General features: G+C 52.4%; 4 protein-coding genes across 4 annotated transcripts; all 4 read right to left on the bottom strand.

Moving 5' to 3' along the window:
• Nucleotides 1-594: 594 nt before the first annotated feature.
• Nucleotides 595-831, bottom strand: KRTAP21-1 (keratin associated protein 21-1). The gene has a single exon (XM_087818032.1). It carries the CDS (start codon nt 829-831, stop codon nt 595-597), a length of 237 nt encoding a protein of 78 aa, XP_087674158.1.
• Nucleotides 832-34589: 33758 nt separating this feature from the next.
• KRTAP8-1 (keratin associated protein 8-1) lies at nt 34590-34775 on the bottom strand. Its single transcript, XM_016208221.2, has one exon. The coding sequence runs from the start codon at nt 34773-34775 to the stop codon at nt 34590-34592; it is 186 nt and encodes a 61-aa protein (XP_016063707.1).
• Nucleotides 34776-42654: 7879 nt separating this feature from the next.
• On the bottom strand, nt 42655-42918 carry KRTAP7-1 (keratin associated protein 7-1). Its single transcript, XM_016208222.2, has one exon. It carries the CDS (start codon nt 42916-42918, stop codon nt 42655-42657), a length of 264 nt encoding a protein of 87 aa, XP_016063708.1.
• A 17139-nt stretch (nt 42919-60057) lies between these two features.
• Nucleotides 60058-60486, bottom strand: KRTAP11-1 (keratin associated protein 11-1). The gene has a single exon (XM_016208209.2). The coding sequence runs from the start codon at nt 60484-60486 to the stop codon at nt 60058-60060; it is 429 nt and encodes a 142-aa protein (XP_016063695.1).
• Nucleotides 60487-70607: the final 10121 nt, after the last annotated feature.

The following is a 70607-nucleotide window of genomic DNA, read 5'->3' as shown; positions in this document are numbered from 1 at the left end:
GGCCGGTTTGCTTTTCCTTCCCCCCCCCCCCCCCCCGACCCATTCTAGACACAGGATGGTTTCTAAGACCGGCCCTGAAATGGTGTGACTTGTGCTTATGTGTGTGAGAGCCCGGGAATGTGAGATATGAGAAACGGGTGGAGAAGACGTTACTTAGGATTCAGGTACAAAAAAAAAAAAAATACTTGTATTATATCAGGGAGGAACCCAACATTGAAGTAACACTTTAGACCGATTTTCAGGAGAGCCCGTAACGTGTCAAAGAGGAATTCACAAGTACACACGGAATTATTAGAACCAAAAACATGTTTATTGACACGGTGATTTGCCCGACTGCAGGACGTAGTATCATCAGCACCGTCCTAACGGAGAACCGGAGATGAAGGGAGTCGAGGGCGACACTGGGAAAACAGTCGGGCGGTGCCGCAGAGCCTCGGGACACAGACATGCCATCGGAAAGGCGGGGAGCTGGAGGTCAAGGCCTCGGTCAAGCACGCGGTTTCTCGGACACAGAAATCCTGAGGTGTGGCTGCTGAATCGGCGTTGTCCAGGGAGCTGTCGTTCCAGAAGCAGAGGCGGCCTGGGGAGCGGGTTCTACCAGCAAGAAGAGTAGCATCTTCTGTAGCACATCGGCCGGCAGCCCCAGTAGCCGGAGCCCGAGCCGGAGCCACAGCCGTAGCCGGTCCCGTAGCCGCAGCCATAATAGGGGCCAAATCCACAGCCATAGCCGGTCCCGTAGCCGCAGCCATAATAGGGGCCAAATCCACAGCCATAGCCGGTCCCGTAGCCACAGCCGTAGCCGCAGGAGTTGCCGTAATAACTGCCCCACATGTCGTCAGGAGGAGAGAGCTCGGCTGGGTGCAGGAAGGTGCCTGTGGCGTGTGTCTCCTCCCTGCCTTGGGCCTTATATACCATCAGCAGCTGGCCCTGCACACGCTCTGCCCCTGAGTTAGCCAACAAGCATTTAAACAACCGCATATTACGTGCCCGTCACTGTTGACAAGCGAGACGGCGCTGCTTAAAACGAGCTCGTTATTTCAGAGGCTGGTTGTATTTCGAGAGCATCGTCTCCGTCTGTTTTGCCAGAACTGTCTCCACAGGATCACGTGCCCAAAAGTAAAATGAATACCCAGTTTCAAAACGTCCTGTTATTAAACGTGTACCTTATATAAACAAGGTTTGGGGGGAATGTACGAAACGGTCGCCCCCCTTCTCGCCCCCTTGGGAAGGAAATAACTCCCGTCTCTGCTCGCGACCCACTGGAGCTTCCTGTCCGGCTTCTCCCGCTGACCTTGAACTTCCCCCCCGTCCCCCCCCCCGTTCTCTGAATGCCGGTTTCTTTTTCCCTCAAGTTGGGTCTAAGGATTTTACGCAACTTTCTCACACGTTTCATGCCTGTTCGGTGCGTTCGGTGTAGAAATTATACTCAATAAATATTGTTGCCTTTACCTCATTTTTTTCACGTGATAGTTTTACATTCTCACCTAATAATCCTTTTCAAATATCCATATTTTTGGACTAAAACGCTGGTTGGGTTTGAATTTAACAGGATGACTCTGCAGCCTGACGGGTTGTCTCGGGCCATGTCTGTGCTCTACGTTGTGCGAGGAAGACGCGAAATCCCTCAGACACTGAACACCTCCCCCCGCGGCCTTTCCGCCGGCACGGCGTCCACATCCCACCGCTGGACGTGTGCTGCGCACGCTTTCAAGCTCAGCAACGAGAGGACGACCTTACGCGGTGTTTATGAAGCGCGTCACTTGGGAACACTGGGCACATCCGTAAAAAAATCAATGTGGTTTTTTTTTTTTTAATTCCGGAAGAGTCAAGCAATCAGTCTGTAGTAGAACAGGTTTTATTTTTAGGGCTACGCCTGTTTTGGTAGCTTGGTTAAGCATCACCACATAATAAGAGACTTTGGTCAAAGTCAAAGATTCATTCAGCAGTAAATTCTCACCCTCCGTGTGAAATATATTCTCGAATTCCCAGAACTTGAGATGCCCATAAATTTCCCCCTTAGGGTATAGAATTTTTTTTTTTCTTCTAACTTCCAATCCCCAGAACATCTTCGAGTCTAAACGCCGGTTAAACAACAGAAAGTTTCCTGGGGCCCGTCGTGTGGTGCGTGCGACGCGTCTCCCCCCAGTGTCTCCGGCCTCAGAACCTGTGACGCGGCAGAGCGGCCGCTTCGCGGGTGAGCGATGGGGAAGCTGGGGCTCCGAGCGACGCGGTCGCCAGGCTGGCGTCACGGGGATGTGTCGGGGCCACACCTTCCTGGTCTCTCCTGGGGGCTCAGGGGCACGTGTCCCCTGGCCGCCTCTCCCGCTTGGGGACCCGGTGGGCACCACCTCTGCACGCCCTCCGGAGGGCGGGGAGGCCGGGCTCCGCTCCGGTGCTGCCGTCTGACCCCGTCTCTCCCGCAGCTCCCAGCGGCCTCGGGCCTCAGGGCGCGCCCCCCTCTTTGGACTGAGCCCGACTCTCACGCCGTAAATAACCACCCTGCTTTCACGAGCCCTGTGGAAACGATGACCTCACCCCACTGACAGTCTCACTACGCTTCTCCCACACGAGACTGTGGATTCAAGAGAACGGGGCCCCCCTCGGACAGACAGAGGATCGCAGATCAGACAGACTGACAGCCGGACAGGGAGATCCCCACACCCACCATCACACAAGCTTTTCCCCTCTCTCTCGCCTCTGAACCGGGTGGCAACTCCTTTCCCTCACGGCCGGGTACCCGGGAGGCCTGGGTTTAGTTGAGCAAGAACGAGGGGCCCACAGCGGCCACGGCAGCCTGGCCACCGCACTGCGCAGCCCGAGGAGCTGACCCCTCGGGTTTCAAACGGGAGCAAGAAGCCGGGGCCGGCGCCCGCCTCCGATGAGCTGGTTCCCGCAGGCGCACGGCTCCGGGCGGACGGCCCCTTAACTCGCTGGCATCCGGGTTTATCTCCAGTTAATAACAAGCCTGGCATGAAACTGATGTGTTTTCGTCACCCCGATTCCAATAAAACCAGCTCTGTGTGACTCAGGGCCCTGCAGAGACCAAACTATGTGCTTTATCTTCCAATTAAGTCCAGTGGCTTTGAAATTGTGTGTGTGTGCGTGTGCGTGTGTGTGTTGCGTGTGTGTGCGTGTGTGTTGCGTGCGTGGATCCTTGTTAGGCAAGACTGGTATTGTCATAATTAACCTCCTTTTATAGAAATAACACAGCATCTGTGAGAGATACGCCCCGAGACCCCCGGCGGACGCCTGGCACCGTGGGCAGGACCACGCCCTGTGTAGACCATGTTTTCCCGTAATCACAGCCCTTCTCACGACGGGAAGCTCCCCGTGGCTTCTCCCGGGCGCACCCGCATCGCCAGACTCACCGCTCCTGCGGTTTGGGGCCGTAAAGTAAAATGAGAGCGACTTCAACACAAGCACGGCAATCCCACGACAGCCGATCTGATGACCGAGGTGGCTGCTGAGGGGCTGGGGGTGGGCCACACACACGGTGGGGACGGGGACGAGGGACAGTGCGTGTCCTGCGCGGAACGGAGCCGGGCGGCGGGAGATGTCGCCACGCTACTCAGAACGGTGCACAATTTAAAACATACATTGTTTATTTCTGGAATTTTCCATCTAATGTGTTCGGGCTGCAGCTGACCGGGGGTAACTGAGGCCACAGAGAGTGAAGCTGCCGATAACGGGGGACAAGGGTGCCCTGGGGCTGAGATTAAAGAAAAATTCGGTGGCTTGGCCACAACCACACAGCTGTGCGATTGCAGACACGCGACTGGGTCATTTGACTGCAAATCCCACGTTCTTTATGTCCGACCGCAAAAGAAAGGCAGAGTCTCATACATTAACTCTCATTAAAAACAGCCAAGTGCCAATATTCACATTTCGTGAATTATCAACCTCCATGCCTTGCTCTGTTGTATCATCTCTGACACTTGACTATGAACCAAACGCAAGCCAGCGATTTTAACCCTGTTTCTGTGAGTGCCGAGCGCCCTTAATAAACAAAGCACCGCTCGGATCCGCCCCTCGCCCAGTAGGGCTCCCGGTCCTGTCCCTCGAGCTCGGAACCGCCTGCTGCCTCCTTCCCAAAAGAAAATCGGTTTAAGAGCGAATTAATATGGCTGTTTATAAGTGTCTTAATCCTGGATCTAAGCCTGTGTAAAATTATATTAACTTTATTTCATGATCATATAAAATTAAGCCACAAAATAAAAGGCATCTTGAGGCTCAGACTTTCGTCATTACTGTATGTGCCCATTCCCATGCCCAGCAGCATCCCCGCCCGCCCGCCCGCCCTCTCCATCACTGGCTTCAAAGCGGCACATAAACTCTGTAAGGCCGAGAAAACAGATTCTGCCCCAAATCTGGGAGAAGCCGGAGATCATCCAGCTGAGCCTCTCGCTGAACATCCGGCCTGCGGACAACCTGCTCTTCCCCCGTGAGACGGAGACCGAGACCATGACCGTGACCGTGACCGTGACCGTGACCGTGACCGAGACCAGAGGCCCGGTCAGGCTGCTCCCAGGCTCTGACCTGCTGGCTAACCATCCACGTATCTTGTTTTAGGCGACTGGGTTGCGGGAACTCGTTACAGGGCAGCGGGTGGTTAACACACGTGCAAAGCCCAGGGAGCCGCAGGGCTGAAGCAGCTCTGTTCTCAGTCTCGCGTCGCCAGGTGCAACTTCTCGGAAGCCCCCCTTTCACCGCGCGTCGCGCGTGACCGCGAATCGTCCTCCCATCGACCACGGACCGTCTCCCCGTAGGAGCCTGTGCACCTCCGTTCCCGCCTCCCCAGGTCTCACCTCCGTCCTCGCGCATCCGACGTTCCCGTGAAGTTCACCGTAACCGGCCCGGCCGGGGTGGCTCCGCGGCTGAGCGTCCGCCTGGGAACCAGGAGGTCAGGGCTCGATTCCGGGTCAGGGCACAGGCCGGGTTGGGGGCTCGATCCCCAGTGGGGGCCTGCAGGAGGCAGCCGATCGGTGTTTCTCTCTCTCTCTCTCCTTTCCTCTCTCTCTAAAAATCAATAAAAATGTATATTTTTTAACTTTTTAAAGATCACCATAATCGAACTAATTGTCAAACTCAACTGATGTTTAGAAATAATTACTCTGTTCTTTTATGAAGAAGCAGATATTTAAAAGGGTCAAACCCCGGAAACATAATCTCTCACTTTCATGGCTTTATAAAGCTTTGCCTGGGTGCTTTATGTAATAATTCATTTTTAAAATGTAATGAAAGCAATCCTGGGGCACACAGAGGCTCCGCCAGGAGGGATGAGCGGCATTTATCCTCAGGAAGCATCCTGTTCGGGGAGATTTCTATCTGCTGCCTTGCGAACAGTGGCAATTCCTCCTCGAAACTCTGTCATCACCGAGGATCTTGAGGACGCGGACGATTAAACCTTGGGCTGTAATCGGCCCACTCTAAGGCCGCGCTTAATTCTCGCGACACTCGCATCAGACGGGCACTGCCGTTCCCCATCATATATCCTTTAAAATACAGTTTGGGTCAGAAAGTAAATTTTCCAACATCGCCAAACAAATAAACTGCAGAGAGAAGATTAAAACCTCGAAGCTGGAATCTTCACGCCGGGTCCTGGAAACTGGGTCGCTCTCTGCCAAATAAATTTAGGCTCAGAAATGTCCAATCTCAATGAACTAAAACCGCCGCTTCTCGAAACAGGAGATTTTAACGGCAATCGATGCTCCTTTACTATTTCTCTCCGAGTCGGAGGCCCCCGTGACTCAGAGCGTCACCCACCCCACCTCCCACCGTCCTCCTTGCTTCCCATGGGACGTTTAACCCCCATCAATACCGGTTTAATTTAAATGATTCTACCCTAAATCTAAGGAGCAGTTTGAAACCTCCCGACGCCCTTCCTGACCGCCCCTCCCAGAGGTCACCACCGTGCCGATCCCGGTGCCGTTAACTCCAGGCCGCCAGGAGGCGCGGGGGGCGCCCGCCTTCGGGAAACGGAACTTAACTTGCAGGTTATTTTATTTTTAGTGAGGAAAGGAAGGTCCCAGACGCACGACCTCGGCGACGGCTGCAGACAGAACCAAATCGCTCCGCATGTGAAGGGAGAAAGGGGGGGTCTGGGAAAGGAGGCGACGTGAGGAGGGTGGTTAATGGGGAGACAGCTGACCAGACGGAACCCCCCCATGCGGCGGGGGGCAGGACCATTATAACCCTCGCTGTCTCTTAGCCTGGGCAGGAAAGCGCACGTCGGAAGCACGGCTCAGTCCTTTCCACAGGCGAGCACAGCTGTGCGAGCACCGTTGTGATGGAGAAATTCAGCGTCGGTTCCCGAGGCCCCCACGGTGCCCTCCCCCTGGTGACCCCCGTTCGCTTCACTCTCTCCCCGAAAACGGGAAACCAGGGCGCAGTCGACATCACGCCCTTCGACACCACACGCCGGTCTTACCCGTCTTCAAATTTCACGTAAGCCGAATGCACCCCCCGATTCTTCTGTGCGTTGTGGTGACTGGACACTTCTCTCCCATTTGCAACATCGAGGAAACACGTTTGGGTTCGTTTCTTCATGGGGCAGGGCTCCGAAAATGCCGTTTTATTTACGCGCCTTACTGCTGGTGAACATCGAGCTGTGTCAGGTTTGGGCTGCTGAAAATACCGCTCCCGGGAATACCCGTGTGTGTGTTTCTGTTAAAAATACCGCTCCCAGGAATACCCGTGTGTGTGTTTCTGTTAAAAATACCGCTCCCAGGAATACCCGTGTGTCTCAGTGAGTACACGCACGCCGTTCTCGGGGCGATGGTCTTCAGCGTAGGGTTACTCGGTCGTGGGGTTTGCACAAGCTCATTTTAAAAGACACTGTCGGGAAAGTTTCCAAAGCTGTACCAACACAGGTCCCCTGTGGCAGTGAACGGAAACACACCGACCCTGATCGTTACCCCGACGCTGTGTTCGCTCCCTCACTGCCTGCTGGGCGGGGATGAGTCCGTATTGCGGGGACTCGTGAAGGCACACACCTTCCAAAGTGTTCGTTGGCTATTGAGTATCCTGTGTGCTGAACTGTCCAAGCTCATGTTCATTTTCCTCCCGGGTTCTCTTTTTCTCCTGATAAATTTATACTTTTCACGTAGTTTGGATACAAGTCCGTCGTCAGATATAAGTAAATATTGCAAATATGTTCTGAGCCTACGGCTTCCCTCCTCCCTGCGAACTTCTCTCTAGAGCACCTTCAGGAATATTGAAGATTAAGTTCAACATTTCCTATAGGACTCATCAAATGCCTAAGACCTGCTCCCGCCGGAGTAAACCCGGCAAAATCCAACACATCATCTCAGCATCAACCCAGACGCCACCTCCTCCAGGGGGCCCTCCCTGCTTCCACGGCCTGACTCTCACGTCCCCTCTGAGGCTGCGGCCCTCTGTGATCCTGACCACGACCCGTGATTATTTGCTCCTTGATTACCGGCCTTCCTTACTGAATTCTGTTTGCTTACCAGGGATGCTTTCATATTTTGTTTATCCCTAAGTCCTAGCCCGACGTTCGGTTTAAGGAGGCACTGAGCAAATTCGGGTTAATGAAGGAAAGAATGAGCGAGACAATGAACCAACTGATTAGTGAAAGACAAAGAACGGCTAGATCTGATGATACTTAAGACCCTTTCCATTCTAATACCCCATTTTTATTATGTTAATAGAGAGATTAAAAATTCAACAGTAATAGTTCAAAGAACTGTAAATATTAACAACTGTATTTGACTGTAAAGCTTCCCGCACGCGAACCCATGTTTTTCTCAAAAGAGTCCCGTGAGAAACGATTTCTAATTTGCAAATAAACAGACTATGTTCCTGCAGGGCCACCCCGCCCTCCAACACCAGGGCCGGGCCAGGTCTTCTCAACCCAACATCGATCCTTTTCCCTCTGAAATAAAATCACTCGTTACTGAGCTTTTCTTTACAAAGCTCACCTTCTGCATCTTCACAGTAACAAAACTTAGGACTTTCCTTTTACATCCACATTTTTTTAACTTCCTTTCTGACCATTGCTGTCGTTGAGCCACGGACACGTCTTAACTGAACGGCCTTCACCGGCTCTCAGGGTGGCTGCCAACCGCCCTTCGGTCTCAGGATGATGCTCTTGTGGCAAAGCTACACCTACTTGTCCCTGGTGCTGGAGGGAGGGGCCCCATTACTTTTATCACTAGGGGGCTTGTAACATTAGAAGCTGGGGACAAAGGAAAATACTTTTCTGGCAGTTTTCATTTTAAATCTTATTGATAAAGTGTCGTAAATCCACCGCCTCCTGGTGAAAGACCTTTTATTCGAGCCTCCCTCCGCCCTGTTTAATGAGTATGGGGGCTACGCTCCCTCTTTTCTACAATAATCTTCAGAAATGTCAGTCCTTCCAGACTCCAGAATTGACTGCCAACGTGTTTCCCACTGCCGTTTCCACCAAGTAGGCTTTATGGCAATAATCTTTATTTGCATGAGTTTTCTGCCTGCCTCCCTGTGGTCGTTAGACCCCTGGTGAGCGCTTACTAAGCACGGACAATGTAAAAGGCACTGGATGTTGAATTTGAGAAACAGGTGTCCCTGTCTGCTGCTTACCTCCCTGTTTCAGCTTCGCTTGGACCCCGAGTGCCACCTGCCTGGGACGCAGGGCACCCCTCTTTCCTGGAGTCCCCTCTCCCTCGGCGCTCCACTCCGGCCTCGCCTTCCACGGCCACTGCCCTGGTAAAAACTCCAGTAATGACCACGTCCCAGCCCTCGGCCACCTCTGGCTTCCTGACAACATGCCTGTCTCGGTTCAATCCTGCTTCTCTGAACATTTTTATTTTTCCTGTGCCTCTCTTTGAGCTTTATTTTAGGACAAAATCACTTTCTTTTTCCTCAACAGAAATGCACTTCCATTTCTCATACCTTCTTTTTTATTGAATTTATTGGGGTGACCCTGGTCCACAAAATCATACAGGCTTCAAGCGTGCAATTCAACAAAGCATCGTCCTCACGGGGCGTCGTGTGCCCCCCAGCCACGCAAGGCCTCTCTCCATCCCGGTTCCCCCTGCTTTGCTCACCCCCACCCCCTCCCCCTGGTCGCCACCGCACGGCTGACTGTGCCCATAAAGGCCCCAAATAGTCCCAGCAACCTGAGAAAGAAGAACAAAGTAGGAGGGATCACCCTGCCTGGTATCAGCTCATACTACAAGGCCACAGTAATCAAAACAGCCTGGCACTGGCGCAAGAACAGGCGTCCAGATCAACGGAACAGAGCAGAGACCCGACAAATAAGCCCAGGCCCTCCGGTCAGTTGCTGTTTGACGAAGGAGCAGGACACAGTGGGGTAAAGACAGTCTCTCCAATACCTGGTGCTGGGGAAATGGAGCAGGGACGTGCAAAAGAGTGAATCCCGTACCTTCTTTTATCAGGAACACGCATCCGGCTTTTCCTGCACACGAAGGTGTTTACGTTATGACTGCTCGTGGCCTTCGCTAGATATTTTATCCTTCTTAACCCGCGGACTTCACGTAAACAGAGGCGTAAGTAATTAGGGGCTGGCAAACTTAGCTTCCCCGGGACAGAAAGCCAAAAGGAAGTAACTTACGGTCAGTAGTAATGTTCTAGGATTTTATCGTGTTTGGAGAATGATCTATATAGTCAATAAAATTCATTATTTAACTGAACGAAACTCCCAACTTTTAAGTTACCCAAAAAGATTTGGGGGTTCTAGTTTTTAAAGCACACACACCATAAAACATAATTATTGCACCTAAAATTTTATCCCATTTTTACCTATTCTAAATCCCTTATTTATATTATATTTAGATTACTCATAAAAGCTCCCGAGACTTTAGACAAAGTCAGCCACCATCTCAGGGGAATTTCCTTGCTGACAAATTTTGCAACAGAGGACATGTGAACTTGACTAAATAACCCAGGTAGAATGGAAATATCCTATTTGAGTTGATAACTCTAAAGGCACGCCTGTGTCCATTAATTTTAATTCTGAATATTTTCTCAGACCATGTGAACCTGAAAAGCATTTGGGTTCGTTTCTATTCTATTTCTGGGAATATTCAGGAATACTTGGTTTACACAAGCACTTGATTTTCCTGAAGCCAATGAACCAGATCTTTTACAGGTTAGTGTTGGGGACACGATCGAGAGGTAGAAAGACATCATGTCCCTATAACGTGCACACGTGGGCGCACAGGACAGGCAGACGGAGGTCTCATAGCTTTCGCTTTAAAGATTTTAGTCACGTCTCAGGCCCAAAACTCCAAAGAGTAGTTGGATCCAAATTGTATTTCTGACACAGGTACTAAGATGACCTGTTCAGATGGCCAAGGTTTGGTTTTGCTTTGTTTTGTTTTAACTAAAGGTGTTGTATTTGAATGTTGCACAGGTCCTTTTAGAGCTGGGGGCTTTTTAAGTCATTTTATCTTTAAGAAGCCTCCACAAACCATCGAAAAATGTCTCCATTGTCTCCAATGTCTCCATTGTTTGGGACCCTCTCTTTAAGGGTGCACCGGGAGGCACATCTGTCTAAGACCAAGGTTCCCCAGCACGGCCACTGCATTCTTAGGTTACCAAAAACTCACCCATTTTTCCAGAAAGACACAAGGTGCTGGTCCAAGGAGCAGGTGGGGCCCATCTCACCCTTGGAATCCCTAAAACGTCTTAACTAGAAGGGCCCTGGTTTCCCACCACTGACCTAAAACACCAGGAATCGCGGTTCCTCCCTTTAGAACAGAATGGGGACTGATCAAGAGGCTTCAACAAACAGAAACAGGAGCAGCGAGCGAAGGAGTGATCACCAGGCAGGGCGTCGGCTTCGTGAAAAAATAAAACAGCCCAGCCGGGCGGGGCTCAGCGGTTGAGCGTCGACCTAGGATCCAGGCGATCGGGGTTCGATTCCCGGTCAGGGCACAGGCCCGGGTTGCAGGCTCGATCCTCAGTGGGGGGCGTGCAGGAGGCCGCCGGTCAATGACTCTCATCATTGATGCTTCTCTCTCTCTCTCCCTCTCTCTCTAAAATCAATAAAGATACATATTTTTTTAAAAAAGAAAATAAAGTTCCAAATAAAAACAAGGAGCTCAAAATACAAAGAGGGCAGAGCTTGGACCCAGGGGAGACCTCACCCTCCAAGCCCGGGGTCGCGGGTGGGCAGCGGGCTCAGTGGGCTCCGCGGGCACCTGCGCCTGTCTGCTCACCAGCCTCAGAGCTGTTCTCAGCGTCTGATCACCGAACAACGTCGACTTTAACAATAAAACAGCCGGTTATTTTACCAGCACAATGGCTTTCCCCGGGGAATAGTGGAAGAAGCAATTCAGCACCAGGAAACTGGCAGAACGCACAGGCAAGTCCCGGAGGCCAGGAGGGGTCCTTTTTGGGGAAAGAGGGCAGCTGGGAGGAGCCGTTTTGCGTGAAAGGCCCTTGGAGGCCCAGGAGGGTCCAGGGGGCCTTTCCCGCTGGCTGGGCTTTCGGGGGCCAGGAGGACGTTTCCGGTTGGGGTCTGTGGTCAGGTCTTCCTGGGGGGTTGCAGTGGACCGGGAGCGGCCGTGCCCCGGGGCTCCCCGTTCTGGCCGCCTGACCCGTTTCACTTGTTTGTTTTCTATTGAATGTGTTGGGGTGACAGTGGTTAGCAAGGCTGCACAGGGCCCAAGGGCCCATCTCAGACACGGGTCCGCACACTGCGTTGTGTGCCCGCCACCCGAAGTCGAAGCGCCTTCCGTCGCCACGTATTTGGACCCATTTTAAATGACGTTTCCTTTATCCTGTGTCACACGCCCAGGCCACAGCCCTGGGGGTCATACTTCACGAGGACGCACCTTCAACCACCAGCATCCAGCAGCCGTGGGGCCTGGCTCTGCCTCCTCCGTATACGCCCCCCCGGGCCTGCACCCCTCAGGCCTCGCCCGAGTCACGTCGTCATTGTCACCCTTCCTGCATCATTGACATAAACTCCTCGATCTTTCCAGCACCAAACCACCCTGCAAACCACGGCTGTCATTTTTCTGACTTACAGGCCTCACTGTGTCTTCACCCATCCGAGGCTCCCCGTCGCCACGGAGTGAGACCCGGATTCGGAACCTGACATGGACCCTGCGTACGTCCCAACCTCGCAAACCGCTCCCAGCGCCGCGGGGCGGCTGCTAGACCACGGAGGCTCGTCACGGGCGGCTGCTGAGGTCAGGGGGCCGGGAGAACCCTGGTTTCACGCTTCTCTGCCTCGTTCACGTGCTAGTCGCCCGCTGGAATCTCGCCATCAGCTCTTCCCCCGTTTGCGCAGGGGGTGCCCGGCCCAGTTTTCCGTTACTGGCTTTACCAGCGAGTAGCGCGGGTTCAGGAGGGGCTATTTTACCTGTTCCTGTTACTCACGGTGATTCTTACCTACGAAGATTCATCGACAAGCCTTAATTACAGCTGCAGGGCACCTACAGAGCGTCCTCGCAGCGCTCTGGGACCGCCTCCATCTTGGTGTTTATTTATGTTTTTTATAAAGTCTATGAACACCTTGGGTGCCGTAATTTCTTTTTTTATTAATTTAAATTCTCCCACTGCCTATCACAGACAGCAACTGGTGTATCTAAAATCTCATTAATTACTTGCTACGTGGCACGGAATGGAATGGACTGGAACAGAAGGGAAAGAAATGAGACGGGATGGATTCCAAGGGGGGGACAGGAGGGAAAGGATGGGATGGGGATGGGGATGGGGATGGGGATGGGGATGGGGATGGGGATGGGGATGGGGATGGGGAGGGGAGGGGAGGGGAGGGGAGGGGAGGGGAGGGGAGGGGAGGGGAGGGGAGGGGAGGGGAGGGGAGGGGAGGGGAGGGAAGGGAAGGGAAGGGAAGGGAAGGGAAGGGAAGGGAAGGGAAGGGAAGGGAAGGGAAGGGAAGGGAAGGGAAGGGAAGGGAAGGGAAGGGAAGGGAAGGGAAGGGAAGGGAAGGGAAGGGAAGGGAAGGGAAGGGAAGGGAAGGGAAGGGAGTAGACTGGGTTGGAAAGGAATTTGATCGAACACAAAAGGCTAGTTCTTGCAGCGATGTCCAGTATGAATTGGACAAAAGAACCAGTGAAGTCATAGAGAACCTTCAAGAGGTTATGGCACCAGGCAAAAGGCAAGGGATTTCTGGCCTAGAGCATCTGAAATGTCTCTCCAAAGAGGAGGCATCTCCAACGTCATGAGACGTACAGACCATCTGGCCAGAGCCTGGCGCTGGTACTGAAGGAGAAACGGGCGATGTTGTTAAGTTTTCAGGCCTTTGCGACTTCGTGACAAGGGCGTCATGTCAGCGCTTGTTGTTTTTTTCTTTACAGCTAAGACGACCTTGGCTCTCTGTTGTGAGCTCTGCGGATGAAGGAAAGTTTCCCAGAAAGCGCAGTGAGAACACGGCCCCGTTTATACAACTGGGCGAACGAGCACCGACACTTATCTCCGCCGGGTGCTCCACACCCAGGAGACGCTCGTAAAAGGGGGATCTAGTTATTAACATTGCACCTTTGGCTACGGCGGCACCATTGCAATCCCTTATTATCAGCACGGTTTGCAGCCATTACGTCATTTATTTTGTTATGTTAGCGTAACAGCAGGCGGGGGAACCGCGACGGGGTAAATGTGGGCGTGATCCTGCTGGGAACGATCCCACCAGTTCCGCATCAGACAGTTTCCTTCCCAGAAGCTCTGGGTCACCAGCCAACTGTAACGCTGAACGTCAGGCAGAGCACAGATTTCACTGATAACTACAAATTACTGATTTAAAATTACAGGGCAGCCCGAGGAAGCCAGCGCTCGGCTGGTTCCTAACCCGTGAAGAGCAGGGCCTGGGGAGCACTGAGACTCACAGCCACCGACGCCACAGTCCGGGCTGAGAGGCAAACCACGTGTGATATCTGATAGCCAGTCTCCTTTCCCGTGCCAACGGCATGATTTCGCCGGGTTTTTCAAGAGAAGACCACTGCAATATTTTGCATCTGATGTTGAAAAATTAAAAGGGAATTATCGCAAAGAAAATACAACTGTGCCCCTACCGCATCCTATGAAATGTTTGTATTTAGCTACCAGTTGAAATCCATGAAAGGACCCACGACGAACCAGGCTTTGAAACGGTGAGCCAGCCCTGGCAGGTGCCGCTCAGCGGTTAGAGCATCGGCCGTAAGGGCATGTACCCGGGTTGCGGGTTCGATGCCCGGGAACAGTCGGCACACGTGTGGGAGGCAACCGATAGCTGTGTCTCTCTCACGTCGATGTTTCTCTCTCTCTCCCTCCCTCCCTCCTTCCCCTCTCCTCTCTCTCTAAATAAAAAAAGAAAGGAAAAAGTCAACAAAAAACATATACTCACTCGGGTGAGATCAAGAATTAAAAAAATCAAAACAATCATTTCTGGGTGGTCAGGTCCCCTGAACAAAGAACAATTAGAGGAACCGAACGGGAGGCTCCACCTTGTTCGAGGCCTCAGAAGAGCACATTGCTGACAAATTAAATGACTCTCCATGTTGAAGAAAACACCGTAAACAATTGCACCGGGGGCCAGCTGGGGGATGCAAGGCATCGCTCGGTCCTTTCGCGGCTGCGGAGCCGGGCGCTTACGCTCGGTCAGCGAGAAGCGAGGGCCCCACCCCGGGTCCTGCCCCCCTTCCCCAGGCTGAATGCTCCCTCCTCTGAGGAACTGGTACCGTTTGCCAGGTGAATTCACTTAATTCCAGTCTCCTCCCCCTTCCCTCCGACGCTAGCAAGGTTCACCTCCCTGCATTCATTTTAAATTTGGAACCGACACTTCCGGTAATAAATGTCGCAAAATAGGTGCACAGTGAAATAAAGGTAAATTGAAATAAATGCAAAAATATAACTCTCATTGGCACCTTATCTAATCCAACTCGGAAAGGACTGGGGGTTTCACCAACTGAACTAGGAAAATACCCAGACCTGTGTTCCTATGACCAAAGTTCTTATTGAAACCTGAAAGAAAAAAAAATAGTATTCTAGCACTTCAATTATTTAAGTGTTTAGTTCCTACACACAAGTGTCTACATGTGCCAAAATTTCTAATTTTCAAATCTTTTTCACGGTCCTATAAAAAAGTATTGATTATGTGACAGAGAAGCCTACCCTCCATTACTAAGAGCCCCTCGGCCATCAATTAATGCAATCGACGGGGAGCCAGACCACGGCGCTGAGCACGCTCTGACGTCATCGGCGATCGAAGACTCCAGCTTAGCGCTGAAGAGGGAACCTAAAAGAATCAAATCTGTTATAACATTTCATCTGGCTGATCAGAGTAAATATCTACCCTACCCTTTTGGGGGGTTGGTTTGCATCCAGTGAAATGTTGCTCCCCTGCGTTTGCAGAAACACGCTCTTGGGTAGGACCAGAGCCGCAGGCCGAAGGCCGCAGGGGAGAGCACGTGCGCAGAAACAGCCAACACTGGGATCCGTCTTACAATTTTAGTCAAGTCCCTCTTACATTTTACTTCTAATATGCCTTTTTTTTTTCATGTAGATGCAGATTCTCTCATTTTTTCCAAGATCTGAGCCTACTTGCCTAGGAGTTTCCTACCTCCATTCACTGAAGTATAAGCCATATTTCAAGCATGAAGACTGAGCCTGAGCCACAGAAGAGATATAAATAGACATTCTCAGTTAGCAGGAAGCCTCTGCAGTTTATTTCCTAATGGACTCACTAAACCACTCGCCCACAGCCCTGCTTGGTCATTAACTAGTCCTCAGGGTAGTTCAGCTGACAGCAATTGATAAACACAGTCATATTTTATGTTACAAGAGTAAAAAAGCCTACAATTTTTATAAACATTGTGGTAGGCAGGAAATAATAATTGTTCTACGTTATAATAAACCAAGACTAAGCGGGAGGTTTCTCAGATAATACTGGTCTAAAGCACTCGAAATGTAGAAATTGAGCCTGTGAGACATTAAAGACGAAAAGGAGAGACCCGAACAATACGAGCTCTTCCACCCGGTCTCCCCTCTGGGCCTTTGTGTCCCGCTCCCCAGGAGGACGGGTTCTTCGGGAACATTCGGCTTAGATGTGACCTGGTTGTAAAGGTAAAAAGAACCGAAAGTCTTTAACAAACACAAGCAGAAACACATCCTGTGAGGTGAATCTAAATGTATTTATTTAAGAACTGTGCTAATACATATAAACTACATCGGTGGAGAGGTTTGGACGGCAGAGTGGACACCCCGAGAGCAAATGCTTTAAACATTTCTTGCATCCAGATGTTGGGAGCTCTGCCCCGGGGCTGAAGAACAAGCTGCCGTGTCCTGATGTCCTCGGACCTGCCCACAAGTGACCGAGACCAATGTGAGGAAAACCAGCCCAGCCTCCTTGACGTCGCCCAGGACACCGGCGAGGGGCGGAAAAGCTTCGGGAGTCAGACGTCAGCAGCAAGACGGCCAACATCTTTGGGAACCAGACGGCCCATAGAAGGAGCGGCCACAGCAGAGGCGCGTCCACAGCCACAGGTGACCCGCGGCCACCAACCCGCCCAGAGCCTCAAGCACAGCCAGGCTCTGAGCTGCGTCCTGGTTACAGCCACAGCCGAGGCCGAGCCCACCTTTTCTGTGCTCGTGCAGTTTCCACATGTGAGATTCAGCTTATGCGTCAGTGAGTCTAGACAGGGGACTGGGCAGGTCAACTGTCAGAGCCCCGTTATGTCCCAGGGATGGGACGGGGCATGTCCCAGGGTATGTCCCAGAAATATAAGAGCCGAGGCCACACGCACAGGTCCCCTAGAGTTCCCGCCAGAACTGAAAGGCACTGGGGCGGCAGGTGACACCTGGCTTTGTCATAAAAGGAGATGACGCCGTTCAGAGCTCAGGGGCCCTGCACCGACCCCGCCTGCTCAGCCTCGGCCCCTTGGTAGTTTGTAGTGTCTCTGAGAAAGGTTTGTCCCTGCAGTGAAGGGACAGAGTTTAGTTGGGTTTTCCCCAAATAAATCTTCAGGGTAAAATAGGAAATTATATTTTTATAGAACTAGCTCTCCAGTGTTACCCTACAATGAGCGGGCGACGCCCTCTGTTCACGCGAGGGCCCCACGTGAGCCCGAGTCCACGTGCGAGTTCCCACGGCAAACCCGGGCCTGTCTCCCCACCCTGCCGCTTCACCTCCGCCCACAGGCTCAGCGCCTTCCTCCTGCGGTTTTCCCACATCAATTAGCCGGGAAGCTTCATCCCACGAACGCTGAGGCCTCAGAGGCAGAATCCTGTCCGCGTCCACCTGCCTTCAAACAGCTCCCAGCGGCGAATCGGCCCACGTGCCACCAAATCTACAGAGTTAATTGATGGGAAGGTTATCAACACAGGCATCAAAAACCATGCTCTGCAGTGAACAATCTATTTTTTTCTCTCTGTATGTCTTCTCTAACTTGTTGGTGGTTCGTTTTGATAATTTATGCATCCTTTAGGTAACTGTTTTGTATATTTCTCTTATTTCTATTATTCTAAATGCATTCCTATGGTAAATGCAGTAAAAACTGTTCCACGCTTTCAACATAGACTCCAAGTTTCTGCCGTTCGTTCTGTTTCCCTTTTTCCAGGGCCAGACATCACTCGTCCTCTGGCCATCCCCAGATGGAGCCGTAACACGGTCATAAATATGACGCATGTTAAATGGGGTGTTTTACAGAGAGATGGAGGGACCACAGTGCAGCCACCGCGAGAGCTCGAGGGGCGTGCACCCGGCTCGCTGGTGCCAGTGTTAATATTCCCAATCTACTCCCGGGCGCTGCACTTGGGTAATAAATTAGATCCGTGTCCTGTTATCAGTGACTGGAGGGCCAGCCTGCAGGTCAAATCCAAGCTTAGTCATCGACCACTTGGATAAATTTGGACAAGTGCCACCTCTCCGTCTCTCGGTGGCTTCATTGGTTGAGGGTAATAGCGTAAGTGACCGGATTAAATAAACTAATATACACTGAGCACTGAGAACAGTGTCCAGAGGTGGTAATTATTACATTAACCGTTAACTACGGCTACGATGGTGGAATTACACTCAGAGAGTGAGAAAGATGACAAACGTGGCCTCACAGCCGATGGCACTTCAGGGATAAAACAAATAGAAACGAGAGAACCGACCGGACAGACTTGTTGGATTGAACACAGCACTGAGGACAGGACGTGCTCACAGGGCGCTTGGGGCTGTAGATCTTCCAGAAGGAAATAGTTATTAGCTTTGCTGCTTTTTACCTGCAGCAGAACAGATGCTAATATTTCATAGGAACATGAACAGTTGGCTTTGACTATTAGTTTCACAGTCATGGAATTTACAGATAGGATGCAGTTAGACAGTTCTGGGGATGAAACAGGTAAATCAGTTGATGTTGCTATAAGGTAGCTTCCAATTTAATGCTCTATGTATTATTCTATTTTTGAAAGATAAAAGTGGAACAAAGATACTTGCCCCCAGGATTATAAAGGCATTGCGGAAAGCGAGAAATACAGTGAATGCATTTTCTGGAAACTTGGACTTGCAGAATGACGTAATATGCCACCTGCGCGTGCTTCTGGAAGGGTGGGAACTAGAAGCATTTTTTAGGGAGGCCTGCAGCTCGCGCCGGGTGGCTGCACCTGGGCCAGCAGCACTGACACCGTTCGTTGGTTTGTTCTTGTTTTTTGAATCCCCACCTGAGGGCATTTTTCCGGTTGCTTTTCAGAGAGTGGAAGGGGGAGAGAGAGACAGAAACGTCGGTGGAGAGACCATCAGCTGGCTGCCTCCCCACACGGGACCGAGCCTGCAGCAGCGGGTCTGAAGTCATTAGCCCACGTGGTGTTGTTTCTCTTAGAAACGGCAGCCTGCGGATTAAAGCTGATTAACCCTGACTGGAAGCCCGGCCTGGTCAAGGAGCATCGCGCGGTCGTCTCCCCGAAGGAGAGCCAGGCGCGGCCTCCACACCCCGAGGGACAGACCAGGCTCTGGCGGGACCAGGCGTCTCTGCCACGAGCTCCGACCCCCCGCAGGGAGTCAGTGGTCCCAGGAAACAGCAGTCAGAACAGCCCGTCACCCAATCAGACATCCCAGGGAATTCCCACCCTTACGCCAGAGTGCGAACAGCAGCTGCGAGGAGACACCTGTGCTATCGTTAGAATACAGGCGATTTTTAAAAGCCTCCCAGGAGATCCCACAGAACAGCCAGAAAAGCCTGGATGAGGAAAATCACACTTCTCCGTGGGGCTGACCAAGAGCAGGCAAGGCAGGGAGTCCTCCTTGTACTGGATTCAAGGGAGAAACGAGCGGCCGGTGCGGCTCAGCGGTTGAGCGTCGACCCGGGATCCAGGAGATCGGGGTTCGATTCCCGGTCGGGGCACAGGCCCGGGGTGGGGGCTTGATCCGCAGCAGGGGGCTGGCGGGAGGCAGCCGATCCATGACTCTCATCATTGATGTTTCTCTCTCTCCCTCTCCCTAAAATCAGTTTAAAATATATATATTTTAAAAAATGAGAGAGAGAAAGGAACCCTAGACAAGGGCAGGGAGCCCCGGGAGCTTTCGTCTCTGAAGGCAGGTGCCCGCTCCAGGTGCAGGCAGGTCAGACCCAGGGAATTTCAAGGTAACCCCCGTGGTTTCCAAGGGGAAGGAGAAGCCAGCTCCTGGACGCCCCCCAACTCTCTGCAGCGGCAGGGACTCGAAGGCTAAAGCCACGAGCACCCCCAACGCCGCCCGGGAGCCAGGAGAGAGCACGTCCCGGCTCCCGCATCCGGCTCGCGCACACCCACCCCCGCCACCCAGAGCCAGTCCCGCTGCCTCCTCGGGGCCTGACCCCCTCGCGACCGGCGGCTCCGGGCCGTGACTGAGAACATATAACACGGGACAGCAGCCAGGGACACGTCCCGTCCCCGACGCGCAGCTCGCCCGCCGTGGGCGCAGGAGCCCAGCCCAGCCCAGCCCCGAACACACCTTATCTCAGCGCTCGCCGCCCGGGCCGAGCCCGGCTCGCGATGGAAGTCCTTCCAGGCAGACAGACAATACCCGCGTCTGACGTTTTCTAGCGCTCGGCACAGTGTTTGCACCGATATAATCTAGCGTCGCAATTAAGAATCGTGAGCTCGGTTTTACAGAGAAGGAATGTTTTCCGCACGTAAACGCGGCTCCCTCTTTCCCTCAAGCTGTTGCGACTGTCGGCCTCCCAGGGGGACCCTCACCGACCCCCCTATTGAACACTCCAGCCCCCCCGGGACTGTCTCATTAACTCTCATTTCTCCCCAGAGTTCTTTGCGCCACGTGACAGGGCCTCTTTTCTTATTTATCGTAAATGCCCGACCCCCTGCTAAACGAACGGCTGCCAGTGCCGGGTTTCCATCCAGAACAGTCACCGGGAGGGAGCAGGTGCCCAGGCCTATCTGCCGAGCGAAGGCTCGCGGGTGAACGAGGCAGGTGACAGTGTCGTCAGGGCTGGAGCCCGAGACCTGAGCCACTCGCACAAAACAAAGATAAATAACCACGGGGACAGCGACCACACTCCTGTTTGCGGGAGGCGACCCCCGCGGTCCCGTCGTGACTGTTAACAAGGTTCTGCCTCGGTCCGTTCGGGCTGCTCTAACAACACACACACCGGGTAGATTATAAACAACAGAAATTAATTTCTCACCGTTCTGGAGGCTGGACGTCGGAGACCCGGGTGCCGGGGGCTCGGGGGGGCCAGTTCCCAGTCACCGCCGCCTCCCTGGGGCCCCACACGCAGAGGGCACAGGATCCCGCAGGCCTTTCCCATAAGGGCCCGAATTCCAATCACGAAGCCCACGCTCTTAACGGAAGCGCATCCCAAAGGCCCCGCCTCCCGACACGGTCGCCTTGGGCACGAGGATCCAGGGCGTGAATCCGGGGAACACAAACGTTCAGTCCGCAGCGGCCCCTGGGAACCGACCGCAGTGTTCAGTTGGGATGATAAACTATCACCTGTTAAACGCCATGCCAGGAAATTCGGATTTTTTTTTCTCATAGGCAGCTGGAAGCTAACAGGACTTACAGCAGGTGAGCGACATAAGCAGACAGGTGTTTAAAACACACAGTTTGACGGCAACCACACGGCTGAAACGGCGGAGCGGGGCCGGCAGTTTGCGAAAGAGTCAGGAAGCCAATCTACACCTTTCAAGCTGGAGACGGTTCTGGCCGACGTGAGGCGCCGTGGAGACCGTGAGGAAGGGAAAATCGGAGACGGAAAGGTGGGGGACGTGGCAGCAGGATTGGGGTTCACTGCTCAAGGCGCTCACAGGGCAGGACGGGTGAGCGATCTCAGCCTGGGCGCGGTGCCCACCGGGAGGTCGTCCACGGAGGCGGTTTAGTCGGTTGCCGGGAACACAGTCGGTCTGGCCAAGTTCAAAGTTCATTTTGTCCAGCTTCACATTCCGAGGGTTGGAGGAGTCACACGGGCCGGCCAGCTCGCTGGTGGCAGCCCCGACGCCGTTTGAAGTGGCCCCACTCATGTCATTCTTCAGATGTGTCATGTTTTCTCAGGAAGACGAATTAATGTCACGGGAATACCGTAAGTTTTAGAAATAATATGCCCTTGTGTCCCCCCCAAAATTACAGGAATGACTAAAAGGCACCATAGAACAGACACAGTCCGTCGCCTGGGCACGTGTGGTTCGTCCCCTGGCCAGTAATGTAACCTGTGAACGCTCGGGGCCGCGTCAGCAAACAGTCTAAAACGATTGTCATCCGGCCCCTCTCTGCCGCCCACTGGACGCCACATTTTAGGTGGAGACATGCAGGCTGTTCGTTCACCCCCTAGGTCCTCAGCTCTCAGCAAGTTAAAACCAGAAGGCCAACCTTCAAGGACTGAATGTTAGGAGCATTAGGTATAAACAAAAATATGTTCAGTGCTCTGGAGAATTTCTTAGGGAATATTTATGTTGTGGATCCTAACGAAGAATGTTACCTTGTTTTGGGGACATTGGAAGACTTGTCCTTGGACATTTTTGGTACCAAATAGATCAAAATACTTCCACGTTTCACCAGTGATCAAATAGACAGGACCTGGGGGAGTCACTGTTCTAAAAGAAAGCCCAAAATCTAGACATGGCTCTGAGCAGCTCTGCAAACCATGAAAAAAAAAAAAAAAAAAAAAAATTCCACCCAAATGTGAACCTCTGAGAATTTAAAATCATAAACAAGTCAAGCAGAGGCAAGATCAGGAAAGTCAGCAACACTTGGCAGGTAGACGCTGCACACAGACAGAAACCCGGGGCCCCAACTGAATACGAAATGAAAAAAATACATAAAAATACCACAAAACAGACCCAAAAAGTCACAAAGGAGAGTCAGCCACTGCTACTCTAGGAGAAAGAATACTTTAAAAAATTAGCGTAGCCCGGCCAGTGCGGCTCGGTTGGCTGAGTGTTGACCTGGGCACCAGGAGGTCACGGGTTTGATTCCCAGCCGGGGCACAGGCCGGGTTGTGGGCTGATCCCAGTCGGGGGCGTGCGGGAGGCGGCCGGTCAGTGACTCTCATCATCGATGTTTCTCTCCCTCCCTCCCTTCCCCTCTCTCTAAAAATCAATAGGAAAACTATCCCCGGGTGAGGTTTAATAGCAATAAAAAGCACCCAGAGACGACGGCTCCGCGAGCTTTGCAGGGCCCACAGCTGCTGTAATGAATCCTGTGCTCAGGGGGCTGTTCTGCTGGCCCCTGAACTGAAGGCAAGTCCAGGAGAGACACCAGGACCGTCCTCAGAAGGACATTTGAAGGGAGCCTTTCTGCCCCTTGCCTGTCCCCCTAACGGTAAAGCCACATAGGCCACATCGCTTATTCAACAGGTCCCTGGGCTGGGCTTTGAAACAGACAGAAATTCCCTCCCGTCTCCAGCCTTCTGCCTTCCTATCGCTTTTATATTATTCGAAGGGCTGATCTATCCCCAGAGATTCACCAAAGTGCTGGTTTATCAGCAAAACGCTCTGAATTGCTGAGCAAGCACAAGGTAAGCTGCGTGGAGCCGTCCCAAATAGACGTTTAGAAACTGAAGAGCAATTAGCGCACGTGGCGGAATAAATGCAGCAGGCAGGGCACGTTACTTCCCCGGCAAACGGAAACCAGAGGTGACCTTCACCCTCAGAGTCACTCACGAGGTCGCATAACCGCAGGGCGCCCGCGAGAGCAGCGGCCGTCAGAGGCCATCAGCGCGGCCCGGGGGGTCGCCGGGGCTGGGGGAGCCCCGAGACGGGTTGATGGGGTCACAGGAAACATCCTGGGAGGCGCCTGCGAGGATCTCCCGACACCCTCGCCGACACCCGCTGCTCGCTTGCCCGGTCCTGCCTCTTGTCAAGTCAGCGAGAGTGTTTGCTGCCCCCAGGAGCCGAGCTCAGCTCCCGCCTGCCGCCCGGGTGTCGGCCTCGCAGCGTTTTATTGACGGACAAACAATGTTTAGCTCAACCAACGGTCAACTCACAGAAAGGTCGCTGCCCCTCCTCCGCCCCTATTCCCACCCTGTTGGTGATTGCACTATTTTTATTTTTATTTTTCCTTTAGTTGAGCTGCGATGTGGGTCATGGATGGTGGCGAGAATCGTTGAGGAGAAACAGAATTTAAAAAGAAAAAACAGATTGAATATCAAAATATACAGTATTTAAAAGAGAATTCAAGCCTATTCATAAATGTGACCTAGGAGAAAATACACAGGAATGTCCATGACCTACCTGGTGGGGAAATTTACGTTAAAATCATTTCCACGCCAGCAGCTGAGGGAAGCGAATCTTAGAAGCCGTCCCGGGGAGACGGAGGCAGACACGGGCCGGGGGTCGGGGGCCGTGAGCGTCTCGAAAGCAAAGTGAAAGGCAATGTTTTCAGCACAACGGCCGAGACAGCCGGTCAGTCCATGAACTGACCGTCGGGATGAAATGAACCTGTTTCGGACACACAGGCTCTCAGAGGGGTCACCCAGAGACCCGCTTGCTCAGAAAGCCAGGAAGGGTGTTCGTCACCAGAGACCCCGAAATCCGAACCCCAGTCCGGGCAACGGGGGGGGGGGGGGCGGCTGTGTGGCCGCCTCCAGGGCCGCAGCCCCGATGGGATGGGCAGCTCCCGGGGGAGGTCTCGGGGGAGGTCTCGGGGGGAAGGTGGGGCTGAGGGGCTCTGACGTGTGCGGACCTCCTGGGAGACCCCTCGGTTCTGCCAAAGGGACCGTCCGACAGGGCTTCTCACGGGACCTTCAGGCAGCTATTGGTTCCCGGCAAGGAAACGCGGTTCCCGTAGACCGTGGGTTTAGGGTAAGCGTTGGGCGTCCCCCAAAAATGTACACACACTGTGAACAACTATGAAGGCGGCGTTGATTAAAACGCATTTCGTTTTCGAAACTGAGCTGTCGGCTGTCGCAGCGTGCATACGTTTGGGGGGCGCCCTGTGTTTCCAGCCAGGCCGGTGTGAAAATACGCGACACAGCCGGGCGGGAAGGCGGGGAGAGGAAGCGCGTGCGTGTCTCGGACGAAGGGCGTATTTTTTAAATCTTCATTTTGCGTCATCAGAAGCCAATATATTACGGGTAAACTTGAGAAAGCAAAAAAAAATGTAGAGTAAAATTATGTAGAAATAATTCAGTATGAAAAAAATGCCTGAAGAGCTTGACCATAGTGGTCACTGGGCAGAATGGGCGGCGGGAAGGGGCAGGTCGGGGCCGTGCTGTTTTTGGCTGTTTTTCTGTATAAGTTTCTTTTAATGCTTTGATCATTTTAATAGTTAACTAACAATTATAGAAGATAATTTTAACTTGCAGTGAGAGCTATGAACAGAGGACTTGAGGAGGGGGAGTCAGGGCCGGCCCCCCAGGGTTCCCGTACCTGCAGCGGCCTGGCCTCGGGCGCTAAGTGTCCTGAACCTCAGAAATGTCTCCAGCCTTTGACTTGGTGTCTCGGCTCTAACCGGAGTCTAAAGCTGAGAGATTATTAAAGTTGGGCAGAGCGATTATTCAGTGACGTTCATTAAAACACTATTTCAGCCCGGCCGGGCGTGGCTCAGCGGTTGAGGGTCGACCTGGGATCCAGGCGATCAGGGTTCGATTCCCAGTCGGGGCACATGCCCGGGTTGCGGGCTCGATCAATGACTCTCTCATCATTGATGTTTCTCTCTCTCTCCCTGAAATCAATAAAGATATATTTTAAAAAAACACAAAAAAACTATTTCAAGTGGCGGTTGTTTGGAAACGTCCTAAATAAGTAAAACTGAGATTAAATGAGTGAACTGTGCTGTGTCGATGCAGGAAAATATGATGCAGTCATTTTTTAATTATGTTTTAAAATACCGTTTAATTACATAGGAGAGTATTCAAAACAGCCTCTCTACAAAGGCTATAAACTGTTTTCCTTTCCGTCACTGAGGCAGTGACGTTTCCCTCGTGAACGGCTCATATTTACGTTCTTCCCGACTTTCCTCGTTTGCCGCACTGCTCACAGGCTGTTTTTCATTTTCCTGCCGAAGTTTATCAGAACCCGCATTAATCTCACCTTTTCCTGTGGAGCTCACTTTCCTTCTGCGTCTTCTAATTCCCATCGCCCTTCTCTAGACACTCCTTCAGCTTCCCACGTCCTTAGTGAAACTCAGATCATAAAAAGGATCCATATTCTGATAAGAGCTCGGGCAGGGCGCAGGGCGGGAAGATCGCCGGCTCCTGCGTGTCACCCCCGTTTCTCGCCTTCGTACGTTCCTAGCGTGTAGCTGGCTTGGCGTGTGCGGTGTTTCCCCGGGACGCGTCTCTCCCGTGCCACCTTCCATTCTTGTCACTTAAGCTTAGGTCGCCTATGAAATCGACCCCTAACCTTTGAGGTTCGGGGGTACCCCCCAATTTAGTGTCACAAGGAAGGTGGTGAACACGTCGATGTTTCTCTCCAGACCAGCGTTTCTTAAAAAGTGATCCGCCCAGCCGGGCGTGGCTCAGCGGTTGAGCGTCGACCTGGGATCCAGGCGATCGGGGTTCGATTCCCGGTCAGGGCACAGGCCCGGGATGCGGGCTCGATCAATGACTCTCTCATCATTGATGTTTCTCTCTCCCTGTCCCTTCCTCTCTCTGAAATCAACAAAAACGTATTTTAAAAAGTGGCTGACCAGTGCTGGTCTATACTAACTGACCGCCCAGTGCACTTACCTTCTAGACCATGTCGTGGGCGTAGCTGCCTCGGCATCTCCCGGGCGGCCGGTTAAAGCGCAGGCTGCTGGCTCCGCAGGTCGGGGACGAGCCGGGGGCCTGAACGTTCCCAGTGGACGCCGACGCTGCTGGGCCAGAAACCACACGGCAAAAACCACGGTTCCAGAGACGAGGTAAAGAGAATTGTCCCACAGACAAATGTAGCTCAGAGCAGCCCACGTTCATCTAGTCGGTTAATTGTTCATTGAATTTCAGACAATGCGTGATGCATATTTCAATACAGTCATTCTGTGTTACCTGTGACCTAAAAATCAATTGGTTTGATGTTATTACTGGACTTTGGACATTCGTATATAAATCAAATTAACCTGGACATCACTAAATCCCCATTGCAGGTAGCGCAGATGTCAGGGCGAACATCGCTGGGTGACGTATAAAAATCAACCTTCATTTTACTGGATTTAAACATTGTGGAGTTTTTTTATGTTAAAAATGTAACTGAAACTATGACCATTATAAACACATTTAAACAACAACAGAAAATAAAAAGACACTCAAGCCGCATGTCCTACATCAACTCGGGTCAAAGCAGAGGTGCCCCCAGGATGGCGAACCCCTGACAAGCGCGTTAGAGCAGAACCTGCTCCGAACCGAGCCCCGGGCCTGAGCCCTGAGCCTCGGGAGAGAGATGCAGAGACGCCAGGCGGACGGGTCTCGAAGCGAAGCTGGTTCAGTGTGTGCAGAGCTGGGCTTGGGGCTCAAAGGAGGTGGAATCGCCCTGGCTGGGTGGCCCCGCCGGCTGGAGCACGGTCCACGCACCAGAGGGTCTCAGGTTTGATTCCCAGTCGGGCACATGCCCAGGCTGCGGGCTCTCTCCGGTCCCGGCGCTTACAGGAGTCAACTGATTGGCGTTTCTCTCCCACATCCATGTTTCTCTCTCCCTCCCTCCCTCTCTCTGAAATCAATCAACACATCCTCGGGTGAAGATTTTTAAAAACACAAAGAACTAGATGCCCCAGGAGGCCTCAGGCGCCCAGATCAGTCACTGGACTCCTGACGACCAGCGTCTTTCATAGGCGAGTGGTCGGTAACTTCCGTAGCCTTGTCCCCGGCCGTAGCCCACGGGGAAGAGATGCCGCCGTGTCCGCCGCCGGTGGGTGCCCAGGGGACGCCCGTAGCTTCCCAGGAGCCGTTCGGGTTGAAGTCGTCTGGAAGAAGTCACCCCACACTGCCCAGGAGATAAAGATTTGATCGGGCGGCTGGGTCGACGGCGACATCAAACCGCAGGATCCTTCCCGCCCCGCGACTTCCGTAAGCTCAGCGGAGGCCCGTGATGAAGGAACACGCCTCCTTCGTGCTTTAAACCAGAATTTATGTTCTCGTTACTCGCCCAGCTCTGACTGAAGAGCGACATCCTCGCGAGGATGGAAAGACGCCTGAGCTTGATCAGCTGCCAAAGTCACAGGAGGGTCCTTCTTTACGGGTCTGGCCCTGTAATGGGAAGTCGCTGCCGAGCCTTCAGAGTCTTCGGTTAAGTCAGACTCCAGCTTCCAGGCCTCGCAGGGACAGAGGCCTTCTGGTTGCAACGCCAAACCGTGAATTTGCTGCACAACCGGCTCCATAAAGCTCCCCACGGGGACGGGGGGCTGGTATTAAGGAGCCGGGGGAGCTAACAAAGCTTTGAAACTGGACGCGGGGGCAAAACAGGCCTGCAGTCAGCACAAACGTGTGGAGCCAGCGCCGTAATCATAAAGGGCCGGTCGCGCGGACACAGCGGGGCAGGAATTCTAGCAGGAGCGCCAATGCCCGCTGGTTCCAGGGAATTAAACTGTAAGGCCGATGCCAGGGCCAAGGGGAGCGTAGCTCAGCGCTCGGGGCAGAGGAAAGTCCTCTTTGTGATGTAAACCACAGAAACAACCCGCGGACGCAGACAGGAGCCCTGGGAGCGGAGGGGTGTTAACAGATTACTCACGGCGCCCCGGCTGGCGTGGCTCAGCAGTTGAGCGTCGACCTGGGAGCCAGGAGATCCCGGGTCGATTCCCGGTCAGGGCACAGGCCCGGGTTGTGGGCTCGATCAATGACTCTCATCACTGATGTTTCTATCTCTCTCTCTCTCCCTCTCTCTGAAATCAATAAAGATGTATTTAAAAAAAAATAAAAATTACTCACGGCGCGTGTTAGGGACAGACGCTGGTCTACTCAAGGGCGGGCTGCTGCTGTGCGTAGAATGGGCTTCGTGCTAGTGGGGGGTCTGGGCTCGGCTCCGGATTCGTGGGAAAGAGGGACTCGATGGCCAAGGAGCGGGGAGAGTCAGTGGAAGGAAAACCACTGGGGGGAGACTTCGGGGGCAGGGGTTGGTTTTAACAGAAACCTGCGGACGGGCGGGAGCCCTCAGACCTGGGAGATGGGGGAAGACGAAGACCCGGACCAGGCCGATGTCCAGGGCGGTCAGATAGGGACAGGGTGGAAGTTCTGGTGCAACCGGCCCGGCAGGTTCCTCACTGTGCCAGGCGATGCAGAGGGGCGGCCGAGCCTGGCCGGGAGGAGCTCGGGGGAGCCGGGCTTGAGCTGGTCACGGAGGAAGCCCCTGTCGGGCGAGCGGGCCTCTCTCCCCGCTGGTCCCCCCTCTTCTCTGGCCTCGGCCTCTGCACCGTGTGTAACTGACTCACCCTCCTAGGGCGGAGGCATCAAATCGTTTCTGACGTTGACGAAGAATTGTACAGGAAAACGCTCTGTATTTGCTCTTCTCTAAAATACCAAGAGGCACAGTCGAGCGACTGTCCCTGGGAGAGCCGGGGGACGGAGGCCACTGCGTGAGGTTGTTGCTTCTGCCTCTCGGGACCCTGATCCAAGGCGTCCGCGGCCCCTGCGCCTTCCCAGGGCGGCGTTTCTGGGCTCGCAGTCCACACATTCGGGAGCCTCTCCCGCGTCCCAGGAAACCCGAACCTCCGAGCGAGCGCCGTCTGCAGGTGCGAACAAACGGCCTCAAAGGAGCTCACTGAATCCTCAGGGGCTCTTCATTTTAGTTTAAATAAACATAATATCCCGTCTTTTCCTTTATGATATATTCACTGGGGGCTCAATGTGAGCCCTATGCTGTGCTCTATTTTGGGGACGCGGCGGGGAACAAGAACGATGGGGTCCCTTCAGGCGGCCCACAGACCTGCTGGGTTCTATGGGCGTCGACCCTGCTTAGCAGGCGGCCGGCAGCAGGCTCGGCACCAGGCCGGCCTGGGTGGTAACCCCGGGCCTCCCGCTTGGCGACCGACCGGGAGCGCGTCTTTGAACTTTCCGATTCCAGCGCCCTCGTGCGTCAAATGAGGTAACAGAACCTGCAATGCAACCAGCCTCGAGGGGTTGTTAAGAGAAATAACGACCTACTGCGAGCCCAGAAACGTACTCAGTGTTGGTTCTCTTGCGTAATTATTTTATCATTGAAACGACTGAAGAATCACGCTAGGATCGGACCAGAACGAGAGCCTCGCTCATGGTCTCAAATACAGCAGCTGCAGGAGGTTTGCAGGGTCCTGAAGGATCCTGGGATGAAGGCACACGCCCACCAAACATTCGGCTCAACGGGAATCAGGCCGCCCTAGTGATGGACACGGGGCGGGCTGGTGGGCCGGTCAGTTGGTTGGTTGGTCGGTCGGTTTTAGGTTGATTTAGTGGCACGTAAGTCACCAGGCAGCCGTGAGCACCGATGCCCGCCGGGCACCGGCGCTCACAGTTGGGCGGCTCCGGGAAGGGCCACCCTTGGGCTGAAGGAGGGAGACGGGAGCTCGGCAGCCACACCCGTAAGCGTGACCCGTTGCCAGCTCCCGCCTCGCCTCTCGTGTCTAAAGCTACCAGAAGCAGTGCAATCCGACCTTCTTTGGAGAAGAAAACATCCCCCTTTCCGTTGTCGCCTTTCCCGGGTGTAAGTCTGCGGAAAGGAAGGTCCGCCCGACCGGGGCTTCTCCCGCTGGGACGCTCTGCTCTCGGCCCCTCCTCTTGCTGAGAAACGGCGCTACGCCGACGTAGGACTGGCCCCGCTTTACCGAGACGGGTGGGGCTGGAAGGAAAGCTGGTCCTCGAAGGAGCGAGAAGCTCGAGGACAGTGGGACAGAAGCAGAAGAGGAGGAGATGCAGGGAAAGAAAAGCGGGAAGGCCGCCCGGCCGGGAGCGCGGTTGGGGGAGCGTCGTCTGCGCACCAGAAAGCGCTGCCGGTTCAATTCCCGGGCGGGGCGCACACGTGGCTTCAGGGGTTCGATCCTCTGTCAGCACGTGGGAGAGACCCCCGATCGTGGTCTCTCTCTCTCACTAAAAATCAAGAAGCGTGTCCTTCTACACGCCTGCGGTTGGCCACGGCCGGCCAGCTCCCCGTCCCTGGCTGCCTTCATTTCACGGCCAGAAACTTTACTGGGTGACGTGATCAGACGCCTGGTGACAGGCGGAGTCCCGTGTGGGGAACTTGTCTCAGCCGGCCCGGTGACAGTCGGCAGCTGTTAGAAGCCATCAAGGTCGCCTTCGGAGGACTCTTGGGAAACGTTTAGCAGGAGAGCCAAAGCACATTCTCTGCGGGCGCTGCCCTCGGGAAACCCCTCGGGCTGCAGGCCTCTCCCTCGAACCAAGCGGCGACTATACATCGGCGTTCCCACGCCCACCGAGACGGGGAGCCAGTGCCCCTGAGCCATCAAGGCCTCGGGACACCCGGCGACTGGAGGAGAGGCCTTAGAGCGGACAGCGAGCCCGGCGGGGAGCATCAGTGAAAGGCAGAGAGTGCGCTGTTGACGCAGGGGGTCGAACATTAGAAATAAATCAGAAAGGAACCTTGCAGCACGCGGGACCCCGCCTCTGCGCAGGTGCGTCGGTTACGGAAACGAGCCATTCAGAGGCCAGGCGAGGCCGCACAGGTGAGGTGGCGCCGGATTCTGTCTGGCGACACTTAGCCACAAACTCGTAGCCCAGGGAAGGACTCAGGACGTTCCTAGCCGCGCCAGGCTTTCCAGAAAAAAATATTCTGAACCACCTTAAAAATATGGGAAGAAAGCACGTCTCTCCCTCTGTCTCTCTCTCTCCCCCAAAGGTGCTTCTGTAGATAAGATGCCTTAATATTCACATCGCCCTTCTCGGCTCCACAGGCCTCTGTTCAGCAGGACAATCTGAACGATGGGCAGCTTAGTTTTTCAAGTAACAAGAAGAAATAAACAATGAGCGAGGAAGAAGGAGGGAAACACGACTCTTCTTCGTGTGTGACCTTCGGCGATGAACCCGAGTCATCAGATGCGCGGACACCTGGCTCCCAGGCCACGCACGGCTGTGAAACACGGAGCAGCTACAAGGCGTTCGCGGGGGGTGATCCACAAGCTCCTCGTGTTTGCTGAGGGAAGCAGGCAGTCCGGCCACGCTCACCAAGCGCCTACTGTGTGCAAAGCCCTCGGCGCAGAGACGGACCCGCAGTTAGAGACAGACGCCTGCCGCCCCGGCAGACCATGGCTCAGCCCGAGCACAGCGTCCAGGGCTCCTCCTACTCTGTGTTTTCACTTTAGCCACAAAACGTATTCATTCTGCTTCTGTTTTCAGGAATCCTATAAAATATGGATGAATCTCTGTCCCTAGATTCAGAACAGAAGAGGAAGGTGAACGGGGTGGGAACTGCAAGGCCAGGAAGGAAGGTCCTGGAAAGGCTCCGGGTCGGGGCTGCACAGGCTCACGGCTCACAGAGATGTTTTTTTTTAACACAAATCTAGGACCCCATAGAAAATCTTCTCATCAGAGTTTCCAAGCGTGAATTCTAGTTAAACATCGCTGAATGAGCCCTGGCTGGTGCGGCTCAGTGGCTGAGTGTCATCCACGCACCAAAAGGTCACCAGTTCTATTCCCGGTCAGGGCACATGCCCAGGCTGTGGGCTCGATCCCGGTAAGGGGCCTGTAGGAGGCGGCGCTGGATGATGTTTCTCTCTCTCTCTCCCTCTCCCTTCCTCTCTCTCTATAAATCAAGACAAATTTATATTTTTTAAAAGATGGAATGTCTTTCTCAACCTAGATTCTTTTTAAAAAATCACCGAATGGCATCCAGCAGGGCGGAACACGTTCACGTTGTGTAGGAAAATATGAGTGTATAGAGCCACCCGACAATGTTCTGTTTCCTCTAACAGAGCCTGGCGTCCAGCCTTCAGCTCCAGCATTGGGAGCGAGGGGCTCAGCAGACTGTGTCTGTGCACATCTGTACGTCCTTGGGGATGGAAGGAATGTTCCTGCCTCCGCCTGATGCTGTTGAGATGTAAACAATTTTCCTTTTCAGAACTCAGTTTCCTGAGCATAAATAAATATGTAAGAGTGTTTGTGTGCGTGTGTGCACGTGTGTGTGTGCGTGTGTGCGCGTGGTGGCCTGAAACGGTGCATCTTACAGTGTGGCCCTCAGGTCACCTGAACTAGGACCCCTGGGGTGCTTCTAAAACTTCAGATTTCTGGTTCATCCATGTTGTTGCAAGTGACATGATTTCCTTTTTTTAAAATAATTATAAATTATTATAAATTAAAATAATTTTTAATTTTTTTTATTTTAAAAACGTTATAATTTAATATTATTCCACTGCGTCTGTACCACATCTCTCTTAGCCACATGTCTGTCTGTGGACCCTCAGGTCGTCTCCATGCCTTGACTGTTGTGAGCGGGGGAGCAGATATCTCTTCATTTCCTTCAGGCACAAGCCCAGAAGAGGGGTTGCTCGATCCGAGAACAGACCTGCCTTTAATTTTCTGAGAACCCTCCTACTGATCCTGTAAGTGGCTGAACCCAATTTGCATTCCCACCAACAATGCGCCAGGAGGGCTCCCCTTTCCCCGCCTCCTCGCCAGCACGTGTTCCGTCTTGTCTTTTTTAATCAAGGCCAGTCTGCCAGGTGTGAGGCAATCACTCGTCGGGGTTTTGGCTTGTGTTTCCCTAATGACTGGCGAGGGTGGCACCTTTTCACGCACCTGAAGCAAAGGTCACTGGACCAGGTGCTGGGTACGTCCCTTCGCTCGTTCGTGGTGATCCTGTCATAAGGTGCACACCTATCAGATGACCTTGCTGCACACCTGAGACATACAATCTTTAATTTGTCAGTTATACTGCGGTTAAGCTGGAAAAACACTGAGGTTTCTGGACCACACTTCAGGCACGCCCGTGAGAATTCCCCGGGGTGAGGCTGCCTGGGGGGCTCTGCGCAGCACAGCCGCGGGGGCCCCGGATTAGACGCTCTCCGGGTCTGTGCAAGCAGATTCAGTCGTCATCCAGGAGCCAGCTGGACGCCTTCTGGGCCCAGTTACCTCTCATTCCTGCGCAGCCCTGTCCTGGTCCCCCCGAGAGTTCCCCCCCCCTGAGGCATAAGCCAGAGAGTTTCAAACGGGAGCTTCCAGGGTCTGCACCAAGGGTCTACCGGGAAAGGATCTGCTAAGTACATCCCTGCACAGGATGCTTTAAAAATATATATATAACTATTGGGCGTAACAAGGTGGGGAAAATGCTCTATCCCGGAATGAACTGTCCAAAGGGCCTCCCCGTTTCTGCCTGTGAGGTGGGTCATACGCAGTAAACCGCAGGCAGAGGCTCCATAGAGAAGCTGCGGAGCCAAATCCTCTCCTCGCTGCCTAAAGCGTTCCCAGCGGGGGGGGGCTGCGATGTTCTTTATTCGGCTTGTAAAAGAAATACGGGTCTCGGCCCTGAAGGAACCCAGAGAAGGGCTGACGTAGCTTCGGGAACAGTTTCTACAAAGATTAAGGAGTTTCCACCGTTGTGTCTAACCCGGTGCTGCGGAGCCGAAAGGGAAACGCCTCCGGCGGTGCGAGAGCAGGGACTTGCCCCGTCCCCGAAAGACCACGACCCTCAGGTTCCTGCAGCGCGTCTGTTGCTGTCCTATCACCCGACTCCTTACACAGGGGACACGGATTTGGGAGGGAACAGGGTGGACGTCGTCTGCGCTGATGTGCAAACAACCCGAAAAGCCCCGACGTCAGGTTCTCCTGAGGAGGGGGGAGTGGCCCGGGGAGGGGGACACCTGGCAGTGAACCCTGTACCACGGGCGCAGGGTTGGCGCGGACGCCGCAGGATTCGGGGACGGTTAAGGCAAACGTCTGGCTTCTCAGCCCGAGCGCCCCCCCCCCGCCTGCCGATCACACCGAGGATTCTTCGCTTCTAACACCACGTGGGAAAAAGACATCCACTCACCCCCCCCACTCCACGCAGCAGAGCGTGTGCGCCGACCAGAAAGGAAACCCACTCAGGCGAGGGTGTTACGCGCAGTCAGACAGGTTTATTGAGAATTCCACAGGCCCGTCCGCCGCTGGAGGCGACGGGGGTCGTGAGGAGGGGGGGAAATCCAAAGGTAACACAGGTCTGGGTGTCAAGTTTCTGGACACGTCCCATCAGGTCACCCGGGCAGATAACCGGAGGAGGCCTGTGGTTTCCATCGTCTTCTCCGGGGTTCTGGGCGAGGTCTGAAGGGCAGGGACCGGTCAGCGCACGAGCGGCGGGGCCGGAGCGGGTGGGGTGGCTCTGAGCCCCGGGCCGGGCCCTCAGTACAGGGCATAGGGCCAGTACCTCCGGTAGCTGAGGCACCCGCCGTAGCCGTAGCCACAGCCGTAGCCCACGGGGGAGTAGGTGCTGCCGAAGCCACAGCCCACGCTGTAGCCCAGGGGGTAGCCGTAGCTGCCCCAGTAGCAGCCGGGGAAGACGGTGCCGGAGAAGTTGCCGCAGTTCATGCCGTTGGAGCGGAGGGTGCAGGGGAGGCCTGTGCTGGGTGTGCTGGCTCCCGGCCTCCCCGCTTCCCTTATATAGGCGGGCGGAGGGGCGTGGCCCACAGCACAAGGCCTTCATTTTCATTCTTGACATCAATTTGCATCCCCAAAAAAGCTCATTAACTTGTTTTACTCTTGCCTAAGAAGTCTTTACAGTTGCTAAGTAAGCTCTCTGGGTAGGATTCCTTCCAACACGGTGTGTCCCTTCCCTAAAAAAGGCAGGGCGGGGACTTCAAAGCCCTGGGACGTGGAGACCGGACCGAGGCACGAACCTGTGCGGGGACCGCGGTGCCCCGTGATCAGGCTGCGAAACACCCAGAAACGGCCTGAGGTCGAACGGCTGCTCCGCCCGCTTGCTCCCTGAATGTCCACAGGGACATGCAGATGGAATTCCATTAGTACGTGCGGAATAAATTCATGAATGCAATCGTAAATACTCAGTGAGGCCGCCCCAGAATCGAGGTATTAGGGTTACTGGATTAGAGAATTCTCTTTGGGGCAGCAAGACCAATGCAATGGGGCTCATTGGAAAGGCTTTTTTATTTTGTGTCTGCTTGTAGTCACCCTGTTGAAAAAACTGGTTAAACATTTTACCTGAATTATAGGCCTCCCTTGAATTATCTCTAACATCACATTTCTAGACCACGGCCCAGAGACCACTGCCCGGACTACTAATCTTATAATTGTAAAAAAAAAAAAAAGGAATTTGTGAACTGATCCTAGAAATGAATTGTCAAACAACTATGAGTTGTTGGTTTGATACACTTTTTGACGTAAATGTTGAAAATAATAACATAAAAAACAGAAAATCGAATGGGGAATTTTACCCTAAAATGTACATGTTTTTTCCTATGAGGCTAATAAAACTAGATCATCTGTCAAATCTGATGATCTCGCAAAGGGCCAGGTAACAATATTAAATCAACATTATTTTACGCTTAGAATGACCACACGGCCCCAGAGAGGGAACGAAGGTCATTCCTCTCTAAACAGAAATGAATTCTCAAGTGTGACGTAAAGGGCCAGCGAGACCGATCGAAACTCACCTGGGCCGCGCGCGACCCAGTAAATGACCCTCAGACACCCGCAGCGAGGTCCCTGGCGTGGCCTTAGCCAGGAACTTTCAGAAAACACGACAGAGGAGGCAGAGAGAGGCGGGTACGCAGCTCTCAGGCGTCGCTTAGGGGGCGCAGAACGGCCGTGTTTACACGCTAGCCCCCCGCCTTGACCTCCGGCCTCGGAGGTGACTTTCCCGCCTGTTACAGCGGCTAAGACGTGAATTTCTGGGAGCACCCAGAGGTCCCAGGTTCAGTCCCAGGACAAGGTGAGACGCGCGAAAAGTACAAAATGATGGCGGCATTGTGACCACTAACAGCTTAATTACGGCGGAGGCAGCTCTGAGGACACACAGGGCTGCCCAGCACCCTCCCTGCCCACAAAGCTGTGTGGCCGCCGGGTGACTCGGCATCTAAACCCCGACGCTCCCTGGGACTTCCAGCCGAGTCACGCGGGTTCAAACAGGCTCCGCCCCTGAAGCACAAAAAATCCAACAGGGGTGGGCCCTGAAAACCGAGGAATGCTTGACGTCGTGTTTCTACTGTCCTCACATTGCCCTGCCTCACAGAGAAAAATGCTGATAACGTCGGCACAAGAAAATAATTAAACAAAAATAACACTGCCTGAGATAAAGGAAAAGAGATTTGAGCGGATGCCCAAGTGCAATTACGAGGCTCGTCTGCACGAGCTTCTCCCACCTGCCCACAGCCCGGGAGCCTCGCCTTGGCCCCGGGGCGACAAGCCCAGCTCTGCGTCTGAGCAGTAACCGCGATTAAACATTAAAATATAACGTCTTTTAAAAACTGAAACGCCACTTACAGTTCTGAGTTTTGTCTAGAAATTCTACAGGAGGTCCTAACAGAGGAATATTTAAGGGGAAAACATTATTTATCAACCAGTCATTAAAAATATAATTAGTAGATGCCCGGCTGACGGCCGGGCGGTGGAGCATCGACCTAGGATCCAGGGGATCGGGGTTCGATTCCCGGGCGGGGTGCAGGCCCGGGTTGCGGGCTCGATCCCCAGTCAGGGGCCTGCAGGAGGCGGCCAATGGACGTTTCTCTCTCCTCGATGTTTCTCTCTCTCTCTCTCTCCCTTCCCCTCTCTCTAAAAAAAAGTCAATTAAAAAAAAAAAGAAACATATTCACAGGTTTCAGGGGTTCAGAGTGAGCAACTCTGGGGGCTCCCCTCATCCAGCCTGACACCCACCTAATTCCAGCCACCGATTTATGGGCCTCAAAACTAACCCGGTGACATTTCCCTGCGCATAGCCTGCTTCCCCAGCCCCAGTGTTCACAGAACCCACCGGGGACACAGACACAGACTCAGTAGCTCCCCATGGCTTGTAGGGGAAAAATTTATTTTTTTTTTAAATATGTCTTTATTGATTGCAGAGAGAGGGAAGGAGAGGGAGAGAGAGACAGAAACATCAATGATGAGAGTCATTGGTTGAGCCTGCAACCCGGGCATGTGCCCTGACCGCAAATCGAACCCCGATCGCCTGGATCCCAGGTCAACGCTCAACCGCTGAGCCACGCCCGGCCGGGCCGGGAAAATATTTTTTAATCTTTAAACTGAACTAAAAGCCCCCGACTCACTCTGCTGAAGTTCCGCTGACGGACTTTCAGCTGCTTCTCGCCCTGAAGCCTGAGGCTCGCCCTGTGTCCACCTGGAATTTTCTTTTCTCATCGGCTCCTCCTGGGGGCTGACGACCTTCAGAGACCAGCTCGGTCCATCCCCTGGGAGGCCCTCCTGCCCCCCCCACCGGCTCAGGCCCACCTGGTGTGACCGGGACCCATCGCTCGGGGTCGCCCTTCGTCCCACCTCGTCTGTGTGGCCGATCCCGCCTCCTGACTCGCCCGCGTCGGGGGCGAAACAGCGAAGCCTCCATGCCGGGCTCCCCGCTGAGCGTAACATAGACCTTCAATCACGATCAATCGGATGAATAAGTGGATGAATGAAAACTGTAAACCTCGCTTGGCCACTCGCTTATGTGAGGATTTAAGGAAATCGCTTTTCTGGCCCCAAGTCATTCAACTGTAAAATAAAGTCAATTGGCTTCCTGGGACTCGCTGGCTTAACCGTCTGTGAGCCGAGCCTCAGAATCGCTGATGAGCCGAGATTATGATCCCGCCCTCCCTCCGTCCCTCCGTCCCTCCGTGCCTCCCTCCCTCCCGCCCGCGTTTGGTCGGCCTAGCTGGCCACGGGAGCTCCTTGCTGGCTGTGCTACGCGCCTGCTAAGACACACGGACGCGCTCCCAGCCGCTGTCCTGGGACAAGCCAGAGGCCGTGGTGGGATCCCCGGTGAGACGCGGTGAAAGCCCTACAAGAGTTTCAGAAGTTTAGCCTGCGCAAGACCCGCCCGGGCCCAGCAGCGCTGCCCAGTGGCCGCGCTTCGTCCCTGCGCCACGAGGTCGTGGTTCAGGCCCGGGTTGCGGGCTCGATCCCCAGGAGGGGCGCGCAGGACGCAGCCCATCAATGTTTCTCTCTCCCTCTCCTTCCTCTGTCTCTAAAATCAATAAAAACATATTTTTTTTAAAAGGAACGGTTCCAGATACTTGTTTAAATGCACATTTCTGAGCGTCAGGCTCTGAGTCATGGGTCTGGGGTGGGGCTGAGGGATCTGGCGTCCTGGTGAAGGTGGGGCTTTGTCGCCCCGAGAAGGCTGCGTGTCCTGGAGGGGTGTCATCTTCAACAAACCCACAGCTTAAAACCGGAGGAGAGAAAGCAGACGGCTCCTTAGCAGGCCCGACAACCAGAGTTGACATGATATTGTCACCGGCAACTTTGCGCCCAGGGGCCGCCGGCGACGTCGGGAGGCATTTTTGTTCGTCATGACTCGGGGATGCTGTTCACATCGGATGGGTGTAGATAGGCCGGGGGCTGCCAAACCCCCCCGAAAGCACAGGACGGCCCCCTCCCCCTCTCCACTCCCCCAACACAAACCTATCTGACCCAAAATGTCCATAAATCTAGGTCGAAAATATGCCAAAGTCAAGCTCAGTGCCGTGCGATGTGACTGGCAGGCACTCTACCCAAGTGCCGGCCAGAACCTGCTGACCGAGTCCCGGGGCTCCCCTGAGACACAACTCCAGCGACTTGCTTTCTCATCGCGTTTGGGGCTCAGCCATGTTTGCGAGGCTTCGCGGTTAATTATCAGAGCCAGCCCCTAATTACTGAAGTTGGCTATTTGATGTAGAACCCATGTGGTTTTCTTGAAAAATAATATGATACCACAACAATGCCCTACGCACAACAGGCTCGCCGGCTCCGTCAGAAACTCCCCGTGAGCCTCACAGCCTCCACGAAGCAGCAGTCCCAGGGCAGGCACGTTTCTGCGGCAGCTTTTAATCCCTGGTGGGCGTGTGGGCAACGTCAGCACCTCCCTCTGCGCTCGGGGTGCCGATCGGAGGAGCCGGGCTCTGCTCCGCGTGACCCGGGGTGAGGCCCGATCCTGAAAGTGTGCGGACCTGGCACAGCCCCACCGCCTGAGCCGCTGGAGGACCCAAGGGGGAGAAAGGCGGCCTCCTGTTTCCTGGTGCGGAGACGAGCCTTACTCACCCTTCCGGTGCCCTTTGGAAGGCCTGGGGTCATGTCCTTCTGATGACCTTGAAAGTAATGCTTCCTATTACTGCCAAGGAACAAGCAATGGCAAACTCCGTCTCCTGGAAGCATTGTCTTCAGAGTCTTTGCTGACCATGAACTCAATATAAAAATAATAAATTTACATCTAAAAATGTAAGCCGGCCGGTGTGGCTTAGTGGTTGAGCATCAACCCATGAACCAGGAGGTCACAGTTCGATTCCCAGTCAGGTCAGGGCACATTCCTGGGTTGTGGGCTCGATACCCTGTCGGGGGCCTGCAGGAGGCAGATCAATGACTCTCGTCATTGATGTTTCTCTCTCTCCCTCTCTCTTCCTATCACTGAAATCAACAAAAACATAGTTTTTAAAAAAAATAATAATATGCCTGGCCAGGCGTGGCTCAGCAGTTGAGCACTGACCTAGGATCCAGGAGATCGGGGTTCGATTCCCAGTCAGGGCACATGCCCGGGTTACGGGCTTAGGCAGCCGATCAATGACTCTCTCATCATTGATGTTTCTCTCTCTCTCTCCCCCTCCTTTCCTCTCTCTGAAATCAATAAAGATATATTTTAAAAAATAAGAATAATAAATAAATAAATAAATAAAGGCTATAAAAAATAAATTTTAAAAAATTAGGACCTATGTCCCCAAGATTTCTCTAGCTTAAAATGTAAGGTTGTTCACTGGGAAAGTCTTAAGGACTCTGAAGTGGGGACGCCGGGCCCCGGGCGTGGGAAGGGGGCGCAGCCGACAAGCAGGACAAACAGGCTGCCGCGAGGGAAGGGCGGCTGGAGAGAGGAGAAGGAACAGTCACAGCCGTACAGATGCCCATCGCCAACACCAACGCCAGAGCCCAGAGCACGTCGCTGAAAAGGAGCTGGTGCCTGAGAAGAGGGCGTTTTTAGAGACGACGGTAGCCGGGGCGTGAGGGGTTGGTCGGGAGATGCTGAGAGGGCCCCGTCCGACGGGCCTCAGAGGCGAGCGGCGTTTCCACTCACCCCCAGGAAGCTCCCCTCTGCACTTTCAAGGGCTTTCCCTCTGCCCTCCGTGGGAATAAAGTAGCAATAAAAATGTTTTCGTACAAAGAGCAATGAAAAGTAGAACAAAAGTATAGGAAAATAATTTTTTAAACCCTTTTCTCTTTCTGCTGAAAATAATACCATTTTGTCCACTTTTTAAAAATCAAGAGTGAGCCCTGGCCGGTGTGGTTCAGTGGTTAGACCATCAGCCCACGGAGGGACTGAAGGGCCCCGGGTTCAAGTCCAGTCAAGAGTACGTACCTCGGTTGCAGGCTCGATCCCCGGGCCGGCTTGGGGCACGTGCGGGCGGCAACCAATCGCTGTCTCTCTCTCTCTCTCCCTGAATTTCTCTCTCTGCCGCCTCCCTCCCGCTCTCTCCATAAATCAGTGGAAAAAAATATCCTCAGGTGACGATTAACAAAACAAATATTAAACAGAGTGTATTTAACTTTTGAGGGCCAGGATTATTTCTCTCCCTGTCCCGGAATCTCAGGACGGTGCCAGCCTGTGCTACTGGCGAGCGTCTGTTGAATGAGCGCCTCCCGCGGGTCGTCAGCGCCACAGGCCACGGAGTCTCTGTCATGGAGTTTACAGGCCCCAGGTTCTTAACCCGGTGGCCGGAGCCCGGTCGCACTCCACACGCACATGAGCGAGATTTTCCAACATGCTCAGCCCGTGAAGCAGTTACAAGCCTGGAACAGTTGTTGAGCATCTCTCTGGAACAGTCGGGGTGCGATGAGTATTTCATCCATGAACAAATTAGCTTTAACGCCAACATAGAGGATTTTGCTTCGATAAAGCACAGATCCCCCAGCAAGCGAGACGAGAAGTATCTCTAAGTGCCAACTATGTATCACTGCCAGGGCCTTGGAGGCAACATTGTTCTGATGCTGCTCCGGGCACACCCAGAGGGCGAAACACTGTGTCATCAGCTGCCGTCTTCCCTTTATTGAACGGATCTTGGAAACCCCTAAACACAGAGGTTCGCAACTGAGCTCCTTTAGTTAAACTCTCCCAACATTCGGTGGGTTCACACCTCTCTAGAGCTGAGCTCTATCGACCGTAGGAACAGGCGAAAGAGCCAAAAGGGAACTGTCACTAACGAGAGGAAACGAACTTTCTTAGTGCTTAACAGCTGAAAACCGTGCCTGTTTATAATCAGCATTAAATTTAGGACTTTTGTTGTTGTAAATCCTCACCTGAGGATATTTTTTCCATTGATTTTTTTTATATATATATATCTTTATTGCTTTCAGAGAGAGGAAGGGAGAGGGAGAGAGAGAGAAACATCAATGATGAGAGAGTCATGGATCGGCCGCCTCCTGCACGCCCCCGACTGGGGATCGAGCCCGCAACCTGGGCCTGTGTCCTGACCGGAAACCGAACCCCAATCTGGATCCAGGTCGATGCTCACTCAACTCCTGAGACACGCCGGCCGGGCTCCATTGATTTTTAATGAGAGTGGGAGGGAAGGGGGGGGGAGAGAGAGAGAAACATGGATGTGAGACAGACACACCGATGGGTTGCCTCCCACACGGGGATCAAACCTGCAACCCAGGGGCATGCCCTTGACCAGGAAGCAAACCAGGGACCCTTCGGTGTGCAACCACTGAGCAACACCAGCCAGGGAAAATTTACAATGTTTTCATGAAATTTTAAAAAATTGAAATCTCCAAAAAAAAAATGACAAGATGTGAGGCGCACCCCCCCCCGTACAGTCTGAAATCGGAATGAGGTTCGGTTCGAGCCGACCATTACGGGGGGACGCTGGTTGCCGAGGTCCAAAGCACAAACGCAGAGTAAAGAAACAACCAAAACAAAGACGTTGGTGCTGAATAAATTAGATTTATTAAGAGACGGACAGCGGGACCCCGCCGACCCACGCCCGGTCTGTGATGCGTGGACGTGCGTGCAGAAGGAAACGTACAGGAGCAGAGCACCCGAAAGAGGCCAGCGACTTGCTTTGCTGCTAAAAGTCGGGTGCATCGGAGAAAGGCGTCCTCCTGTCTTCGTGGGAGGTGTCAGCCCAGCGTCGGGCGCCTGGGTGGCCTGCACGGAAGACCAGACGTCAGCGGGAAGTCAGCGAGGAGACGGAAGAGGCATCTGCCCGGCGCTTGGAGGCGGGAGGGCCGTCGTTGCCCTTCGGGTCCTGCTGCATCCCAGCGCCTCCAGAGCCCGGGCCCTTCAGTAGGTGCTGTAGCCGAAGCCCGAGCCCGAGCCCCAGGGCCTGTAGCAGCTGCCGCCGTAGCCGCAGCCCAGGTTGCCGAAGTTGCTGCCACCGAAGCTGTAGCCCAGGGAGCCGTAGCCAGTGCAGCCGAAGCCGTAGTTCAGGGGGGAGCCCAGGGGCACGACGCAGTTCAGGGGGGTGGCTCGGTAGGTCCCGTGGAAGTTGGTTCCGTAGCAAGGGTAGCCGGGGAAGTAGTTTCCGCAGCAGAAGAAGCGGGTCATGGTGGCAGGAGCGGAGGGGGCTGGATGGACAGCAAAGAGTAAGGTACCGAGTGGGAATGAAGCTCTCCTCCCGCACAGGGCTTTTTATACCTCAGCCTGGTGGGCTGGGCACGCGGGGCCAGACAGCTGCCCATTAATCTGCATAAATAACTCCAGCGTTTGCTAATAAATGCACATAAAGCAGCCCACAGACTCGTTGCCCACATTTTTGTCGGCTTCTTTGTTTGCGAAGGAATGTGTCCAGTCATCAGGCCCCAGCCTGCCCGCCCCACAGCTGGATGCTTTTCATCAGTGTCCACGGTTTAACTGCTGCTCCGAAGGCATCGCAAGACTCTTTGAATCCCCACTGTAACCTCCTAAAAGAGCTTCAGCAACAATGTAAACACCTCTGTGGCTTCTTGACGTTCTCTCCACATATTACGCAAAAACTCTGCCTGCCAACCGTGTGGGCACGGAGTTTCTCTGCAGAAAGCCATCGCCGCTCCAGTTATTTGGAAGTCACGGTGGCGACTGCAAAAACACTGTGGATGGACTAACTACTGCTGATGGCTCCCTTTGAAATAGCTCATTTTATGTTCTGCAAATTTCACCTCAATGATACTTTTTAAAATTTTTAAAACATCGCAACGCAAATCCATCAGGAGTCTTTTTGCAGAGGCTACAAGAACACCCAATAACAAGACGGCTGTGAACAGCCAACCAGTCATTTTCCTGTGTTTCATTTATGAGCATGCTTGTTAACACGCTTTTTTTTTTTCTTCATGGAGAACATACAGTCCTCGGCTGTAAATCACCGTGAACTCTGCCAGGCTTGTCCTGCTGCGGAGATGCCACACGGGCTGAGTGGTGGGGGCTTAGCTTCAAAGCCGCATTACGCCCGGCTTGTTTTGCACTGACTCCTAGTAACACACGCCCGGTTCCCACTGTGATTTATTACGAAACACCAGCTACGTTTAGGATGCAGCACCTACCTCTGCTCACACTTGGCCCTGTGTGGCCACATCGCAGGACAAAGGTAAACCAGACTGAGCTCAGCAAAGCTAAAAATATTCCAAATGAAATGCCTAGAAAACAACTTCAGGGGCATAAGCACCTGGATTCTCCGGAAGTAGGAAATGAAAACTCCCTGGACACCAGCTCCTGATGGTTACTGCCCCTTGATGGGCGGTCACAGAGCCCAACAGGCGAAGCTAACTATTCCGGTCGGATATCGCTCTTTACTAAGCTCCCGCCTCCCTGGGGCTCGCTGCCAGGGGAGCTACCGACAGATCACTTATGTCAGTGGACATGGTTTCTTTTATTCTACAAACAGATTGCTTGTGGTGAGTTTATAGTTGGAGAGAATCAAAAGAGAAGGTCTGGCCCTGCTCGGTGTGGCTCAGTGTTTAGACCATCGGCCTGCACACCAGAGGGTTAAGGGTTCAATTCCTGGTCAAGGGCACGTACCTGGGTTGCAGGTTCGATCCCCTGCCCCAGGTGGGGTGCGTGCGGAAGGCAGCCGATCAATGTGTCTCTCTTACATCGATGTTTCTCTCTCTCTCTCTCTTTCCACCCCATCCCCCTGTGCCTTCCACTCTCTCTGAAAAATCAATGGAAAAAATATCCTTGAGTGATAATTAAAAATTAATTAATTAATTAAAGATATGGTCTATTTTCAAAAGGAATGAATTAAAATGATAAGAGGCTGTGTCCTCAAGGGTCCAGGTTATGCAAACTCTACATACATAAGCTGATCCGTAAAACTCAAAAAGATGCCTGAGGGTAGGAGAGGGCAGAGGTCGCGCCCTCATTTAATTGGATGGTTGCTGGGGAAGTGTCACCGCTGATGCCACCAAGTCATCCTGTTTGAACCTGTAATTTGCACCTCCTGCCACCAGGGGGCAGTGGTGATCGGCTCGTCTGAGCTGCAGGACGGTTCCCACAGGCAGGCAGAGGCCCTGAAGAAATTGGGTAAAACAAAGAACGTGCTTGAAATTCTAATTTCCACAGCTCTGTCCTCTCCGACTACCCCCATGAAATTCTGGAAATCTGTATTTTTAATTTGTATCTCGGTGATTCTCCAGAGTAATAAATCATCCCGATATTTTCAGGCCACTCTACGAGATTTCAAGGAATCTGTCTTTGCCTGACTGGGAAACAGCCTGGAGCCTCGTATCTGCTTTGTCCACTGGCAGGCATGCTCAGCGTCCGTCACCAGCGGCCTGTTTCCTGCCTGCCTTGTGACGGATGGGGACCATCGCCCAGTGTGCTGTTGGATTTTTCCAGGACACTCCTGAATGCCAAGGGAAGGACAGCCATGTGGCCAGGTGTCGTCCAGAGGTAAATCCACCTGCACTGGCTTACGCATTTCTTACCCACAAATAAGAAAAAGTTAATTAATTTATATATATTCCCCCAAAAATGTATACACACTTTAACAGCTAATGGCTCAATTTTCAAAATGAAATGAATTTTAAAAAACACTGACTTTATAATTATTCAAAGTGTGTGTATGCATTGTTTGGGACAACACATACATATGTGTGTGCTTGCGTGTGCATGTCATGTGTGCGTGCGCATGTGTGTGTGTGTGTACATATATACTTCTGTTTTTTTCCGTTTCCCCATCTCCTTTTGGCATTTCCCAAAGAAAATTTCAGGCCCAGTATCTGATTGTTATTCAACCCCTGTTTCTACTTTAAATATGATGAGTAATAAATATTCAGGGAGGGCTCCCCTGTGCCAGGTTCTGCTCTGAGCACTTTGCATGCACTGCAGATACATTTTACTAACTTATGTGGCAGGAAGACATACTGTCACTTTTCCAAGCACTTATCAAACGTTAATTTAATTTCTACAATGATCTTATGATGTGGGCGTTATGATTTTTTAATAAGGAAACGGATGCCCAAGAGCTGAAGCCTATTGCCCGATGTCACATGGCTACGAATCAGCAGAATCAAACTGCTCATCCATCCATGTGGCTCCACCGCCTTTGGTGTTATCAGCAGTTTAAAGGGCTTGTCTGTAAAGAGCCTCAGATCACTGTTATATTCTTGGTAATGTATCAGCAAGGAAAGGCTAGATTTTGCAGCTGTAACAAATAAACCAAGATCTCGGTGCTGGGAAAGACCAGAGGTTTACTTTGTGCTCCCACAGCACATCCCCCTCGGGTGGGCGGGTGTCTCGGGTGGATGTCACTCTCATTCAAAGACAAAAGGTGACAGACCTTCCATTGCCTGAACAGAGTGAGAACTGGAGGGCACATTAATCCAACTCTGTCCTCATTTTATATATGAGGAAAGTGAGGTCCAGGGAGGACACTGAACTATCCAATGTCGCAGTGACAATGTGGAACCTAAAACCAAGAGCCATTGAGTCCTGTCCATTACAGACTTGAATCCAACCAACGGCCAAAAAATTTTTCATTTCACTTTTTAATATGTTTTTGTTGATTTCAGAGGGGAAGGGAGAAGGAGAGAGACAGAAACATCGATGATGAGAGTCACTGGTCAGCTGCCTCCTGCACGCCCCCTGCTGGGGTTGAGTCCACAACCCCGGCACATGCTCTGACCGGGAATCGAACCCTGACCTCCTGGATCATAGGTCGGTGCTCAACAACTGAGCCATGCCAGCCAGGCAAAAAAAAAAAAAAATTTTTATTTCTTTCCTGCACCTTAACCCCTACAGTCGACAGGCCTAAGGTGGCCCATGACCCTGCCCACCTCCTGGTACGCACACCCTTTGAAAATACTTCTCCGGAGTGTGTGTGGAGCCTGTGACCTGCTTCCGATGGTAGAATATGCTGACAATGACAGGCCGCCACCTCTGTGACTACATCACATAACCCTGTGACACGTCTTGCTGACAGACTCTCTCCCTTGCTGATGTTGACAAAGCAGCCTCCATGCTGTGCAGGCCCCACGTGGCGGGAAACTGGAGTCACCAGCCAGCCACACACGCAGCTCTGCCCCCCCTGAGCGCCCGCGCTCGGCTCTGCTCTGAGGCCGTCTGTCTTCCAGGGCTGTTATCTTGGGTTTCTATGGAGTTATCACATTTATTAATTCACTATTGGGGTGACCCGGGTTAATAACATCATGTGAGTTTGAAGTGTGCTCTATATTACATTCCTGCATCTTGTATTGTGCACTCTCCACCCGAAGTCGATTATTTCTCCTATCACTGCCGGGGAGGTGGCGGAGCGGAGGCAGGGGCCCGTGTTTAGTCCCTCATTTTGATACAAGGCCATTTCCAGGGTAATTTTCACTGTGTTATGCTGCCTCCCCCAAAAATCCATTTATAGACATTTTTCCTGGAACTGAATTCTGGCGGGGACTTTTTATAATGGTTCTTGGAAGTACTATTCGGCCGCTACAAATTGTATTTACGAAGAACATGGAATGGCATGGCCAAACGCTCACGCTGCAACGGTAAGCAGTAACGCGGTATAAAAACTGTATACTGAGTTCTGTCCTCAGGCGAAACTGAAGCCACACTAACGAGTGGCTTTCACAAGACACAGAGAGGGGCTCAGAGCGGACCTGGGGACGCCCAGCAGAGCGGTGCAGGGGTGTCCAGTTACTCGGTGCTCCAGCTACCTCCAGGGCTACACTGTATCCAGGTTTGCTTGTTGGTCGCTGGGCTGCGGTCACACACAGACTGTGCTAAAGCTACATTTTAATTTCTTTTTGTTTGTTTTTTAAAACTCTCTGGCAGGTATTTTTTTTTTCTCCATTGCTTTTTTCAGAGCGAGTAGGAGGGAGGGAGAGAGATAGAGAGAGGTGATGGGTTGCCTCCCGCACGTGCCCCAACCGGGGCCAGGGATGGAGCCTGCAAACCAGGTACGTGCCCTTGGCCGGAACCGGACCTGGGACCCTTCAGTCCGCAGGCGGGCGCACTAACCGCTGAGCCACACCGGCCAGGGCTAAAGCTACATCTTAGCAAACACTAGACGGAGTTTGGACTGAGTCTCTCCTATTAATTTCATGGTCGTTATGGGATTCCTCTAGAAAATGAAGCATCTGGTGTTTAAAGACAAAGACGGAGCCTTAACTGCAGGAACTAATTAGCATCTGCAGGTCACGTTCCGTCTACTAGAAAGAAGCCGAGAAGCGAGGTCCCTCTGCAGAAATGGGCCGGACCGAGGCTCGTTCCACTCGGGTGGCCTGTGCTTCACCCTAACAAAGGGAACCATTTTTGACTCACTGAGAGATTAAAAAAACAAAACAAAAAAGAATAAAGTAAATTCCTCCATCTCTGTTCAGAGTCATAACTGAGATTCCCCAAGTTTACGCCGGTAAGTTTTTTCCCATTACTGTATTAATAAATTTCTATTTTCTCTGCCAAGAATACTTGGAGGCGCTGTGAGTCCCCCACAGCCAATCTCTGTTAATACTCAACACCATATTCTAAAATTGCCTCTCTCTTTTCTCATAAAATTTCCACGCTCTTAGGGCCAAATAGCACCAGTCAGGTATGAGCAGGATGTGGGGCCTGAGGAGTCGGTGGGGAAATCCAAATAAATCAATTCTATTAAATTAACTATGTGACCAGCAATCCTTAATTGATGAAATTTTAGTCACAAAAAAGGGAGTGATTTTGACTGGGTGGAAATTGCATTTCAGGGACCATTAAGAGAGTCGTAAATCACACCCCAAGCCCTGTTTCACCTACTGCGACGTCCACGCCGCCGGCCGCCCGGCCTCCTCGCAGGAGACAAACCTACAAAACCCTACGTTCCCGCCCATCCCCCACACGCAGCAGAAAATGAAGTTGTCTGGTCAAAAGCTGGCTAGAGAGGACCACTGACGTGCAAAATAAGCGAGTCAGAGAAAGACGAGGTCCCATGATCTCACTCATATGTGGAATCTAATGCACAAAATAAACTGACCAACAACATAGATCCAGAGACGGGGAAGCAGGGAGCAGACTGAGGCATCTGGGGGGGCTGGGGGGGTTAACCTAAGAACTCCACGTGCACATGTGCATAACCGGTGGGCACAGACGATAGTGTGGGGAAGGTCTGGGGTGGGGCGGGAGCCAAGCACAGGGGGAGCCATGGGGAAATAAAAGGGGGGACATCTGTAATACTCTCAACAATAAAGATAAAACTTAATAAATAAGTAAAACATTAAAATAAAATAAAATAAAATAAAATAAAATAAAATAAAATAAAATAAAATAAAATAAAATAAAATAAAATAGCAAAATTGCTTCCACGCTTTGAAGATTAAAAATCTTGAGACTGAAACATCGTGTGAGATAATCAATCCCAGATCGTACCCAATGGCGCTGGAAATTAACATGCACCCTCATATTTTAGCAAAGTCTCGATCATTTACATGAAGCATGGACTTTCGACATACTGCTCATTACTGTCACCCAAGAGTAGCTGCTTCGAAGAAAACTGGTATAAAAATGATTCCTCCAGCTGGCCCAGGGTAGACGTGTTGAAAGTTGAACGGGTGAAATATGTGAACACCAGCGTTGATTGACCAGCCATGACTACTTACTAGAAAACAAAAACAGGACATGTTTACCTCCTTTACACAGAGGGAACAGAGAAAACAGGTAAGCAGGCCCCCCTGAAACTCGAGAAAAGCTTGGCCTTGGCGGTTCAGTATGAAAGGAGGTCGTTTCTGGACAAAGACAAGCTGGAGTCTCAGCTGCGTGTGCGGCGAAGCGGCTGACAGCGGCCATTAGCTGAACGTGCACCTTCGAAACACTGTTGCACAGAACACAGCCCAGCCCACAGCCTTGTCCTTGGCCTGGGGCTCAAGGTCATCGGAAGCCATGGTAGCCGAGAGAGGACCCCTTGACCAGCAGCTGAGAGCACGGACGTCCCACTGAGGACGTTACTAATGGACGGGTGAAGTGAAATCCATGGTCCAAAGAGGTCCCAGTGGCAGAAGGAACGGCCCGTGTCTGGACTGAGGAGCAGGAGTTAGGTTTTCCTAAGTCAGACACTCAACAGCCACTCTTTGCTCAACTCTGACGTGGAACCGTCGGCCGTTCAATGAGACAATCAGAATGAAACATGCCCCATAAATAGTACAGAATAACTTACTGTCCACTACTCATAATTACTGTGAATACTCTTGCAACTAAGCGTGAGCTCTTTAATTCAGTAAATCAAATTCCATTTGCATTATGTATATATAAAGCCCAAGGAAAAACAGAGAGAGTTTTGAAATCTCATATTAAAGGTTTTAGAAAACAAGGCAGGGCATAACCTGAAGAGTGGCTCTCTGATAAATTCTCGTCATATTAAATTAGATATAAATTATACACAGTTAAGAATTCTACAACTTGATATCAAAAAATGAACAATTTGATCAAAAAATGGGCAGAGGACCTGAACAGACATTTTGCCAAAGAAAACATAAAGCTGCGCAACAGACACATGAGACGTGCTCAATATCACTAATTGTCAGGGAAATATAATCAAAACCACAGTGAGGTATCACCTACACCTGTCAGGATGGTTGGTATCAACAAGACAAGATGTAACGAGTGCCGGCGAGGCTGCGGAGAAAAGGGGACCCTCGCGCACAGCCAGTGGGAGTGCAGGCCGGGGCAGCCACTGTGGAAAGCAGCGTGGAGGTGCCTCAGAAAATTAAAAACAGAGCTACCATATAATCCAGCAATTCCACTTCTGCATACTTAACCAAAGAAACTAAAAACACTAATTTGTAAGGATATATGCACCCCTATGTTCATTGCAGCATTGCTTCCAATAGCCAAGAAATGGAAGCAACCCAGGTGTCCAGCGATAGATAAAGAATATGTCACACACACACACACACCGTGGAATATTACTCGATGATAAAAAAGAATAAAATGTTGCCTTTTGTGATAATATGGATGGGCCTAGAGGGTGTTTTGCTAAGTGAAATAGTCAGACAGAAAGACAAATACCATATGAGTTAACTTACCTGTGGAATCTGAAAAACAAAACAGAAACAGGCTGATAGATACATAACCAACCAATGGTTGCAAGAGGAAAGGGGCAGGGGAAAGCGAAGGAAAAAACAAAACAAAAAATTCTGAACTTTATCGTCATAAGACACATTAACATTTGATCACTGGGTGAAATTTTAACAGTGTTTATAGTGCAGATGACAAAAATTAAAATTTTACTTAGCTAGGCTTTTATAATAGTTTTTATCATATGAAGAGAGCACATAGACATAGTCTTGGTTTTGTCATTTCTCTCAGGTTTTATTAAAATGATTCACAATGTATCAAGTCTGACTCGGCTTTGCCAGGTGACAGGCTGCACTCCAGTGAGCTCCTGGAATGACACTTCCAAAGGAAAGTTAAGCCCGGCCGGCGTGGCTCAGTGGTTGAGCATCAACCTAGGATCCAGGAGACCAGGGTTCAATTCCCGGTCAGGGCACATGCCCGGGTTGCGGGCTCGATCCCCAGTTGGGGGCGTGCAGGAGGCAGCCGATCAATGACTCTCTCATTATTGATGTTTCTCTCTCTCTCTCCCTCTCCTTTCCTCTCTCTGAAATCAATAAAGATATTTTTTTTAATTAAAAAAAAAAGAAAAATCGCTCAGAAAAAATTGTCGTCTCACAAACAGAAACTAAGAAAAACTCATGAACGTCACACTCTCGTGTATGCGCAGACGGGTGCGCGTCCCGTCTGAGACCTGTGCAGGGACCCTTGCCGGCTTCCCCGGCTGTGGACATCACTCAACATCCCCACTGCTAATTAAAAGTAAATGACTCATCGAGCTAGAGAAACGGCAATTATCCTCTTGTCCCCTGTTTCCTTAACAGCAATTAAGTTTCGCTTCCTGGGAGAGGCAGGCCTAGGAATTGACGCTCCCAGCCCTGTTCATTCCCTTTGATTAGTTATTGACGACCCTGGAGACTCCTGCGCGGAGGAGGCCGATTCCTCGCCAGCTCCGCCTCAGGCCCTGTGAACAGCCTCCTTCATCACGTGGTCCCCCACCTGCCCGCGGCCGGACTCACCTGCGGCCACGCCCAGAGCATTATCTTGCAGGTGACTGAGAGGAGCGCGGAGTCCAGACGTGCGGAGGTTGCAGGTTCTAATTCTAAGTAACAAAGCTGGTGTTTGTGTCTGAATCGCCATCTGTCGGCAACCTGTGTTTATTTTCTGGAACTGGCTTTAAATAATGTCATGAGGGAAGGAGGTGTGATTAATCATCTGCTTCCAAAACCCACACAGGTTTCGCCCAGATGACAGAACACATCACGTTATATGTAAACCCGGGGTTGGAATAACGGTGTTTATTTAGGAAACAGAAACGTTCACAAAACTCAAAAAAGCAGGAAAGAGGAAACAGACACAGGATACATTTGAAGAGAAAAAACAACCCCCCATTCAACATACAGTGGACTTCGTTCTTTCTATAGATACAATTACGATTGTGAAAAGTTATACATAGTAGCTGCTGCCTAAGCTTAGGGCAAAACGTTTACTGCAGGTTTACTATAAATAGACGGATGAAACACAGTGGGTCTTAGAAACTTCGCTGAAATCGCACAAGATAACCCTGTTTTTACAGCCTTCGGAGGAATTCTGCAACAAACGAGAAAATACAGGGACGGAAGCTCCTCCCGACCTCGCTCTGTCTCCTCACCTGGCTGCTCATCTGGATCTTTCATCGCATCTTTAATAAACTGCTAAGTGCAAGCGTTTCCCTGAGTTCTTTGAGCCACTGGAGCAAATTTACCAAACGGGAGGAGGGATCACGGGAACCTCCAAGTGTAGCCAAGTCAGACAGGATTGTGGGTAACCTGGGGACCTACTATGTGCAATGGCCTCCGAAGTGGGGGGCAGTCTCATGGGACTGAGCCCTGAGCCTATGAGGCCAGATGCTGTCTCCAGGTAGATGGGGTCAGAACTGAGCTGAATGTGGGACACCCAGCGGGTGTCACGGAATTACTTGGTGGGGGAACCCCACGCGCGGGCGACCAGCGGTGTCAGGAGAGGAGGGCTCTGTGTGAGAGCGGTAATCGTGGGAGAGGAAAGGAGACTCACAGGAGGGCAAGATGGGTGTTTTAAACAGTGTTCAGAATTTCTTTCCAGAAAAGTAAACTCATTAATCAACACACACAGAGCTCAGTCGTGAGTAAATAAAATCTGGAATTTTGACAACTACAGATGGCATCTGTTACATTGGAGGGACCGAGACAGCAGTTTGTCATTAACTAAGAAATGGTTATCGAAGCTTGGAAAACACAAAACCGTAGGAAAAATCTGTCTGCGTTGGAATCCGAGCGTGGGGCTGGGAAGACGCCACTGGCTTGATTTCCGCTGCATCTTCCCGTTTCAGGACCTGCCGCCCTGGGCCAGAGCCCGGTCCCCTGGGGTGACACCACTGTTATTTCTGCTTCCTCTGGGGCCAGAAGTCACTGAGCCTCGGCCACACCCACCGGAGCGAAAGCCACCAAACCCCAGCGAGAGCCCAGGGAAGGCCGTCCCAACCCACAGAGGTGACCTGCGCGGGCCCACGAGCATCACCACAGAGAAAACCGAAGACGGACGAACCGCAGGGCGGACAGGACCACAAAAGCTAGAACAGGACAGGAGTTTCTAGAGCACGGGGTTTGTCTCGCTGTGTCAGGAGTGGGAAGGAGGCTGCTTCACGCAGAAGATGCCGGAGCCCTTCTCCCGGGCGCTGCAGGAGGTGACCTCACCTTGGGCCATCCTTCCCCACCACCTGCATCGGCTCATTTTGAAGAAACATCTGTTTAAAGACGCAAAACCTTAGGGGCCACTGGAGGACACGATGTCTGAACTGATTTCTGGAAGGTGGTGTAACCGGCGGGGTGATGAGCGGCGGAGCTCCCAGGGGACAACTAGAGACAGACCCACCCCTGCTGTTCCAGCTCTCGCTCTAGGTAACAGACGTCGGTGGCATAAAACCAGAGCCACCTTATCACGCTCATGGTTTTGTGGGTCAGGAGCTGGGAGGGACCGCGGGCAGGCGGCTGGACTCCGCTACAGGACGCCAGGGCCTCAGGCGGGGAGACGGGGGTGGGGGGTGGGACTCGAACAGCCGGGGATGGGGTCGCCCGACGGCTCCTCCTCTCCTTGTCTGGCCCTCGGGCTGTGAGGACTTAAAGGCGATCTCAGCGCAGGCTGTGGATAACCCACCGCAGACGAGGCCTCCGCGTGGTCTTGCTTCGCCCGACCGGGAGGGCCCTGGGGAATCTGAGGTTGCTTCTGGTCCTTGCTGGGATCTGCTGCGGGCCCTCATCTCTCGGGGGGACCCGCAGTCTTCCTTCCGCACTTCCTCGGGGGGGGGGGGGGGTGTAACGGCCCAGGCGTCCCGGGCGACTTTCTGTTTCGAAGGACTCGGCCGTTCGTACAGGCGAGCGGTTGGTACAGACTTGGAAAGACCGACCCCCAGCCCAAGACAGTATTTACTTTTGAATGTTCTGTTTCAAAGTCTACGAATCGCTTCGTGGGTAATCGAACTCCTTCGGCAAACTTACGAATTAGGCAGCGAGGGTTTTACTTCCAAAGTTTTACAGGTGGGAATGGTTTCGCCTCTAGGCGTTAAGTCACCTGCTCGGGGCTGACTAGCTCATGAGAAGTCGTGGAAAAGTGGCTTTTTCACCCTAAAGCCAATATCCACTACGCCTTGATAATTTTAATCAATGATTAGGAGCTAATGAAGTTTGGTTATGAGCTGATGAGAGTGCAGTAAGAATATTAGTTTGGAGAAGAGGTTATAATGGGGGACCCTGCTGGCAGCTATCGTCACGCCGGGTCCGAGGCCGAGGTGGTGTCAAGGACACGCGAGGGAAATGCTGAGAAAGCGCCAACGTGTTTTAAACAGGGTGTGCATGGCTGCCCCGATTTTGTCAGATTTTCTTAGGTCCTTTCCCATTTTGGATTTTATTTAGACATTAGTTTTATTTCTGTCCACTGAACTACATTATGCTTCTTCCTGCTTGTCCATTTAGGATAATTTTCTCGGCAATTTGGTTCTATTTTCCCCCAGAAGACCAGCAACAACTCCTCATCTTCCCACCAGGTAGGATGTAGCCTCAATGAGATCTAACGAAAAGTCCCAGGATTAAAACTGGTTCCCACACACACACATGCACACGCACACGCACACGCACACACACACACATGCACACACACGTGCGTTTATGCCGACCCCGAAGCCCGTGGCACGGATGTGAGCTCAGAGGAGACGCCCGGAGGACACGGCACGTGCACCGAGGAGACCACAGGAGACGCTGTTGGTCTGGCAGAGGGGGGGAAGGGCAGCTAAGAATGAACCTTGAAATCTGCAAAACCTTCTTTTGAAACTAACGATTTAAAATATTGCTATCATACACACCTTGAAAAATAAACGGCTGACATGGGAAGCCACACGGTAACGAAATCACCCGCGGCCCAGTGGTATCTGCGCCCTGATGCCTGGCTCCAGAGAGTCCCTGGTCCTTCAGGGGGACAGACGCTCAGCATACACCCCAGGTTGCAGCCCCCACTCAGGGAGGCGCAGGTGTATCAGCACATGAAAGCTTAGGCGACTCTACGGTAAAGAAACCAGCTTAAATTATAGTCACCAGCATTTTCCAAATTTATTTCACCTGATTTTTTTTTGAGGGGGGAGAAGAGAGGAATTATTATTATTATTTTATAGTCCCTGGAACGATAGCTCCACATAATACTATTCTAACGTGTTGTGAACATCTCCTATGCAAAATAACTATTTTGAGTTTCAATTATTTTTAAAAAGACCAAGATTTCCTTTGAGCAAGAGGCAGTCATTAGGTGCATGATATGAAATAATCCAGGAAAATGACAAGATGCGTCCACCATGTCAACCGAATTAGTCATTACTTTTATCAAGAAATATAAAAATATGCACAGAAACTGCAGAAGCCACAGAGATGAAAAGAGAAGAGAAAATGCTGATTTTTAAAACCATCTGGGGGTGGCTTTACCTTTCCATGTCATGCAGCCTGCGTTCTGGGCGACGCCCGTCCGTATTCCTGGCGCCGAAGCACCGGGTGCCTGACACAGCGTTGGAGACGTCTGGAAACCAAGGCGTAAGCAACGGAGACTGAAGATCCAGGATCTACTAGCAAACTGTTCAACAGCCAAGGATTTCAGAAGGAAGTGCCGCGGCCGGGGACACGGCGTCTGACCCGTAACGCCCCGGGCACCGCTGGGGACCTCAGGCACGGCTTCCAGTCTCACAGCCAGTGAAGGACAGTGACTGCGCCCACATCTGCCCCTGGCTCCGAGGCTCGGGCTCCACACAGGCCGAGGTCCCTTAGACTCGAGGGCGGGTGCCGTGGGTCGGGAGGCGAGGCAGGCGGTGAAGGGGCAGGTGCCCGGAGTGCCAGTCACCTCTGACCAGGAGCCTCTGTCTCCTTTCCCTCGGGGAAAACAATGTGACCTGCCCGGCCGGCGTGGCCCAGTGGGCGAGCGTCGACCCATGAACCAGGAGGTCAGAGTTCGGTTCCCGGTCGGGGCGCAGGCCCGGGTTGCAGGCTCGATCCCCAGTGGGGGGCGAGCAGGAGGCAGCCGATCAATGACTCTCATCATGGATGTTTCTACCTCTCTCTCCCTCTCCCTTCCTCTCTCTGAAATCAATGAAAATATATATTTTTTAAAAGGCATGACTATTTAAAAAAACAAAACAAAAACCTGACTTGCTTTGCATAGAAATTAAAGCACTTTCAACGAAGCATATAAAATATATACTATATTTTGAAAGTCCCAAACTGCTCATCAAAATATTACACGGCTCAGTCAGCACCCTTCGCTCATAAATGCAGTCGACCTCTTCAGGTGCCTTGGCCCAGAGATGTGGCAACTTCTCATGATTTCATCGAAAGCCGCTCATGTGAAACATGGTCCAGAGAGAGTGGCGCTCACCCTCTGGGCTCGTTTCTCTGTGTCACCCAGCACTGCTGTCCCCCGGTGCTCCCTGAAATACCTTTCACAAGCGATAGCCCCACCTTTTTATACTTTGAGGTTAAAAAGGTTTATGGTTAAAGAAATAGATGTAGATAGATACATCGATAGATGATAGATGGATAGATGATTGATAGATGATAGATAGATGATAGATAGATGATAGATAGATAGATAGATAGATAGATAGATATAGATAGATATTGATAGATGATAGAGATAGATAGATAGATAGATATAGATAGATAGATAGATAGATAGATAGATAGATAGATAGATAGATGATAGATAGATGATAGATAGATAGATAGATAGATAGATAGATAGATAGATAGATAGATAGATAGATAGATAGATAGATATAGATAGATATTGATAGATGATAGAGATAGATAGATGATAGATAGATGATAGATAGATAGATGATAGATAGATAGATGATAGATAGATAGATAGATAGATAGATAGATAGATAGATAGATAGATAGATAGATGATAGATGATAGATAGATAGATGATAGATGATAGATAGATAGATAGATAGATAGATAGAGATAGATAGATAGATAGATAGATAGATAGATAGATAGATAGATAGATAGATAGATAGATATAGATAGATGATAGATAGATAGATGATAGATAGATAGATAGATAGATAGATAGATAGATAGATAGATAGATAGATAGATATAGATAGATGATAGATAGATAGATAGATAGATAGATGATAGATAGATAGATAGATAGATAGATAGATAGATAGATAGATATAGATAGATAGGTGATAGATATAGATAGATAGATAGATAGATAGATAGATAGATAGATAGATAGATAGATAAGATAGAGAGAGATAGATGATAGGTAGATGATACATAGTAGATGACAGATGACTGGCAGAGAGGTGATGGGCAGACGAACACCTGAAGGGTGTGTTTCTCTTGCCGTCAGGATACAGAGTAACAATAACCGTCTGAAAGGGGAGAGGAAACAGCTCATGCTGAGTTCACTGGACCTGAGCTGCTCAAACGTTTGCCCTCAGGACGCCCCTGGACTCCAAAATTAATATCACATCAAACAAGAATTTTACAGATAAAATGCAGGACCCGTCACATCTTAGTTTCCGATAAACAGCACCATTGTAGTATAAGTACGCCCCAGATTCTTGTGCCAAATGGACACACCTGTCCTAAAGCATGATCACGAGAGACCCCAGCTGGCAGGAGGGAGAACGGGACCCAGCCGAGGACGGTGCAGGGACGGCCGTCCCCCTTATCCAGCTTCACCTTCCGTGGTTCCAGTTACCCACAGACAACCTGGCCCAAAAATATGAAATAGGAAAGTCCAGACGTAAACATTCATAAGTTTCAAACCGCACGTGGTCTGAGAGGTGAGAGGAGACCTCGCACGGCCGGCTCCGCCCCCGGGACGAGGCCCATCCTCTGTCCGAGCCTCCGGCTGCGCACCAGCCCTGTCCGTTGGTCCCTCGGTACCTGGCTGTCGTCAGATCCACTGTCCTGCCATCACGGTGCTTGTGCTCAAGTCACCCTATTTTATTGCCATAATTGATCTGTTTTATTAGCAGTTACTGCTGTTAATCTCTTACTGGGCCTAATTAAACTCTGTCAGAGGCACGTATGTGTGGGAACAAACAGCACATACAGGGTTCAGTACCGTCCACGGCCTCAGGCATCCACTGGGGGTCCTGGAATGTATCCCTGAGAATAAGGGGGGGCGACTGCAGGGAAGGTGTCCTGAGGTGACAGGGACGAGCGATGGATCATGAGGTAGGAGGTGGCAGAGTCACAAAAACCCACCCAGAGCCCTCCAGGCCGGGGGCACTTTTACATCCCTGAGAGCCCGTCGCGAGCCCGAGCAGGTATCCACCGAGGCCACGGCCAGCTGGCAGAGCCCCTCTCGCCCTGTCCCCGGGCCTCAGGTCAGATATTCCGGAAGCTAGTTCCAGTCTCAGCTGTTTTCATAGCCGTGTTACAGACAAGCGCCGTAGGAGAAAAAGGCGGGAACTGGTCCGTGTTATTGGTGCTACAATGCCTGATTTAGTTCTATTTTATAATTTTTTGAACCTCGCTGGGGTAGGGGAAATAAAGTCTACCCCTAGACAACAATGAAAGACAGAAAGGAGGGAGAGGGAGAAACCGACCGTTTTCTGGAACTTCTCTGACGCAGCACCTGGGCCGAGCACTCGCAGGCCCCGCAGGGAGGGAAACGCGGGCGCGTGGAACCCGAGGGGAAGATACACAAGGTCCCGAGAGCTCGCTCCACGCGACGGAGCGATGAGATTCACGAGGCGGAAACCATGGTGTTTTGTTTACACCATGTAGCCAGCAGCCCGACGGAGCCGGGCCTGGAGGCGCTTAGTGTCCGTGGGAGGGAGGGAGGGAGGGAGGGAGGGGATGGTTTTGTACTGAGCTGAATATAACGCCCCACAGGCAATGGCCAAGGACCTTCTCAATGTCTAAATTTCAATTTTAAGTTGTTGCATCACCAGCCATCGGCCTGGTCACGGGCAGACCTTCCCACAGGCTTCCACCCTGGTCCTCGGATGAAGGCCTCAGACCCCCCACCGGCCCCCGCTGCGGCCTCCCTGCGCTCTCCCCGCACCACCTGCGTCCCCAGGTCATTTGTCTTTTTCCTACAGGGAACTGACACATGGAGGGAGCACAGGGGACAGGTCCCTCTACCTCCCTACTGTGCAAACGCCTGCCGACCAGGTCAGAGCGAGACGGCCCCTGGCTGTCGCCAAGCCCAGCGCCGGACCCGCCTCCCGTCTCGGGAGAGAACCTCAGGCCTGGTCACCGAGGACGACTGACAAGGGCAAAAACCTCACAGACAAAGAACTCAGCCGAGACATGTTTGCGATGCTGAGCAAGGCAGGTTTATTGAAAGACACAGAGCGAGACACGCTCCTTTCCCAGAAGCAAAGGTCAGAAGCCGGGAGACACAGCAGCGAGTGGAACCTGTCGGGACCCCCAGGCACCGGGCGTGGCCGGGGAGGCTCTGGAAGCACCCAGAGGGGTGGACGCCGCCGGGATCCACACTTAAAGGAAGCTTGGTGCTGGCCGGGAAAATCAGGTCGCCAAGGGCCGCTTAGCAGCCAGCACAGGGAGTCGGCGAGGGGCAGCGATGAAGGGTTTCCATGGCGGGCAGTGTGCTAGGAGGTCCTGGGGGCAGCTGGCAGGTCGCGGGGTCTCATCTGCTCACGGCTCCCACAGCTCAGCAAGTTCTTCGGCAGCTGGACACGCAGGGCCGCTTGTACGTCCTGGGGGCACCACCACCCGGCTGGCACGCAGCGGGGGTGCCGCCCTGGGGCTTGCAGCTACTGGACACGAAGGTGAGCGGCCGGCTGCAGGCCGCCGAGCAGGGGCTGGAGACACAGGCGGTCTGTCGAGAACAGGCCACCCGTCCCGGGCTGGGGATGCGAGACATCGGCTGGCAGGCGGGGGGCTCGCAGCTGGGCTCCTGCCCGCAGTGGTCCAGCAGCCAGGAGCCGGTCTGGAAGGAGCTGGGCAGGCAGATGCCACTCAGGCAGTCGGCATCGTGCGTGGTGCCCGCGGTCACCGGGACCACAGGGACCCCCGGGACGGGGCAGGCTCCGGCCGCCGGCCTGGCCGAGCGGTTCCTGGGAGAGCAGTGGTGGGACATGGTGCGGACGGAGGATGGAGAGCGGGCGCGGCCTGCTGAGCTGGCTCGGGGGTGAGTGGCCCTCCCGGCTCCCCAGCCCGTCTTATAGGCCTCGCTGGCGGGCGGGGCTCCCGCCGGCTCCTCCGGGCCTCTCTGGCTCAGACCAGCTTCCCTCAGAACATCTGTGAATCTCCCGGTTAATTGGCTCCGAGAAGCCTCCGTGCTCGTAAAGCAGGTTTAGTGGTTTGGTAACTAGGTTATAAGGCTTCTGTGCCGACCTTGGGCCTGGGACTGAGGAGGCGGGTCAGCAGCTTCAAAGTCACCGGTCGCCCGGCCCACACGTCACCCTGGTGCGTCTCGCTGGGCTGCAGGGAGCGTCCATCCGACCGTGACACCAAAAACACCCCCCTCGTCCGGTCACACTCTCCTCTCCGACCAGTGCTGATTACAGACCCCACGGTGTGGCTGGTTGATGTCTGTATTATGTCTTAAGCATGACTCGGTCAGTCTGTCATAGCTAACGGGCTTCTAAGGGACAAACAGCCTCCCTAAATGTGCTTCGAGACGACCATGACATCACCTGTCCGGAAAAAAGACACGAGCTGCTCGGGAAACTAACCCGGGGGCAGAGCACGGAGCCCACGGGGAGGCCCGAGGGCCGGGGCCCAGGCACCAGAGCCGAGCAGGAGCGACGGGGGACGGCTGGGTCGGTGGCCACGTCCCTTCCTAAGCAAGGCCGACCGGCTTTATTCCTGAAAGTCGTAATCGAATGGGGTAGAGTGACTCATCAAACCCATTCATGTGCCGGCGGAACAGCCTCAGTCAGTATCTTTGTTGTTGTTAACCTTCCCCAGGGATGTTTTTTCCACTGATTTTTTTTAGAGACAGTGGAAAGGAGGGAGGGAGGGAGGGAGAAGCCTCTACGTGAGGGGGACACATCAGTCGGCTGCCACCTCCTGCACGCACCCCGGCCGGGGCCAGGGATCAGATAGTATTTTAATAATTATTATGTTAATTTAAAAGGTTACAGTCTCTTCCTCCATAGGTGCCACATATATTCAAAAGATGTTTTCACGCAGATACTTACGGAGAGGATGTGCTTCTGTCATGGACAAATCCAAGACTCCTGAAGGTCGTGTCTCCCGCAGGGAGGGGGGAGGGGAGGGAGGCAGGTGAACGGCGGGTGGGGTAACATTTAATTACTGTTTCGTTCTTGGGGACACAGACAAAGATGTCATTCTCCTGGATTTTCATCTCACTACAATCTAGTCAGTTTCGACTGATGCCTTTTGGCCACCTGCACACAAGCATCTCAACTCCGGAAAATAAGTCACGTCGCCACGATTGCTACGTGGCCGGTGATATTTTCACATCAAAACCACTCCGAGGTCTGACTCATTCTGTCAGCTGGCTTTCGTGGGCGTGGGAGGGGGCAGGAGTGGATTTCCATACATTTGAGGGTTCCAGGTGACCCCATTTCAAACAGAACTCGTCAGAAGTCCCTGTGCAAAGGCCCCACTCACCCCACTCATCTCCCTTCATTCCACGGAAGCCACTTAGAGCTCCCGAGTCTCTAATCGGAGGCTAATAGCACCCGGACCGGGGCGACGCTGCGCCCTGAGCTGTGTCATAATTCCCAGGCTCTCCCTCAGGACCTGTGGTGCTCTCGGGTGCAGGGCAGATTCACGAGATGACCACTTTCCTCGATGTTGCGACATGCTCTCCCCACCGTGGGGAGGGCCCCGGGGTGTCTGAAGGGCGGGGTTCCTGGCCACGGGGGCTGGATGAGTCGTTCTCAGGCTTCTACCAGCCACAGATTCGTGGGCCGCTGTGGAAAACGACTATAACCTCGTAAATTAATCAGGGGCCCAGGAGAAGCGAAGTCAGCAGTCAAGTGACACAGAAGCTTTCATTTCCGATGTCCACGTTCCCGGGATCACAGGGTCTCGTAGATCATTGCTCGGCCATCATCCGTCTTTTCCACTGAGTGTTAAAAATTACAAATAAGCCCCGGCTGGCGTGGCCCAGAGGACCGAGCACCAGGAGATCCCGGTGCGGTTCCAGGTCGGGGCACGTGCCCGGGTCGCCGGCTCGACCCCCAGCAGGGGCCGCGCAGGAGGGAGCCCATCGATGTCCCTCTCTCATCAGTGTCTCTCCCTCCCTCCCTCTCCCTCTCTTTCTAAAATCAATGAAAACATATTAAAAAATTACAAAAAACAAGGGTCCTAGAAAAATCTTCCATCAACTTCAGGAAAAAAGGACGAGAGTGTTTTCTGAGCACGGACTGTCTTCGGGACCTGGAGCTGGCGGCCTCGCACTCAGCGCCGCGCCCCAGAGCTTCCCGTCAGCGGAGCAGGTTCCGCGTCCCGTGAAGCAGCTGAGGTTCACGGAGGTCAAGGGGCTCCCCAAGGTCACAGTTTTTATTTGGCCAAGTTGAGAGTCAAATAAAACAGAGCCTGAGCTTCAAGCAGCAGTTCGGGAGATTTAAACATGATGAGAGGCCTTTGTTAAAGTTAGAGCAAAGGTTTATTTTTTAAAATCAATCGGTGTTTCATCAATAACAGAATATGGTCCGTATTTCTCTTCACTTCCATCAACCGATTAGCAACAACAGAAATAAATAAAACTTTAAAGTAGTAAGTTCCAAGCGTGGCCGTCCTTACACTTCATGACTTTTCATTCTCTATACCTTCGGAAAGTGTTATTTCACTAGAATACAAGGTACGGTCACTCAGTACAAAGCGGGAGCCACCGCTTGAAATTACAATTATTTATAATGGTGACGCATGCAACTAATTGTTGGAGAACAGCAGAGATGTGAATTCGTTTTTCGGGTCTGGGGGGCAAGAGCTTTCTGAAGAAGCAGGGTTCGCAACCTCTGGGCTCCCTCGGAGATGAGCTTTCAGCCTGTTCTGGTCGCAGAGGAAGCCGAGCCCATGGTTCTCGAGGGAATTGGACCCGCAGACGGCCTTCCGGGCGCCGCAGAGCGCAGGCTCCTGGGGAACGGCTGGCTGGGTCTCCCTCCATCCCACGCGGGGTTAGGACGCCCCTCGGCGTTCCTGTGCATTCGATTTTCAGAGGCACTGTGTAGACCCAGCGTGTGGATCCCCGGCCGGCCCCGGAGGCTGAAGAATCTCACCACCACTCTCACCCCACGGCGCTGTTCAGTGAAACCGATAACTCAGCCCTTTGTTGGAACGTCACGGAGCCACCGACGGCCAGCAGCTGGGCCTGCGCCGCCGCGTGGGACGCGGCTCAGTGACGGCTCTCGAGGACCGTTCTCGAGTCCACCGAGCACGAAGCCAGGGCGGGGGCATGAGGAGAGCGGACGGGGGGGATTCGGGAACGGCTCCCATGATCGTCACCCTGGACGGGCGATGTGCTCTCGCCTGCACAGAGCCATGGACGCCTCGCACGGCAATTATCGTGGCCTGGAAATGGGCGATTCTCTCGCTCGGCTGGGAGTCACAGACACCACACAAGCCAAGTGTCTGAGAAAAAAATGAATCAAGTGTGTGTGGGAGGCAGGACGTGTGACGCGCAGGTGGGATACTCTTCATCACCGCACTGGGGATAAGGCTGACCGACGCTAGTTAAAATTTAAAAATGTAAAACAAGCCCTGGCCAGTTGTGCTCAGTGGTTAAAGCATCGACCGGTGGACGGAAGGGTCATGGGTTCGATTCCTGGTCAAGGGCACACACATCAGTCACAGGCTCGGTGCCCGGCCCCAGGCGGGTGCATGGGGGAGGCGACCAATCGATGTCTCTCTCACAGCAACGTTTCCCTCTCGCTCTCCCCCTCTTCCACTGTCTCTGAAAAGTCAACAGAAAAAGCATCCTCGGGTGAGGATCACGGGGTTTTCTCAGCCTGCACTTCCTCCGATCCTTCCACTCTCAAAGCGAAGCTACTTCTTATCTCTTAAGAAATATAAAAAGGGAGCCAAAAAAATTTTTTTTACAAGAGAGCACTTATTTGGTAAAATTACAGAGGTGGAAGAAGCAATTTCTAGAAGAAATGGGCTTAGGAAGCACGTTATAGAGGCAAAGGAGGGGCCCTAGGCGCTTGGGAGCGAGGGTGCTAATGATAAGGCGCCCGGGGGAGCGGAGGGGAGGGGAAAGGCAGGGGCATGGAGCCAAGATTTTAAGGACATTATAAAGCCCCCGAGGCTGAGGGACTTGCGCCACAAAACTGCACTGAAACTCATTTTCCAGACTCTTTTCAAAAACCATCGGTCCTGGGAAGGTTTGCGTCTTCGGGGCTGGAGGGAACCGTGGGGCAGAGAGCGGAGACGGGGGAAGCGAGCGGAGACCGCAACACAGCTGCTGCTCTGCGGACTCGGAAAGTAGCCACAGGACTCGTATAGAAACGGACCTGAGGAGAGGGTCCAGGCTAGGAAACCCCAAACTGAACCACCATTCCTTTCTCTCAATGCCCGTTTTCAAATTCGTGTGGTTTTTCCTGTCTCCCCCCCCCCCCCCCCCCCCGGGGATCAAAGCCAGGGCTCTGTCAGCAGAGGTGGGTGAGATCCCAGGTGTTCTGGCCACAGCAGCCTCTCGGGCAGGAAAACCCACGTGCAGTGGGCGTGAGTTTCAGCTGCAGCCTTTCAAACCCAGGAACAGCCTCGCGGACACAGAGAACATTTTGATGGCTGCCAGGTGGGAAGGGGTTGGGGGGACCCGGTGAAAGAGGCGAAGGGACTGAGAAGCAGGCACCGGTGGTTACAGAATAGCCCCAGTGGTTACAGAGTAGCTCCGGTGGTTACTGAATAGCCCCGGTGGTTACTGAATAGCCCCGGTGGTTACAGAGTAGCCAAGGGGCTGAAGCACAGCGCAGGGCGTACAGTGAGTAACATTGTAACAGCTGCGTGTGGTGGGGGCCACTTTGTAAGTATATGATTATCTAACCACTATGCGGTCGGAACACCTGAAGCTAATATAATATTGAATGTCAACTGCAATTGAAAATTTTTTTAATTTTTTTAAAGAGGTGAACCCACTTGCGACCAGACCTGAGTGATGTTTGCGTCCAGTGCCTGAGAGTGGAGGCTGCAGGGCACTCAAGCCATATTTTCCTCCCAGGTGCAGAACGACGCTGCCCACTGGGTCCCGGCAGGGTGATGCTGAGGGCGAGGGAGGAGGCAGCCTCGTCTCAGCGTCCCCTGGCTGGCCTGGGCCTGGGCCCTTCCAGCACGAGCCTTCCTGGGCCGATCTGCCGACCAGAGGCAGGAGTGAGCGTTGGGCCGGCGCCATCTCCCACCGTCAGAACTGGCTCTCGGTGCCCCAGTCCAGGTCTCTCGTGCGAGTGATGAGAAGCCGAGCGCCAGGGAGGGAGCACCTGTGCCAGGCGCCTCGGACGTTCCGGTTCTCACGGGGTTTGCTTTGCAGAGGCTGCCGCCAGCGTCGCGGAGGTGCAGCCAGACGCCCGCCCTTCGCTGTGGGGCCCCTCACCCACCCCTCGCTTCTTGTGCAGGGTCCTCTCTGATGCCCATGAAGGGACGTCTGTGCTCACGTCCTTGGCACACTGTGTGCACCCGAAGGTGGGGCCACGGGTGAGCAACAGGAATAAAAGCAGTGGACAAGTGTCTCCGCCTCCATCCTTCGGTCCACGGTTCTGAAAGGATGTCAGAAGGTCCGGCGGCACCGCCCAGGTTGCTGGCCATGGTGGCCGCCTTGGTAACGCTTCCTTGTGGGGCTCTTTCTCCTCCCGTTTCCCTCCCAGGCACTTCATTCCCCAGAAGAAAAATCCCCAAAGGACTGTCTCCAACTCTGCTTTCAGGGGAACTCAGATCCAGGCACAGCAACGCTTTCTTCTGGTTTTATTTCTCACCGAACACTGTCGGCCTCCTGAGGCTGCGGACGACGGGTGCGCCCAGGGCTTCCTGCAGCCGACGCGGAGGTGGGGCGGGTGGGAGCCCAAGTCACTGAAAGCGACGGGCCCTCTGCCAATCCAGAGGGTCAGCTTGCATTCAGATGGAATTGCTTTTGCAATTTGTTGTGGGTTGGAGATTATGACGGGAATTAATCCCGGAAGAGTATCTGATACCAGTAGTAACACTGAGAAGAGTGGGTGGGTCCAGCCGCTCACTGCCTGGATTTCATACGCTAAGGGGGGTTTCCTCGGGACGTCTCCTCTGGCACTGAACTCCCACTGCTCCGCGTGAGGGTGAAATCGAGCACAAACATCTCATGTGTTCAGACAGTGTGTCTTTCCCTGCAGGCAACCAAGGTCAAGGTCACGGCTCAAGGTGAAGGGCTGGTCTTCTCAGACCACAGTTGTCCAGGACGTTGAACTAGGAAGTGAACTATCTAAAGCCAGTTGCTTTTACTAAATAACAAAGGAACTAAAGGTTGACAGAGTGGCTGGTCAGGAAAAGAGCCAACGGGGCTGGACAGCCGATTTCATCTCTCTCTCCATCCCTTACCCTCAGTGTCCTGTCCCCTCTGGACATCAGCACAGCCGCTAACGTTTCTTTCTCTGCCCAGAAACCCTCTGAGCTCCACAGTAAAAATGAGTTTGGTTCTGAAGTTTTCCGACTTAGTTACCATTCTAGGTACAAACAGAGCAAATGTGATGGGGAAAAGCCCAGGAGAAAAAAATCTAAAATACAATATAACTAGAAAGAGCTAAAGGGAATGATTCATTTGTAATATGAGGGATTAAATTATGCATGGTATGTAGTTTAAGAAGGGGTTGCAAATTTTAGTGAAGTCCCAGATTCTGGAGCTCAGATTTAGAAGATGGGCTAGTAACAGAAGTTAATTAAAAAATCCATCTAAAACTAAAGAGAGGAGATATGTGGACAGATTCAGAAATAATCACCTTTTGAAGAGACGGCTTCTAAATGGTTCTTTTCCAGACAACACTCAGGTGAGATGATAATTATCATGAGAGAACCTGCAGCCCAGCCATGGAAATGAGCTAAAGGTAACGCAATCTTTTCCCCCCTTTTTATTGAATTTATTGGGGTGACCTGGTTAACAAAATTATACAGGTTTCAGGTGCACAGTTCCACAAAACACCATCTGTGCGCTGCGTTGTGTGTTGACCACCCCACGTCAAGTCTCCCTCCATCACCATTTATCTCCCCTCTACCCTCCTCCGCCTCCCCCATTTCCCCTGCCCCCCCCCAGCAATCACCACACTGTTATCCGTGTCCATGAGTTTTTTCCCTTTTTTCTTCTTTTTGCTCAGTCCCTCCACCCCACCCCACCCAGACCCTAGCCTCTGTGGAAAGCAGTAAGGAGTTACCTAAGAAAATTAAAAACAACACCGCCTTATGACCCAGCAATTCCACTTCTGGGAACTTATCCAAAGAAACCCAAAACACTAAATCGAAAGAATCTATGCACCCCTATGTTCGTAGCATTATTTAAGATAGCTAAGATCAAGTGCCCGTCAGTAGGTGAGTGGATAAGAAAGCTGTGGGACATTCACACATGGAGTACTACGCAGCTATAAAGAAGGTAACACAATCTTTGCAGAAGTGCAGAGGCCCCAGGGCATCGAATCAACCAAGCTGATGCTCTCACTGTCCATGAGGCAAACACGTCTTTTTCGGACTAAATGAGCATGACATTCAGACCATCCGACTCTTGAACTGGACTCTTCAAGTGGAATTCTTACATTAACTGGGGTTTCCAATTGGCCTACCCAACTGGAAATAAAATGCACTGAGTATCCAGCACAAATAAGTCAACCTGATCTCAGTGTGAATTAAACGTCCCCTCTAGTTACCCAGACTAAGTGTGGCTGACTTCACTCGGTCCCCCACCTCCTGCTAACCCCCCGGGAAACTCGCAAAATCGAAAGGCCTGGGAGGCTGAGCTGAGGAGCAGAGCCTGGCCCCTGGCGACCGACTCCCTCAAAGTGCAGACCCCAGGCCCGTCTTCCTCCCCCATGACAGTCGTTTCCCTGCAACAGGCAGAGGTACAGGTTTCACTAACAGGCCACTTTCTACGATTATCTAGTCAAGTCCCCCTTCTCCGAGCTCTGTTAGCAACTGGAATTCGCTCAAGTTCAAGGGTAGCAGAGGTTGGACTGACTGAAGCACCTCTGTGCCAAAGAGCTTCCAGTTTCCTACTTGCTCACTGTTGCAGACCTAAATGTTACACTGTATCAGTTTTCATTATCTTTTTCATCTCCCACTGCCTTTTCTTTGCTGCATATTTTAAATATCTTCCCCTTTCATTATCTACATCGCATATCAGAAGCCACCCAAAATTACCCTGTGAGGAGTCCTGCAACACCCCCACTTACCTATAAATTTAAATGCTAAATTCAAAGGTCAATTTACCCAAAAAATCATATGCCATAATGAGCTGCCAGGAAAAAATATATACTGCAATTTCAGATTCATTTAAGCAAAGACACAATTTAAATAATTCATCAGAACAATGATTGCTCGTTGCAAAACAGCTCTCCATTGATCCTGCTCACTTATTAGTTCCTCGCCCTTCTGATGGCACCAAATTCAAGGTGCATCTCACAAGTTCAAGAGTGTTCCCCGACTTTCCCACTGACTCACCGCCTGGTCTCGGGCTGCTCGTTAAACCTCCGGGGCCTGTTTCATGATCACCTATAAAACAGCGTTTGTGGGATCTGACTTCCAGGGTGGCTGCGAGAACTGAGTCAGGGTTTGCACAAGGCTCTGTGAGTCACACATAAAAGACAGGAAAGCAAACTGCTATTGAGCCAGACAAACAGTTCCCATCCCGATCATCTTAAAAGTAGGGAGAGGGGAATATCCCCAGCTTCCTAAAGACATTCAAGGAGCACCGTGTTCCAGGGAATTTCCTAAACTACAGTGGGCATTTCTAGGAATCGGAAATGTCCCTCACAGGTCAGAACAGGGAGAGGCAAAGGGGGGAAGACGGGGAGTCAGCGGGGCTCTGGGCCTGTCCCTAACAGTGTTTCCCGCTGGAATCCGGCCAAGAGAATTACAGACGAGACGTCCTGCTGGTCTCCGGGCACCCACCCGACCTCAGGTTGACCTTACGCTTCCTAAAATCGGAGCAATTATTCCCACGTCTGAAGGGTAAGTAAATTGTTAGCCTGTTAGGTTCGTTCTTACACTAGAGGACTTTAAACCTGAAAAACTAAATTCTAACTAGTACAAAGGGTAGGGAGGAGTCTGAGCTGTACTTTAAATTTCCTGCAGACACCGTGGGGGCGGCTCTGGGGGATGACTTTTCACAGCTTGTGCAGTTACCGTGTTTGACGCTAACCAATAATTCTGTTCAGCTGTGTTGTACTTATTTCACCTGTAAGGTACAGCTGCACAGGAAAGGGTCAATTTTTTCTATTATCAGTTGGTGGATTTCCATATTAAAAAGACTCCCGGGCAGTCTTGGCACAGAAAATATCACAATAATAATGAACATGGTTAGCATTTGCCCTCTTCCCACTAAGAGAGCGCCTTCGAGGCAGCGACGCGCCCAGTGTGGGTGGCGAATGTCCGTGTCTCGGCCGTGACAGGCATCGTGGGACTAGAAGGCAGCAATCGGTAAAGAATTTAAAAATTGGAGGGGGGGGTGTAAAGCAATCACTATAATTATTTTTTTTAAAAAAAACATATAAAGCAAGGATGGCCGAGACGGGATGACCAAGGGGCTTCTGGGGAAATGCTAAAATTCCAGTTTCTCAGCAGCCTGGCCAGATTTTCGTTACAGGAAACCCAGTCATCCAGGTGACCTGTGTCATTAGGAAAGACAAGCCACAACCACTGTCTGTTTAAAGTCTCTCCTAGTTCCTGTGAAGGTGACATATGAAAGCTCAGCTGTGGCCCTGGACAGCGTGGCTCAGTTGGTTGAGGGTTGTCCCGAGTAACAAAAGGTTGTGGGTTCGACTCCCAGCCAGGGCACATGCCTGGGCTGAGCGCCTGGTCCCCAGCAGGAAGCAGCCAGTCGACGTTCTTTCTCATGGATGTTCCTCTCTCCCTTCCCCTTGCTCTAAAATTCAGTTTCAAAAGTCTTTAAAAAAAAAAAAAAAAAGCTCAGTCGTGTGGCTTCAGTACCTGTGAGACCCTGAGCGAGGCATCGGCCTCCCTAAGCCTCCCGTGGGAATGGGAACAGTCACAGGACCCACCGCACAGCGAGGGATGGCGCCGGGGCCTCCAGATGCGCCACGAGCAACGGCCCCCGTT

The sequence above is a fragment of the Miniopterus natalensis genome, chromosome 6, assembly GCF_054644295.1.
Source record: "Miniopterus natalensis isolate mMinNat1 chromosome 6, mMinNat1.hap1, whole genome shotgun sequence".
Lineage (NCBI taxonomy): Eukaryota > Metazoa > Chordata > Mammalia > Chiroptera > Miniopteridae > Miniopterus > Miniopterus natalensis.
Note: the sequence above shows the minus strand (reverse complement) of the source record. Positions and strands in the feature narration are given on the sequence as shown.

Coding starts and splice junctions, on each gene's coding strand:
- KRTAP21-1 (XM_087818032.1), bottom strand. CDS start 831: ATGTGGGGCAGTTATTACGGCAACTCCTGCGGCTACGGCTGTGGCTAC.
- KRTAP8-1 (XM_016208221.2), bottom strand. CDS start 34,775: ATGAACTGCGGCAACTTCTCCGGCACCGTCTTCCCCGGCTGCTACTGG.
- KRTAP7-1 (XM_016208222.2), bottom strand. CDS start 42,918: ATGACCCGCTTCTTCTGCTGCGGAAACTACTTCCCCGGCTACCCTTGC.
- KRTAP11-1 (XM_016208209.2), bottom strand. CDS start 60,486: ATGTCCCACCACTGCTCTCCCAGGAACCGCTCGGCCAGGCCGGCGGCC.